We start from the raw sequence: 72,089 nt of genomic DNA, 5'->3' as shown, positions 1-72,089 counted from the left end.
TGAATCCCATAATAGCCACTTTTATTTTCTTTCGAGTGGTTTTGAGGTTTGTATTTGCAAGGGACAAAATTTTTATTTGCAAGGGACTTCCACTTGATCTTGATGGCGTGACATGCATTCTTGTTTTGTTGCAAATCACATTGGAGCCTGTTTGTTGTCTACAACCCTAGACTGAAAAGGGTCGAGAAATTGCCTAATGATCGAGGTGCCATCTTATACCTCGATCCATTGGGGTGTACTAATCCCATGGAGTGCTTGCCTCTCGTATAAAGGTACACTGAATCTGCTCAACCCCATTTGCTTTTATGGATTGTGATGTTGTTCCACATATTGTTTTTTAATCACTCGTGTGTATGTGTTACAGGGCTATGTATGCATTGTCTAGGTGTTGCATAGACACGGAATGTGCCAACATGTTGTCAAAAGTGGATCAAATGAAACTTGTGCACATAAAGGTTGTACTTTATGAACATCACATAAGGGTCTCTCATGGTTTAGGGATTAGGGTAAAAGGCCCATCTAACCTTCTTTTTGTGTTTTGCTATAACTAGGCTCCTCAACAAACAAATGTAGTGGACTGCGGGTTCTACGTGATGGCTTACATGAGAAGCATCATCAAGGGGTGGGGTGATTGGAAAGCCACCAAAGTACTGCGTAAGAAATTTTCTAGTTAAGCAAAAATGGGTTTTGATTTTTTTGGGCATTTCTAAGGATTGTGTGTTGCCTCTTGCAGTTTAGGAGAAGACGATTTGATGTTGAATATGTGCGATCAACCAAGGAGGATCTTTGCAAGTGGGTTGTTACTGTGTTGGGGTGGTAGTTGAGTGGTAGTAAACATTCTCTTATAGTCTTTGGAGTGCAAGTTAGTATTTGTAAGTTTCATGTATGGCTTGAGGAAATATGGATTTGAAATATGCTTTTATTGTGTCATGCTTATGGAATTGGATCACTCTTATTGTGGAATTTGAAATATACTTTCAGGATTATTTGAATATATAAAGGGAGGTAAATGCCAATATATGAATCCTCACTTTTTGTGAATTTGTAAGAGTAGTGATATGTATGAGATTACTTGCCATGAACAACTCCTTGTTTGAATTAGGATTGATAATGAATAGTTGAAGTGTTTTTAGCATATTGAATTCACAATGTACTTGATTTTGTGATGAAATAATCCCATGTTTCAAGAATGGACCATCATAGAGATGCAAGAGGTTTAGATTCTCTCATAGTCTTTGGAGTGCAAGTTAGCGTGTGTAAGTTTCATGTATGATTTGATGAAATATGGATATGAAATATGCTTTTATTGTGTCTTGCTTATGGAATTGGATCACTCTTATTGTGGAATTTGAAATATACTTTCAAGATGATTTGAATGTGTTAAGGGAGGTAAATGCCAATATATGAATCCTCACTTTTTGTGAATTTGTAAGAGTAGTAATATCTATGAGATTACTTGCCATGAACAACTACTTGTTTGAATGAGGATTAATAATGAATAGTTAAAGTGTTTCTAGCATATTGAATTCACAAAGTACTTGATTTTGTGATGAAATAATCCCATGTTTCAAGAATGGACCATCATAGAGATGCGATGCAACTCAAAAAGTGAGATGTGATGCAACTCAAAGCACCAATGGGTGCATTTGTTTTACTTGAGGAATCTACATTTTGATGGGCTAAAAGCATTTTCACTTATTATTTAATGTGGAGTTCCTTTGGACTTGCACAATTTTATGATTGGGTTTGGATTTATTTGATATTTGGTTAAATGTAGATTGATAGGTTGAGTTTCATGATTGGAATGGAATTTATTTCATATTTGGTTAACGGTTTGTTGGCAATTTGTGGAGTTTTCTTAAGACATTCTATTTTATCATTGTAAGGCTTAGTGTAAAATATTGTTGCACTTCATCTTTGATGCTCATGTTAGGAAGATTGTTGTCTCTCTTGACAAGCAAATAAAGATTTAACTAGTGGCTAGAGAAAATTTATTATGGAATTGGATCACTCTTACATGGAAACATTGTCTTTTAGGAGTGGAGGGTAGAATGCCCTTAGAGTTCATCCTAAAGTTGTATATAGGTGTTTGAAGCAGTTTCTCTATAGAGGGAAGGCAAACTTTATTAAGGCTATTATTATTATCAAGCTCACTAGTGCTTGTGATAAGCTTTAGCAACTTGTGATATAATTTTCCGATGTTATATCGATGTTATATCTTTGACCACATTAAAAAAATTCATTCCACAAAGTTACCTACTCTACTCTTTTTAACAACAAGGATTTGAATTAAGTTCTTTAAAATAAAAAGCAAGACAAATGAGCTAATTAGAACTATCTTGTCATTATTAGTACATTATAATGTGAGATTATTTATTTTATAATTCCATATTAATGGAGTGCAATTATTCTCACAAAAATTTGCTTTGTTTTGATGGCCATTGTTTTCAAATAATTGAACAGTTACACATTTGATTAGTGTGACAGTTTGCTTAACATTGTAGAGTATTAGAACTAGTTGATGGATTTAGATGATTAGTTCATGCTAATATTGTGATTGAGTGGGTGAAGAGAGATTATAGTAATATCGTATTGAAAGCATGAAGAGGGGATTATGGATGTGGAAGATTTAATTATGATACACTCTTATTGTAGCATAAATTAAATGCAAGTTAATTGTATGTGAAGCACATTCCCCTAAACTATATTTTTAAATGAATTTGAAATATACTTTTATTTTGTCCTGCTTATGGAATTGGATCACCCTATTCATTTAAATGCAAGTTAACTGTATGTGAAGCATGTTCCCCTAAAGTATATTTTTAAATGAATTTGAAATATACTTTTATTGTGTCTTGCTTATGGAATTGGATCACACTATTCATTTAAGTGCAAGTTAATTGTATGTGAAGCACGTTTCATATATGACCTAATGGAATATGAAATTACAATACACTCTTATTGTTTCATAAATTCTGATCATTGGTTGCTTCCTTTATTACATAAGCCTCATCTTGGTTATGCGCAAACATGTTGATTTTTCCATATACCAAAAATAGGTCCACTAGTTTCTAGCTAATGCAATAACAACTATAAACCATAAACATGCTTCATCTGGAGTGCAATGCATATATAGAAGAAAAATTGGTGGAATCCAAACAAGCAATGCTCCAATATACAATAGCAACATCCGACATCTAGATGCTAGCACGGGAGTGGTCACCTGCCCATTGTGAGATGTGAGGGAGAAATGTTGCTCCTCATAAGGATCCATATAGAAACAATCTGAAATAGTGAGAGTGCCACTACACACCTCATCATAGACTCGCACCAATCTACCTACCAAGATCGATGCCCCATCATGTGGAGCATGCCGTAAGGTGAGAGGGAGCAAAGCGTGGCACATATGGCATGAAAAAATGAACATAGGGTTGACCAAGAATGTTTTCATGCAGCAGTGACTGCAATATATGTGAGGTTTAGTGTTGAACCTCACTCGGCCCCTTCCTTTCTAATGCTTGCGCTTTAGCACACCTATGACAAGAGGACGCATGGATTGCAGGGAAGAACCCAACTCCTCATTTAGGCGCGACGATGTTGAACCTCACTCGGCCCCTTCCTCTCTAATGCTTGCGCTTTAGCACACCTGTGATAAGAGGATGCATGGGTTGCACAGAAGAACCCAACTCCTCATTTGGGTGTGACGGTGAGATCTCCTGCCATGCCCTAGGCGTGTCTATGTCACATCCGCTTGGATTTGATGGACCCCACCCTTTGTTGGCATACCAATCTCCATAGGGGTAAACATGTGATCAAGAGAGCTCTTGATACTCTGTAGTTTCCACAAGCAAGCCTCTTTCTATGATGAGTTGTATGAAGGAACCTCGTCCTCAATCCTCTTGAGAAGCCTCCTTAGGTCCTCTATAGAGGACATGAGATCCCCCTCATGCGCCCCCTCCTGTGAAGAAAGCTCCTCTAAATCAGGGCCTTCAGATGTAGGTACACCAACTGGTGCATCATCAATTGCCCACAAGTTATCGATGATGGATAAAACTTGGTGAAGGTGTGGAAAGTGCCTCTCCAAGATCAGTCTCAAGCCATATAAGTGTTTGCAGTCAGTGACCCAATCAGCACAATCACAGTAATTTGATTGCATACTCACATGGTACCATTTCTCTTATTGTGTTGTACTGGCCATTTTGAAGAGCATCGTTCCCTTGCTTATGACTTGAAGAGAGGATTGATCCCTCTCATACTGCTAGAGTATCCTCTCCCCTACAGCTAGCATGACAGTGTGACTCTTGCTCGATCAATAGACTGCGAAGCACGCAAAGTCAGCTATCACAAGTAATCGTGTTTAAAGTCACTCAATCACTCTCACAGTCATAAAACAAGCTCTATTATAGGTTGAATACGCTTATTATCTCCTGCTTTTGTTAAAAACCTTGATCGTAGTTCCACCCATCCTAGAACCCGAGGTTGAGCTACCTACCAGGGTGTATAGTAGATCCAAGGCATTGATCTGTGCATCAAGGAGCGTGTACTTTATGAATTGCCATAACCTCTCAATGAGATTAATGGTGTCTACATTGCCATGGGGAAACATCTGACCAAACTTGGGCCACCTTCTTCGCCAAATGCAAGCATGCCCACACCATCCATTGGTCACATATCGCACCACGTTTGGGAGAGAGGAATAACAACGCACCAACTGCTCAAACAATTCCTCAAATTGTTCCTCCATTGGGTAGTTCATTAGATTTCATAGTGATGCACAAACATGGTCACGCTTGTCTACAAGAACCTTCATTCAAAGGCCACACTGAACCTCCATGTATAGACTCTTAAATATAAACCCCAAGCTAATCAAACTACAGCAAATGAAGCTAATTCGTACCTGGGGGAGGAGATTCTCAACCCATGCCTTCTTTGTGTGACCAACAAAGTATTATATGGCAGGCAACCTGACATCTCCCACCATCAAGGTTGCTCGTACGCCAACATAAAGGATCATCCAAAACAATGCTAGAGAGGGCCTCTAGCTCTTGCTGGGACTTGTCAATGACAAGAGCAACCGGACGAATATCACCCATCCTGGAGAGAACTACATGCATTGTAATTTGCAATGCCACGATCTCTTGGCTAGAACCATTGTCACTTGTGCATAACATGAATCAAATGGGAACACCCATTCCCTGTTGGTTCAGTAGAACGGCAACATAAAGTGGTAGACCAAACACATTGGTCTTAAAGGTGCTGTCAGTCGCCCATGCATTGTTCCTTGAGAACCTCTTGCTCATCTCCAGCATCCATTCATATTGGATAACCAGTATGAATGGTTTATCCTTATCCTCTTTTACATGGGGATTGTAAGGCTGACAGTACAACACCTACATGATCCAAATTTGCTTCATCACACAGGCACAATGATTGTTGTAATATACAAACATGAAAAGGGATATGTGCAATACCTTTTTCAAAACCCATAGATGAACTGCTTCCATATACATGGCCGTCCAATTGTCCTTGGAAAGTTTGCCTACAATACCCTATATCCAATTGGTGCCGACAGTAATTGATTGGCATGGAACCGAAGTTTTAATAAACCCAACATACCTTCGAGTCGCAGTTAGTATGACAAAGTTCGCACTTCTTTTGGGATCATGAAGAACCTAAAGGTGGCCTGACCTTGTGGAGAGGCATTTTACAAGTGAAATTGTTCCTTTGAAAGACTCATCTTGGCAACATGGCGGGACGTCCCAACATCAAACAAGTCCTCCTTGCAGCAATCAATGACACGAGGATGCACTGGTAAGTGATACAGATTTGCACGAGAACCAAGAACATGCCCTTCGTGCAAGGCATGAACCCTTATAGTGACTTCTTGGGTGCCATCTTTATACTCCACTTGGACCTTGAATGGGCAACCATATTTCTTCAATGTTCTCAACCTACAAACTTGGGAGCCCTTGCGAGTGGCACTACCACCATGATGGCATGCAAACTCCCCAATCACCTTGGATGGACCATGCTTTTTGGTCGATCGAAGCTTGCGCAACCTAACCTTATGCTCAACCATGATTTCTTGCAACCTGCGCTCCACAAGCGATCTATCTGACACAAGCTCAATGATAGGTGCTTTCCTTTCCATCGCATGAAATGGATACAAGGAAACTCCATCAAATCGATGGGACTTTGTGATAGCCTTGCAAGCACACAAATTGATAAGCTCCTTGACATAGGGGAGAGGAATGCCATGGCTCCGCACGTCAGTGCACCACCTTGATTTGATAGACTCAATTGTCGCACTGACACCTTCATGAGCACTTGTAACCCTGTTTATATGATTTGTAATGGATATGTTCTCCCAATCTTCCAAGCATGCAATGTGGAGTGAGGGCTTCGATCTCAAGGTGAGCACAACTTGACCCACATCATCTATGACAGTGCAAAGAGATTCTTTGATCCTTTTCCATCTCTTCAAGTCTAGCAACTCCCTCCAGTTGAGTTGTTGAAGCACATCCAATGTGATAGCTCTCTCCTCGTTCAAGTCACTCACCATCAACATGTAGCTATTTCGGTTGAACGAAATATACTTTGGTGAGATAAAATTTAGTGGATTTGGCCCAAAGCTACCACTTTCTTGTGGTATTGTATCATTCTCTTCAACATAAGTATCATGTATCTCATCCTTCTCGCTCGATGTTTCAACCGATGTTTCCTCATCAGTATCATCATCACCAATCTCAGCATCAGTCTCCAGAATCCATTGCCATTGACTAAACAAGCACACATCACCAATCTGTTATCACAATAGCACACTACATATATTAAGAGCATGAGTGGAAGAGATAGAGAGAAATGCACCTTGATGCGGAGGCTATCGTTGGAGAAACGCAAAGATTTTCACTTCTCGGGCAAGTGTGTTATTGTAGTATGGGTATTGTATCTTAAAATGAGTCGTTTCCTCAGCACCCCTTGTTTGCAGTGTATTTTTACTGGCTATACTGAGAGCAAACAAGGTGCCCAGTGTCCTCGATCGAATTTGCACACTTCGCAAACCAGATTTATGTTTTTTTCTAGGTTTACTACCAACACTAGGTTTACTTTTGCTCAGGGTCAAAATTATGTGTTTTCAAAAGGGACACCGCCAATACCATTCAATCGCAATGTGGGCCCACAAAATTTTAGATGCGGCGTGACAATGTAACAGGGTTTGGTGGATTCCACGCACTTATTTCACGTGGAATAACAGTCGTTCCACCAAGCCCCAGGTCACCGGATAATCGGGTTTACTATCACCAAGCTCATGGCCTAACTCCTAGTAAATCCGCTCTTTCCGACGTGCTGGGTTTACTTAATGGGTTGAGATTACGGTGCTTTATGGGTTTACTTCTTTGTGGATAGATGGCGTAGTTCGAGGAGGGATCTTTGAGGTGGCTCGTGCACCGTTGATCCCATCTCTCGGGGGTCATAAAGACCTCGTGGGAAATAGTCCTGAGGCTAGCCTGGTCACAAGCGCTTGACCGTTGATGATAGCATTGATGGCGTTGCTGGGCCTGGTCACAAACTTGATAGCACTGGAACTAACTACTGGCGCTGGTGACGAGCACTTGGCCGTTGTTGATAGCGCATTGCTGGGCTCGTCACACGAACTGACTTCACAGCGTCAAGTAGCACCTCAGCAGGTGGCGCTGGTGCTGGCTGACGAGCTAGCCATAGGCAATGAGGCGCTAAGCCGATGGGACCAACTGGTGTTGGCTAATGAGACACACATGTGCAAAGCTGCTGACCAGTGACGAGGTAACAGGTGGCGTTGTCTGTTGACGTGCTAGTCAGGCATTGAGCTGGTGGGCGCTGGCTGGCAGGACGCACATGGAGAGAGGTGCTGACGAGGCAACAGGTGGCACCGTCATTGACAGCAGGCTGGTCAGGGCTCCTAGGTGTTGATGGGGCTAATCGAAGCTATCTCACTGATGGGGGGAAGTTCGTATAACTGGCGTGTTGCTTAGGGTGGGGTTGTTTCAAAGACTTGTTGCTGTTGACGCTAACGCATGTTGCCGCTAATAGGGCAACTAACAAGGGGGCTCCTATCTGAGAGAGAGAGAGAGAGAGAGAGAGAGAGAGAGAGAGAGAGAGAGAGCATTTAGATCTAGACATGTGTTGTTGCAATAATTGCTAATCAAGGAACAAAAAGACATATGGCACTCTCCTCAAGGCATTTCATCATGCATGTATGGTTAATTTTTTCTCTTGCTTTCACTTGTGCACTTCCACTCGAGCTCTATCTTTCATTGCTTACCTCTACTTCTTCTTCAAGCAATATATGTGCTCACTACAAGATATAGGCCTTATACTGATGTTAAAAGCGATGAAAATATTAATAAAGAAAATTTTCCCCGTCGTCGCAAAAAGTATCGTTATTAGCGACGCCATAGAACAGTCAGTATTAGCATCGTTATCAGCGTCGCTATTTGCGACGCTGATATCGATACAAATAACAACGCTTTGCGACACTAAAATAAGATGCTAATAACGACGCGTGCAATAAATTTGCAACGCTAATAGCGACAGTAACAAGGAAAAAAAATTTGTGGCACACTATGTGATTTATTTGGGCTATACAAAATAGTTTCTACACTGCGTACAATGCTCATGTAAATAAAGACAAAGTGTACTTAAATCATAACACTGATACATGAAATAAATACATGATCGCATAATGAAAGCGACTAGTACAATCATGGCAAGATATCACTACTACATAAAAAATGTCTACACAAATCACGTGACAAAAAAAGAAGGGTGTGTGAGCTCCAGGGATCCAAGGGCGAGCTATAGATCATCGCCATCCGAAAACTCGTCGCGCGCAAAGGAGTATCAAACGGACTTTGCAAAAAAAGAAACAACTGCACATCAGTCCATCATACAATAATGCATTCTAATTAAACATGGTAACTATGAACAAGAAAGATGAGTGACTTATAGGGCCGCCGTGTCCATACAATAAGTCGATCAATACAGTGAGACCGTGCCTCTCTGCATATCGAGTCTGAAGGCCAATCGGATCGCGATTTGTAATGGAGTGCTGCAAAGAAAACAAAATACTAACTGTTAGAAATATAATTGTCAGTACAAAGGATATTGCAAAAAAATAAGCAAGTAAAACAAAAGAAAAACTTACAAAGTCCTCCAGATATGTCCTGTGACCGCCACTCCCAAGATGATGGACCACTCCGACCTCTAGTCGTGCCCTCGTCGCCTCACGCTACTGTCTCCAACGTCCTAGAGAATCTATAGCCTCCTCCCTGAGTCGGCGCCAATCGTCCACGTCTAGCCACTCGGGCTTTACAGCCCCACTTTTGAGTGCCTTGCGTGCGTCCAATCGTCTGTGTGACATATATGCACACATGCACTCCATCATCCAGCCCGTAAAAAACCTATCTATTGCGGCTGGTACCGGAAACTCCTCATGCAAGGATGCTACTATGTAGTCCTTGCTCCCCTCCGGTATGTTTTTCCAATGATCTAAGACGTTGTGCCGAAAAACTTATTGGCACAACTCTCTCATGCGAGCCATTACCCTCCTCCCCTCATCATTCATGATGATGGCCCCTGACCTATCATCTACAAGGTAGGCATACCCCTCTGGGGTATGCCTAAGATGGGTCCTCTCCCACCTACGATCACGCTCGTGGGCATATCCAGGAGACTACATCCGGTGTACTAACTAGGGTAGTATCTATTGGAGTAGCACCCATAGGGATCCCACCTGTGGATGGCTGAGCAAAAGCCAAAGTGATTGGAATAGACATCCCCACAAATATAACAAATCCCAGAAGTGACGCAACTCCAACAGAACGACAAGATAGAGATACTGTATCAGTGCCTCCACAGCAACCACCTGAGCCACGCTCTCTGGAATCGCCACAAGAGTGAGAAGTAGCACCTGTATCCCGAGCCAACCGCGAGCTCATTGCATCCGGATCTCTACAGCATCCCCCTGAAGCACTCCCTCCGTCTTGCCCAAGTCTGGAGCATCGATCTCGTCTGCTCAAAACTGAAGCATCAGATCGCACTGAAGTAGATATAATAGAGCGGCTTGACGATGTCCTAGATAGCTCCTGGTTTGCCATGTCTCTAAATCTTGCCATTTGATCTGGAGACATGTACGTGAAGATCTCCTGCAACTCCTCATCGCTCATCCTTCGACTCATCCTGATGATCTAAGTATCCATAAAGGTCACTTGCACAAACAAAAAATGATGTTAGCATAATCAATTTAAATCATACAAAGCACGATAATATAAATCTTTAAAAAATGATCTTACTTAAAATGCATATCTTATGTATCCTTATAAGAGATTCATCAACTAATTGAGTAAGTGGATGCTCCAAGTATGAAGTATCCTATGGTCCAATGTCAATCTCCTGACACAACTCGGCATAAACTGGAAGGTCGATAGACATGTCACCACAAAAGGATGAGTCCATCTCGTTCTCAAAGAATTCTTGGACTCCTATATTTCCATCATTGTTACCCGATGCTGGCTCCTCTACATGCTCCAAGCTTTCGGTGGCCTCCATCCCTTGCAATATCGACCCCTCTATTTGCATATTGTCCTCATCTATGCTCGGAACATCGCTTTGATCATATACTCTCGCACTTCCGGAAGCTGAAGGTATAACATACCACCATCGAGGTTGTCGAGGGTTCGGATAGAAGATTACATGTTCACAACCACGTACAAGAGAGATTTAACTATTGTGACATGTACCATGTCATAATACAATTAAAAAACAAATGAGTTCATGCCCCTATTCACAATGGGTCGACAACACAAAGGTGTCGCACAAATTCGTCCATTTTTTTTCAGAATCTATTTCAAGAAATCCAAATGGACCTCATTAAACTGTTGCTCCAGCTCCTTCAAGTACCACTTTGAACCATCGCACATCAAATAGTATCATGGATAAGCTATGGTAATCCACTGTAACAATACTTTGCAAGTTTCCAAAATACTCCATCTCATCTATAACCGTGTTTGGATCCGTTGCTCGTCGTCGGCTCTCTTGCTCGAACCTTGCCATGATACCACAGTCTGTTGTGGAGCGCATTTTGTCAATACGCTCCACGCGAAAATGTCATCCGCGCGACCACGCTATACTATATATTTTTACTGTACATTGAAATACTCAATTAGTTGTCGCATATAAAATATAGATATGAAAAACCCTAAACAGTCATCACCTTTGGACTACATCCCCTCGAGAATTCCCACTCCTCGATTCAAACCTCCGTCCCTTCGCAAGACGCTGTGGTCAAAGCTCCATGTAACCATCGCGTTGACATAAACCGCGGCATCTCCTCCATGCCCTCGGGATATCAAATCGGTTGATGGCACGTACTACATCGAAATTCAGATCATGCTTCCTCTCGATCTTGCCTAGCTTGCTGGTACCTGGCGAGCCACGTCTCCATAGAGGCATGGTGCAACATACAAAAGCGATTTACTTTCTCCTCCATTGCAACATCCATTCTTTTTTCTACCCCATTTTCAACCACCACATCTCCGGTTAGTCCATCATCGTCCTTCAACGGCCATAGCATACTGTTTTTTGGATCCACTGTCAGTAGCCTTTGTGAAATATGCACTAGCGCCTCAGACACCAACCAACCTTCAATCATACTACCTTCTAGCCGAGCTCATTGTCGCACAAAGCCTTTCAGGGTTTTCATGAAGCGCTCCAAGAAGAGCATCCATCACGTATGGACAGGTCCAGTAATCTCCACTTCATCTACAAGATGCACAAGAAGGTGGATTTTATAGTGAGCATACTAGTAAGCAGGTATTTTTCAAAGAGACAGACCATCTCCACTACTCCCCATCTCGCGGATTCAATAGAGGACATCTTAATCTCCTTCTGTGAGATTCATTGCACTAAAGTCGACAACCTGTAAATGCCCTACGTATTTCTGGAGTAAGGCATCCTGCGATCGCGATCGGTAGTACAAACTACCACAAATGAGAAAGCATTATGAACAATGACTACACTCCAAATAGCAAAATGCGTAAACCACTTACAATCTATTCATAGTACACACCTGACATATCTTATGCCAATCATGGGATTTTAGCCCTGATAATTGGTCGTCTTTAGAAAACGTAGACCTGAGAAAACGCATCATACTTGTCGGAGTGCGGATAGACTTGACTATTTTCTTCACAATGCGCTCTTCTTTAGTGGACAAAACCCAAGGAGCGTGAGATAGCTGCAAGGGACTATCAGCAAACTCGACTGCGGGGCCAAAGTGCCTCCATCTTGCCTACCTCCTTCAAATCCATTCGTACCCCTATAGTGTCTCTCTTTCCTGTGATGTGGTCCCATAGCAAGCTGCCCACATTCTTGAAAATATGCATGGGATCCAACAAGTGGTTGATTTGTAAGTAGGTTCAATATGCCAACTCGTAGAAAACTGAGAACCGTCGCATTCCATTTGGATGTGACTCCGTGTGGACCATTTTCAACTCGTACTAGATTTGGGCATTCATACGTGTTGGAGGTCGTCCAAGAAAACCTTCCCTGAGTTCATGACCCTCTGGCAAGAAAGTGGCATGTCCTTGATATACCATCTTCTTCATGGTTCTTGACCTTTGGGAGTCTAACTGTGGCTCGCACAATGGACATGCATGATAACCTGAGGTAACCACACCTGTCCCAACACCTCTATCCACAGTGAATACAAACTTGAACGAGCTATGATAGATATTACCAACGAGAACGGAAGCCCATTTACCTGAGCCGGAAAGTCATGCATCATTCACATGAGAATGGCTCGTCGAATATTGGCGGACCATCGACCATCGCGCTTGCTCATATCTTGCACGGTGACCCCCTTCTCCCACAAAATCTTAAGCTCATCGACTAATGGATGAAGATACATGTCCATATTTTTGACTTTGTAGCGGTCGGGGACAAGTAAGCTAAGGATGTGGTGTCCTTTATTCGTAGAAAGCCATGGAGGGATATGGTAGTTGACAAGGACTATAGGCCACACACTGTAAGAAGTTGAGCGCAAACCGAATGGATTCACACCATCCATTGCAAGACCAAGCCGAATATTCCTTGGCTCTCGGGGCAAAGCCTAGGAAGGTAGAGTCAATGTGGCTCCATGCGCACGAATCGGCTGATATTCGTTAAACTCCATTTGTGGACCTATTCTGCACATCCCACGTTGTCAAGCTCGCCATGTTGGACGTACAAAACATGTGGTTTATGCGGAGGATAAGCGAAAAGTGTCTAAGAACTTTTTGAGGGATGGTTTGCCCTTGCAAATCCTGTCGATACCTATGAGAACCACACTTTGGACATGTCTCCATAGTCTCGTATTCTCCTCGAAACGGTATGCAATCGTTGATACATGCATGGATGCTGTTGTAGTCCATGCCAAGCTTTCGTAAAACATGTCGTACATCATCACGAGACTTAGGCATGGTAATTATAAGTGGTAATATATGATACTTCAGTAACCTTAAAAAAATCATAAAACACCTTGAAAAAGCACAAATGTTTTTTATGATAGTGCCGAAAAGAAATCAACAAAGAGTACGTAAAAGGTACCTGATCAACTTGGTCACACTCGCATTGCTCCACCTGTATTTTGCTTGCACACTTAGGAGTACAAGCAATGTCTTCAGGCGAGATACTCGGCACCAATCAAATAAATTTGGTATGGATACTTTCTCTCTAAGCGGATCATAAGTCTCGACATCCATGGGAATCAATGCATCAATCATTGCCTCCATCTTAGGCTCCAAGATTGTAGGTAAGTCTCGAAGGCTGTTTGTCTCCTCTGGTATTGACGGTCTAGATTGGGTAGTATCTTCCAAGTGGTGGATTGGCTTAGGCAGCACTCCATCCATTGCACGCCCACGAACTCTTCTAATTGGCCACAAAGGGTGAACTCCTCCTTGGGATGAGACGTCACCTCCCTGGATAGAAAATTTCCCATCCACACCCAATCTTTTTGTATATGGTATTCAATTAGCTTGCGAGTACAATGCATGATTGATATTAACTTTTCTTACCGTTTGCTCAAAATCCAAGTTCACATGATCAATGCTCAGATTGAAACTCATCGAAGCGTCATACATGTTCTATAGACAATCGACGTTTTCGTCTAATTGCTAGCTTACATTGAGAGCAAGGACATGGGACACGCTAATTAAGATACGCCTCGCGATTTTGAACATCAAGACCTTCATCGTTACGACAAACAATTTGTTTTTGTTATCATTCTTTTTTTCTTTCTTAAATTGTTTGAGAAGGGATTTCTTCTCTTGTAACTTAGCAAAAATTAACGTATGTAAAGTCTCCAGCCACCCACCCACAAATTAACGGAGTGTTTCCCGTCTCGTGGTGTTGCACTCTCTCTTTGTTTTTTATCCATTCATTATCTCCTCTCCTTCCATCTCTCTCTCTTTTTCTCTTTCTTTATTATGATTTATGTTTATTCCCTCTCTCTCGTTCCTTCTTCCTTTTTCTCTTTCTCCCCCTCTCTCATTTCCTTTAACAAAACATCTCTCTCTCTTCTACTACTACTACTACTACTACTACTACTACTACTACTACTACTACTACTACTACTACTACTACTACTACTACTACTACTACTACTACTACTACTACTACTACTACTACTACTACTACTACTACTACTACTACTACTACTACTACTACTACTACTACTACTACTACTACTACTACTACTACTACTACTACTACTACTACTACTACTACTACTACTACTACTACTACTACAAACAATAAAAGAAGAAAAAACTACTACTACTACCACTACTACAACAACAATAACAAATAAGAAAACTAGACAACAATAAACAAGAAAACAAAAAAAAACTATTACTATTGCAACAACAACAACAACACTATAATAAACAAGAAAATAAGAAGAAGAAAAAAACAACAACTGCTACTACTACAATAAATAAACAAGAAAAGAAGAAAAAACTACTACTACAAAAAAAAAACTAAACAACAATAAACAAGAAAAGAAAAAAAAAACTACTACTACTACTACAAACAAGAAAACTACTATTACTACTACTAGTACTAGTACTACAATCACAACTACGACCACCACAACAACTCTCTCTCTCACTACCACTACCACTACCACTACAATAAACAAGAATAGAAGAAAGATTAACAACAACAACAACAACAACAAGAAACAAGAAAACTAAACAACAATAAACAAGAAAAGAAACAAAACTACTACTTTCTCTATCTTTTACTAGAAGATTAAGGAAAAGTCCCAAAAGAGAAAGCAAAAGATCTAGAACATTCTATTGAAGTAGAGAAAAATGAGGTTTGAGAGGTCTCCTAGTCAATAGACTTGTCCAAAAAGAGCAAGCTAAGTTGCATGTAGATGTCAATTCTTTGATTCCAGCGACTCTACTTCGTACATTTCCAATTGATGTTTAAGACAATGCATTCTATGCATTGATGTATAAGTCTTTTTAAATATTAGAGAGGACTACTTCTTAGCCATCATCTCACAAAATTCAAAAGAATATGCTATATTTTTTAAGGAAGATTGGGACAATTATTCAATCATTGACTTCTTAAATTCATCAAATGCTCTTTGAAAGGAGCTATGACCAATCATTATTAGCACTAGCTTATTGCAAAATTTGAACATTGTATCCAAAGGTTTCCAAACATTATGAGCATACTTTCATTTTCTACACTCTATGATCAATGGACCATGCCTCCTCGCATGTCAACATTGATAGCTATTATCTTATCATTGAGATACTAAGTCATTGTCTCAAGGTGTTGTAGATAGAGATCTTCTTGCTTTAACACCTCCTATGGAGGGCTTCCTGGGTAGAACTTTTCCATTTTATGATCCTTGCTTATCTCTCTCAATCTTCACATTTTTACCGTACAAATTAATTTTTGGGAGAACCTTTCCGGATCTTTTGTAGATTTTTCTTTTTCTACTTTAGGATGAGATTCCATGCAAATTATACATGTAAAAAAATAAGAGCTTCTCATTGATTATGAAAAGAGCATGCATTGTACAAATGTGGACTCTACATAACTGAATCTCATGTCCTACTATGAATTGTGGATCTTTAGTGTCCATATCTAGACTTCTATCAAATACATTTGTAGAGCTCATGGAGCATATACACGAAATTTTGGAATTAGCACCCTTTAACATGTGCATACACTTCAAGATCTTTAGGCCATCTATCGTATATCATACTATATGTGATATTCTAGTATAAAATTACACACATTCCAACATACTTTTGGTAATGATGCATTACTCCCTATATGCCATTCCATGTTATATTATCCCATGAAGATGTAACACTTTTCCATTTCTTTGATTGTTGATGATCTCAAGTATTCCAATCCTATAAAAGACCCAATGTAAAATGTTAAAGTTGTGCCCCTACACCTTTTGGCAATCATCCCTAAATTGCTAACATCCCTCACTCTCTATAAGAAGAAGGTTAAGCTATATCGATTATACAAACTTGCTATTGTTATAAAAGACAACCCAACGCAAACAACAAGAGAAAGATTTCAAATGTGAGGATTTTCTTGTTGATATTTTCAAGTTGTTTTTTCACCAAAGCCCAACCTTTCTTACCTAAGAAGCTAGTTTTATTTTCCTTAACTAGTCTTTTCACATTATTCTTTTCATCTTGCACTTCAAGCCTTTCATTCCTTTTCATGTTGAAAACATAAGTTCAATTCTTGTAGGCTTTTAGTGGTCATCGATCCTTTCATTATGATAAAAAATCTCAAAATGTCCACGGGTTTCTCAATTTGATTACCATAGTTTCAATGACAAGTAAGGCAATTAAGGTACAAAGAGCTACAAAAGCATATTTATCTAATGTCATCTCCATTTTCTAACTTGAAAGGAACTACTAAAGAGTTTTTAGGGCCAAATTTAAGACCAAATGAGCCATATGAGAATTTGAATTGATTCTTAATCACATTCTGGTTAAATAAAATTAGGAAAAAAAGAATACACTACTAATTACTCATTTTCTCTAGTTTTAGAGCCAACATTAAATAATGGTGGCACCTCTCCCTTTTCTCTCTTTCCTTTCACTTTGTGTTTAATAGTGCCATTCTCAAAAAATTTGATTAGGACCTTGAAAAAGATATACCAACTTTATTATTTGATTACTTTTGTGAGTTGAAAGCTGGATACTTCTAAGTTTCGTTATAGTCACTTAGAAAAGGTAGATTACACCCTCTAAATGGCCATCTTTTGAATTCTAATTGTGTTCATTTTTGGGCCTAACTTTTCCATTACTTCCACTTTCTACATCCTACACTTTTTTAAAATATAATTTTTTGCTTTTTTTTCTCATTCTTTTACTCTTCTCACCATTTCTCTCTCTATGTTTTAGATGTATGTGGAAAGGCCTAAAAATCTAGGAAATTTTTTTAAGAACATGTAGTGGCATGGTTGCCTCATTTGAGTACTTTGTATGATAAATCTTCAAAAATTCTAAATGATGCCTAGTCAAGTAATGGCAAGTGCAAAATCTAGCCTAAACTTAGCCCTTGTACCACTAGAATGACCTAGAAAACCATCATCATCATAAACTAATACATGTAAAACAAGTGAAAACTCAAGTAAGCAATTTGAATACTTAAAACTTGGAAAAGCCATGTTGCCTTAGTAGAGTATGAAGATGAAAACGTCTAGGCTTAAGTTGTATTTTATAAGGGGAAGGATGAATGGGTTCACAGATGCATTGATTTCAGCAAGACGTCTAGGCCCTAGTATGCTTCTAATAATGCCTTGGAATCTAAGCTTTGTGCTAGCTACAATATGCACAGTTTTCATAGCAAGTGGACGGATAGGTCCATACAACTCGTTCTGATTCATGAGAAACTATTATAATAGGATAAAGACATGTACATTGAAGGATGCATTATAGTCTAGCATTGGGAAGATTTAAGCAATTTAATACTTAAATATTTGTGATAATTATATATAATAGTGGAGCTCACATTTTCACGATTCTCATATCTATCACCCTTCCTTTCTCCCAGAGATTGATGGAACCCACCTCAAGTTCCTCCAAATTGGTACTTTTAATCATGTCCTTACCCATATGTTGAATGCAAAGTTTTCTTTGAATATACATAAACTCCTCTTGAATGGTATTTGTCTAAGTCATATGGAGCTTTCCATAGGCAAAACCCAAGAGTATAAGTGGCATCCAAACAATTTATGGTATCGGTGTCTACAAAGGGGCATTCTTAATTGGAGTCATCCACAAGGTCCTTCTCCTCTTCATAGCATTCTGCAATAATAGTCCTCCCTAAGCCATGTAAATTTATGAACATCATGTAATAGAATGGATTATTTTCTAAGTATGAGAAAGGAGGGAATATTTCTCTTCAAATTTTATTATGTCAATCTCCCTTGACATAGCTTGCTCCTCCTTAATGGGCAACATCTCCTCTTTATCCATGTCAACCTCTTTAACATCTTGAATTTTCTTGCAAGTGGCTTCCAACTGGTGAAGTCTATTTGATTCTACTCACTCTTCCTAATAGACCAAGAAGCACACAAACCTAATATACATTTCAGAAAGCTCACACTTCTCTTGATGATGGACAATCCAATGTTATTTTGCAATCTTCAAGAAGCTATTTGAGCCTTTTCTTTAAACTTATCCTTTAATTATTTTTTCATTCCTTGAAGTGGGTAGTGGATATATATACTGGACTCTAATACCACTTTTTTTGTCTTTACGATCTCTTGGAAGCTTTGGAACTCATCTTGGAGGAAGACCATATTGGACAATATGACCTACTCTATGTTGAATGGTGCACTACAAATTTTCCTTATATAGCTAGAGAAAGAGCTCTTCCCAGCTTTATTGAGGAAGGAAAACATCCTCTCTTTTGGGGATTCTTCTACACTTCCAAGTTCTTTCTCCAATACAAATGTCCTCTACATTAGGGGCCTCAAGTCTTTTACATCAACTACTTTCTCCTTTCGCATGGATCTTTAAGGACTTTGTATCAACAAGTTTTTTTATTTTTGTTTTCTCCTCTAGGATCCCCATTTGCACTAGGATGCGAAAAATCATGCAATAATTAAGAAAATAAGAAATACTTGGGTAAGAACACCATTATACCATGTGGATAGCCATTAAGGCATTAGTTTTTGTCAATACCATTAGCATAAAGTCTTTGACCTTGGGATTGTGCATAGAACTTTACTATTTCTTCAATACAATCGACATGAAATCGACTTTTAAAAAACTACTTTATTATCTTAAAAGACTTTAAAAATAATTTAGAACATTCATAGCACCAGTAACACTTCTACTTTTGCACTAGAGTGAAATATCTTACATAGGATGTGAAAGCATCAACTTTGCATTTGAAAGATACCATTACACCTAAGTGGATAGCCATTTAGGCATTAGTTTTCATCCATGCCATCAACATGAAATATCTAAGCTTGGGCTTGTAACGGGGAGGCATTCCTTGTTTGAACCCAATAAACTGTAGGTTGCTTCCTAAGCTTTATTCTCATAAGTGATCTTCTAGTATTTGTAAACAAGACACAGAGTACCCAAACATTTACTTCAAGCTCACCAAGCACACCCAAAATTTTACCCTTATGGTCTTCCATGCTCCAAAACAAGGTAAAAGAAGCACCGAACCACCTCCCAATGCTCTATAGGGTATGTGTTTGATCATACACACATCCTTCTTAAAAGGTAGGCAACAACCTTCAAATTAAATAATGAATGAAAGTTGAACAGGTCTATGGAAACTTACTTGGGTTAAAGGGTGTTTCTTCTCAAAGAAAGCTATGCCAACTGCAAAATTTGTGAAGGTAGAAGCTCCAAAAAGCACTAAGTTGCAACAATTGTCTTCCTTAGATCTCAATAGTAGTGACACTAGAGTTGCATTAGATAACTTGGGCAAGATTATAAACAATCTTGTGTTGTACCCAATCTTGTGTTGTGCGTGCTTTCTAAATTTCTCTTCTTCGTAATCTCTATTTTCTTTCTTGTTCAATTTGTTTTCTTTTTATTTTAGATTGATAATTGGTTATTCTATGGTAAGGTTCTCAACATCTTAAAGCTAAATGTGAGTGATTGTTAGGTCCCTTTACGTTCTAACAATGGCAAAGGTGAGGCAAATAGCAAGAAAAGTTCTAAAAGTTCTAAAAGTTCAAGTGGAGCCAAATCCTTCGGAGATTGGAAGAGTAGGGAAAACCCACACATCAATACACAAGAAATCCCCAACATACCTACACAAAATAGAGGTGCATCATGTCTAGGGACTAGCATAGCCACTTCCCTCGAGATTGAAAAGCCGAGTGAGCCACAACCAAAGGCAAGAAATTTTAGCAAAGGTAAACAAGGCCCCTTTGGCTATACAAGGGCAAAATCAAAAAGTCCAAAGGTGAAGACTTCTAGCATCACATAGCCAAAGACTTAGAAGTTTATCAAGAGAGGAGAGTGAATTAGATTTGCCCTATTGAAAATTAAAAAAACACAAAAAGGTCATCCACATGCTTATCCAAAAGCCTCTCTTCTTGAGGTTTGTCAAGAACATATACAACTAATATCAAATACCTATGAGGTGGCGAAGGAGTGCATTGACTTGCCTTCAAGAGGTTTTTGAGGACTTTTGATGTATTTCCTACATGATACCTATGTCTATGCTACCCGCATTCACAAGGTAACATAGATGGACAAGGATATGCATACTACAAAATTGATCAAATATATGTTTTATAAGTCTATTATTCCAATACACATACTAGACAAAAAGGCCCATGTCATTTTGAATATTCCCCTTGCAAGAAAGCGAAGAGCATAATCTAGGTGGAAGATTTCACAAGGGAAAGACACCAATGAAGACATGGGAGGAGCAACAAAAGGATAAATATGAAGATGGACACACACATACACACACACACACACACACATGCAAACCAAAAGTAGGAGGATAAAAGGAGGACGAAAGGGTAAGAGAGCAAGAAGAATTGCTCAATGAGCTTGAGGACCTTGAGAAGAAGGTAGCAAAAAGAAGGGATGAAAGGATAAGAGAGGCGGTAGTATTACTCAATGAGCTTGTGTACCTTGAGAAGGAAATAGTCTAAGGCTATCTCAAATTCCAAGTCAAGTGGTGGTTGATGTTGGTGGTGAGGGGAAAGAAAAGTACCTAAGCATATCTATAGAGGACACTATCTCCATATAAAGGACAAGGAGATCAATGATAACTATATTGATCCTCCTCAAGTACGTCTTCGTCACATTTCATTGAGTTGTCGTCTCTCAAAATGCCTTCTTTCACACAAATGCGAAGTGTTGTGTTCACAAATGTGTTGTCATTGCTTTGTGCATACGTGTGCACATTGTAGTGTCCAACCCTTAAATTCACTTTTTTTATGCACTCGCATGCAATGTTATGGGTTCAAGCAAGTGCGGAATCCTTTGTTGAGTGGATTTTGATGCTCTCTTAATGATCGTATACAATTCCTAAGTCTCACCTACATTCATTTTGAATTGTGTTTTTAAAAGATATTTCATACTCATACTCCTAGTTCATAAATATAGTAAGTCTTTGTTGTGGATCCTCTTATCTTTACAAAAAGCAATGTACACACCCTCGAGTTTTCCTACATAAGATAAACTTCAGGAAAGTTCAATATATAACAATCCCTTGCAATAAGGTAAGCTCAATCTGCCATCCTAGACCTAAAAATTCAAGAAGGAACATATGCTCTATGAATTCATTCAATGAGTTCCATGGGGATGTGAAGCTGCATATGCAAACCCTTTTGGGCACTGAAAGTTGTTGCAGTATTTGCTGGGTTCTTATAACTTTCCAAACGGGCTTACAAAAAGAGTGCATCATCTATTGGAGGAGAGGCATCCTCCATTGAGGGTATCAGTGGAGTGCTGTCATCCTCGACCTAAAAATTCAGGGACATATGCTCTATGAATTCATTCAATGAGTTCCATGGGGATGTGAAGCTGCATATGCAAACCCTTTTGGGCACTGAAAGTTGTTGCAGTGTTTGCTGGGTTATTATAACTTTCCAAACGGGCTTACAAAAAGAGTGCATCATCTATTGGAGGAGAGGCATCCTCCATTAAGAAGTATCAAGGATATATTTATTTAGACCCTTCAAATCCCTCACCAACCAAACAAAAAAGCTACATAGCAGGGTGAGCTTTTTGTACTCTTGCTTACTCCTTAGATAATGTTCTCTCTTTGTGTTTGAAAAAAGATACTGTCCATTCCTCAGGATTACATAGAATATAGAGAGACGCATTCTGCAACCCATCAATTCTTCTATATTGTAAAACAGTAAAAGGAATTCCTGAGTACAATATTCACTGTCAGAAGTGTTTCACCAAACATCCTGTTTGCAATGTTTCCAAAGAACTTCTGTTTTGGGGTTAACCTGCAACTTTCAAGCTTGCTATATATCTTTACTAAGAGAGAGCAGGGGTTGCCATACAAGCATGCTTAAATCCTAAATTTTATTCTGAAGATACTGTCCTCGTCCAAGAGACAGCACAAGACTTTTTTGGGTGAAAATCATGTCAAAGCAATACTCTGCTGTTACCATAATCTACAAAGACATTGGTCAAGATCAACAGCAGCGGCATCTGAGCCAATAAAAGCTCTTCAAGTTTAGTACTGTGGTGCTTTGCTTTGTGGTTAGACACACGATGATCTTCAATTGAAGCTTCTATCAGTAGCCAGTATCATTCAGCAGCTGTACACAATGCTTTCCTCAAATCAGCTGAGCCTTTCGAAGATCGGCAACCACCCCTTTTTCTTGCCCCTTCTCCGAATACAGAACCTGTATTGATGGACAAGGAATAAGACTTCAGAGCACTCACAGTAGTTTCTGTATCTCAAACAAGCTCCTCTGCACTAAGGGTCATAACAAGCCATGTCCTTAATCTTCAAACAAAGCTAACCACATTCACACATAAACACGAATATAAACAGCAAGGCTGTGCAGCACCTCGCAGGGTTCACTCTACTGCCTGAACATTAGATGCGTGTTTTGGATCTTTCTGAGTGCCCACAGCTACTTTTCAAAGAAAGAAACAGGTATCTTATGCCTACTGTACATGCCACATAGTGATCTTGATTTTCTAAAAAGGGTGTGAATGCAACCATGCCATTGGATATACCTTGTCGATAATGCCATAATCAATAGCCTCAGCAGGGCTGAAGTACTTTGGTCGCCTGATATCTTCTTCAATCTTTTCTTTTGAATGTCCAGTGTGTCTTGCATAAAGTGACACCTGAAACTCCCAATCACGAAGTCACACTAATTATTATGTACTGAAGATTCGTATGACATCTCGAACAAACAATATTTTGTGTGTGTGTAAAGTAAAGAAAAAAAATGCAACAAGGAGGCACCAGTTCATTTTTGACATTGCGGACTTCTCTCCGTGCAATATCAATGTCTGTTGCCTGACCCCGGAACTGAGCAATAGGCTGTAAACACAAGAAAAGTTCATTGAAGCTCAAAATTAAAGATGAGTAAGGATGCCACCACCATTAGATACTTAAACTAATTGTACCTGTTTTATCATGATTGTGGAAGATGGCAGGGCAGCACGATTTCCTTTAGACCCAGCTGCCAACAGTAATGCAGCCTCTCCCCAAGCATTACCGCAACACAAGGTGAATATAGGGGGCTTCACATACCTGTTCATGAATAATATACTGATAAATGCTTTTGCAAAACAAATTTATTATAACAAGAGATAATCATTTTTCCATGCAGCTGTGTAAAGAGCTATTTTAAAACAGCTATAGAAATGCATCACTGGATAGCATGCTTGCAACATATGTTTAGGGCTTTTCATTTTCCAATATACAGGCATGCTGCACGTGCACATGCTATATTCCAATCACACGATCCGGCTGGTTTACCTATCCATGTGCAGGAATTGTACCCTTGCAGACTCCCTTTACTATGGGACTATTCTAACCTTAACTTGTGTTTTTGGCAAAGCATCAGTAGAGAGTCTACCGGAGCCTCATTTAATGTCAGTGCTTTCATCGAGTACCGCTGAGGTTAAGACCAGTGTGATGGTGATCGGGAAAGGGGTCTGCAATGCAGAGAAGTATTTTTGATGGTCTACTTTATATATAAAACACCTTGATCCACATAGGTAGCTTTGGAACTTGAGTTACCGGCCAAACTGTGAAGACAGGTCCAGATTGCCTTGAGCATGGTGTACTGAGCCTAGTTAGGTCTGGAATCACCACTTGTATTAGTGTTCATTATATAGTGGGGTTGTGACCAACTAGGAGACCAGACTAGCAAGATGATCTGAAAGAGGGGTTGTTGGGAGCTGTTGAGCCAAACTGTGAAGGGTGACTGTTCAGAGTAGACAATCTTAGAAAATGGAAACCAACATGGAGGAGGAATAGCTCTCAATGAGCACATGAATGTTCCATGTGTAAGAAAAGAGTGTGGCATCCAAGCAATTCAATGCCCTAAAAGGGATCAATCAGATCCAACAATGCATATGGCATTATGTCCACTGCTAAGGAATGAGTCAAACGATAACCGTTGTGCAATCAGTTGTCCAGATATGCTAAATGGTCAAAACAGTAAACATTCCCATAAGTGCCAATTAATAAAGCATGACAACGCACCATAAGCAAAGGATGGACCAAAGATGATGAACCACTTTGAACTTTGTTTTTTTTTTTTTTGGTTGATTTTTGTCCTTTAAAATATCTATACTCTTGCCCATAATACCCGGAGGCATCCCAACCCAAAGCAACCAAGGTATGGCATCAAACAAAGAATGCACCTTGTGTGAGAAAACGGTACCAACAATGGAGGATAAGTAAGCTGTAGCAAGAGAGTAGAGTGTACTTGCTGACCTGAACTGAAAGAGTGAAAGTAGTGTCACTAACTAAATGTCTACAAACGCTAAGCAAACACATTACATTGACACTTGTATAAGTGTCCACACCACATGAAATACATTGGCCATTGCCTAGAATTACCAAATTCTAACACCCCTTGTATGCCAATGTCATGAAATACAAGGATGATCAATTGCCAAAGGGTAATAAGTTTGAGGACTTTCAAAAAGCCTCAAACTTCTCACGTGGTAATGCTTTGGTGAAAATGTTTGCAACATTTTCTTGTGTGGGTACATACGTCAAACTGATCTCTCCTATATAGCATCTCTCTCTGACATCGTGATAATGCACCCCAATGTGTTTTATGCATGCAAGCATGAAACACACAATTACGTGCTACTGCAATAGCACTCTAACTCTCAGAAAGAATGGATGTAGGACCCTCCAATGGTATATGTAGATCGACCAACAATCCGCGCAACCAAACACATTCCACTGTTGTGAGGCTGCCTTGTACTCAACCTCACAAGACGAGGTAGCCACTGTAGGTTGTTTTTTGCTTAGCCATGAAATGCATGAACATCCTAGAAAGAAACAATGTCCACTAGTAGACTGCTTAGTGTCTACATTACTAGCCCAATCTAAATCACTGTAAGCCTATAAGTGCAAGTCCCCCCCCCCCCCCGGCGGAGAAATGATCATGCATATGACCGAGTACCTTGCAAGTATCTAAAGATCTACTTAACAACTTGCCATGCACAATTGGCTTTGTGTTTTTTGCGTTTAGAGAATTTTTTCACATGGTATCAAAGCCAAGTTCTCTTTGAGATACCTAGGATTTTGATCAGAAAGCTCATCCATAGAAGTAAGAACAACAGAAGGGTTAGATGACTTTCGACACTTCGACAATGCTTCAGTCTCCACAACCAAAAATATCCAAAAACAATCAGTCATGAGCCTCCCAACTTGCCTCTGCTAGATCCCCCTCCACAATCAAGACAATAGGGAAGACCCACTACTCACATAGCCACTAGTTCTTTTGCTCCCTCTTCACTTGAGTTCTCCAAAATGTCTGTCCATCCTAATGTTGTGGACTTCAGTTATCCTGGAGCATGTGTTGCCTCTCTTGAGAACCGACTTGATGAGTCCCCTTCCTACTCCGTGTTACCCTCTCCTTTGAATTCGTAGCCAAAAGCACTTGAGCCCACTTTCTCTAGAGACCATTCGGCCTAGCCGATTGTGGAGCCTTCCTCTGGTTCAGATCTCCATGATACTGACCATGGTTGCTTTCCACTCCCTACCTACAAATCACTTCATCCTTGTAGGGCACATTCTAGTTTGTCTTCTCTTTAGACTTCTCTGCTACACATTTCTCCTTTTACTTTCTCACATTCTTAGCATGCCTACCTTTTGGTAGTGGAAGTCCCATTCGCATTTGTCCATAGCACTCACTTGCACTTAACATTGAAGTCAAGGTTTGTATATTTTATGCTCTTATGTAGTTGTTTTTGCTTCCTTTTGCAAGTTGACATTTGCTTCTACAAGATCTACCACCTAGCGAAGCCTTGGATCGTTCAACATTCCTTCCTATGGTTGCATCTTTTGGTGGCTCTTCTTCTCCAAGATTGGTCATTGCCTCTTCAGAGGCCACCTTGGGACTATTCATTTCACAAGTTTTCATTTGGACATGTATCTCACTCTTCTTCTTTGGGTGCTACTCCATTCTGCCATCAACATCGACATTTTGAGGATAGAGGGGGTGCTTACTTCTCCTTCCACCATCCAATGGTGAGAGGGAATGGTCTACAATTTTCCCTTCCACCTTGCAAAGGGGCAGCTTATTCTCTTGATAGTGACAATGATGATGCTTCCAGATTTTGTTTCAGCCATTTTGTATTGTACATTATAGACATTTGTGACTTCATCCGCACTGTCAAGATAACATGATTGTAAAAGGGCGCTTGGGCAAGTGAACAATTCCCCTATGAGGGCACTGTCCAAGTGGGCACCATTGCATTGCACATGAGCATGAAAACTTGCATCATCCTTGCCTTACCCCATGCATTGGTATTTTGTTTGTGTTAATATGTATCTGTGCACATTTATCCCTTTTTCAACCACCCATGGGAGTGGTCAACTTTAGATCCACCGTACTTGTGGTATTGCACATGCAATCTCCAAAGGCAGTTTTTCCCTATGCTCGCATGCTGCCTTTGCTTGTCTTGCTTGCTCACCCATCGTATTGCTTTTCTCTCTATATACTCTCCATATTATTGGCACACGCACACACCCCCTTGGGAATCCCTATGCACTTATCCTAGTAGTATGTGGAATTGTTTTGCTTGTTTTATGAAGGCAATGGAGCTATCCATCCTTATTTCTTGTACCTCGAGACACAGTGACTCAATGGAATTACACTGATTTGAAGCACTCAATTAACGTTAAATCTTGTGAAAAACTAAAACTCAACCCTCAAAAAAGTCCATTGTTGATTCCATCCGCCTTTGCAAGACTTGCTAGGCCCCTGGGCAACCAATAAGCACCCTTGCTCTAATGCCTTAATCTCTCTGGGGTGATCACTTGGGCTCCCTTAGTAAGATAACCATCGCCTCTATAGTCTTGGTAGGTCATTCGACAGTCGACATGTACCCTTTGCCCGATGCCCAAGTTGCTTTTGGGTGGACACCTTGGGGTTTTGAAAAAAGGGAAAAAAACAAAAAACAAAAAGGGTTATTAGTCATGGCTCAATTTTGTGCCTGAGAGAGGGTGTTGAGCTAAAATTCTTAGCCTGACTTAAATAGCCCCAAAACACACTTAATTAATAAAGAAACCTTATTATTTTAAAGAGAAATGTATCCTAGAAAGTTACTGTGTTCCACATGCCAAACCCTAATTTGGATGCCTCAAACTTTCTATAAATAGGCATGCAACCCACCACTCTCCCTTAATCTTGTTTTTGCAGGTTTCAAGAGCCGTATCTATACTGCCCACATCCCATTCACAGAGGATATCGTAGTCAAAGCTTCTCATTGCTATCTGCTACCATCTGGCATTTGATTCCAGTCTTCGTCTCCACTGTGAGCTTTCGCTTATATCCTAAAGCTATCGCCTACATCTAGGAGCTATCGCCTATAATATACACTCTACATTTGTTGCTAACGTCATCATATGGAGCTGTCGCCATCATCCAAAATCTGTGTTTGTTGAGTTTCTCTCTTCGCCAATTGTTGCCTACACTTCCTACACAATCATCCACTGTTTCTGTCACCCAATTTTTCTCTCTCCTCACATACCTAGGTTTTTTGTCTTTCTCTCACCTCACTACCTATCTACATCAAATCCAGCCTCTCTAGCTGTGTTTGCCGGTGTTCAACACACAGAGGCTGCCTTGTTGCATTTTGGGATCCATTCGAAGTAAGACACACTCACCACCTCATAACCTCTACCTTGATCCCAGAGATACGAGAGTTCGAGGTTCAGTATTCACTGGATAGTGTGTTTGCTACATGAGCATTGTATATTCAATAGTCATTCATTTCATTATTAATTGTGTTCACTGCCTCTAAGTTACCCTAATCGTAACAGTGTTTTATGTTTATCAGTTTGTGCTTTGTCATACGATTGGTTTTGTGTTTTCTGTGTTTAACGCATTTCTTCACACCCCTTACCTTGGCACTCTCCAAGTAAAGGATTTTTAACGATTGCTACTTTTTTTCAAGCACCGGTTGAAACCCCCTACCATCAATTCCTTACTTGCCCGATCGTGAGGAAGATTAAGTCACTACTATCGGCCATTTGGTTACAAGTGGTTGGGTTACCAATGCTTCCAAAGGACTAGGTCTTTGGACATCCCAAATTTATAGACCCTGTGCAAGCGAATATGAAAGTGCTCTTTTCATTAGGTATGCAAAGCCATTTAGCCCGTTTTAAAGGGCTTTTTCATTGGTAGCTAGACTTGATTGAGTTAACAAACATTCTCCCTAGACAAGATTTGCTTGCTTGGCACACCGCAATTTCTTCTGCCCCCTTTAGTCACTCTATTTGCTTTTTGTGTTCATTGTGATGTCTCTAATTTCACACACGATGGCCTAGAGCTATCTTGTATCTTGTAATCTTATACTTTTTTTCGTAATTAATACAATTATCTTTTATGGGAGAGAGAGAGAGAGAGAGAGAGAGAGAGAACGAGCTCTCTCTCTCTCTCTCTCTCTCTCTCTCTCTCTCTCTCTCTCTCTCTCCAGTTTCTTAGAGAGAACGAGCTCTCTAAGAAACTGAAGAATCCCTACCAAGAGGGTGGACACATCGCAAAATACCGCATCCCAAGACCACGGTAAAAAAGTGTCCGTGTGTAAGAGACTATCCACACCAAAATGGCCAAGAAGAACACGATAAGTGTAACAAGCCTACTTGGAGTGAATGATGTGAATGTATACAAGGTATGGCAAATCAATCCCCAAATGGTAGTAAGCCTCAAGCCTTGCAATACACTTCAAACTTTCCTCTCAAAAGAGCCTTCTACAGTCATCTGCCACCTTATCCTCTATAGGGATATAAACCAAGTTGATCTCTCCAATATGGAGCCTTTCCTTGACCTGGAGATAATGCACCTCAATGTGCTTTGCCCAAGCATGAAATGTTAGGCATAGATGCAGATATACCAAGAGCTGAAAGTAAGTCAGAAACATCCCTCTGCAAATAAGCAAAAATGTCAATCAAAAGCCCAAGGAAGACATGAAGAAGCCCAAGAACAGCCATCTCAAACTCCTCAATTAGTACCCACTACATCAAAACCCCGCTGTAAGCTATGTGCTCACTATGACTCCCCTTAATGGTCAAATTGTCCATATACAAGATGATCAAGGTCACAAAACCAACCGCCAATCTGTCTGAAGAAAAACGCTTGCATAATACAAAGCTTTCTGTATCACTGCTGCTATATAGCACACTTGAGGTTACTTTTGCATACCAGTATATTAACAGCAGTGTGCTATTCTGTGATACATAGTGTACTATTCTGTGCTACATAGGAGACGTACCTTACATGTGGTTAGCATAGAGGTTACTCCTACAATGCAATTCTGTGCTATTAAAGATCCATATCTCCATACACAAATTGGATGGATAAAGAATATCCAGCAGTGTTGCAGTCCCATTTGGAAAGACTGACCCAATATTAATGCTGTCTCAACTCTAGCCCACTCTATTTGGACACAATGACTCAATATTAATGATGTCTTTACTCTAGCCCAGTCTATTATCTGGCCTTCCCTCCTGTAGCCCATAAGAACCTGCTTAATATGCATGTCAAGACATCAATCAAGTGATGCTTAAGGTAGATTGCCAAGCCTTCAGCAAATCCAAAGTATTCATGCTCATCAAAACAAATGCCATACAGCTTACCTCATGGTATCGTATATTGCAAAAGCTTCAGTTTCATAGCCTAATTTCTCACCATCCTGTAACCAAAACAACGTTTTAACACCTACAACATTCAAATTATATCAACTGACAAATAAGAAAATATACCTTGGTAGTGCCAGTGGAGTTAATGTACATGTAAACTGGCTTTTCTGCATCTTCATACTGAAGATAGAGTAGCTCAGCCATAATCAACTCAGTGACAGCAGGTACTAAGGACATCCCAAGGAACACAATGCGATTCTTAAATAGATAAGAAGGAAGATCTGGTGGTGGTTGTTGTCGGGCATCTCCACGTTGAAATGGAATTACCTATGAGAAGATCATTTGACTCTTCAAACAGCTTGCTACTGTAAAGTAAGGAGCATTAATGAATATGGTTTATATGCACGTAAGAGTTTGCAATCAGAGGCCGTTTGTTCCTAAAGCTGTAGAGCTGAGAGATGCTAATGTATGCACACACAATGATGACTAAACTCATAGCCATACAACCCTTTTATCGTCATCATTCAAAATTCTTCCAACTCAAAAGACGTGACATAATAAGGACAAGGGAGAACAGATGTCAGTCAAAGGTGGAGGAGGTCAAGTGGCTGGCTATCGAACCCACAGGGCATCCTTTCTAGCAAAGGACCTCAAAGCAACTATGCTTACACCAAATATAAAAAGATAGACTTGACGCATATACTTATGTAATTTGCATGTAGCAAGAGACATAATAAGTATAGACGTACCTACGTAAGAATTTGCATGAATGGAACACAGCCTGGCCACAGGAGTGCATATGGAAGTTAACATAGACATCTATCATTCATGCACAAAGCTATATTCTTGAAAGAAAAATTAATTTAATGGAGACAGTTTGTAGGAGCTTTGCCATTTGAAAAGGTGTCGAAATTGCAGCAGCCATGTATAAGATGTGAACCAAGACCTGTGAAGACATCATGAGATCATCTCCTTTGGAGCTGTCTTGATTCATGATCACGACTTCAAATAATTAGCCTGCACAACTAATTAAATGAACTTCAGGAAGTTTTGGCTGTTTGGTAGATTATTTTCTCGCATCAATGATGGTTCCATACTCTATGTACTTTCCAACTTTTCCTATTACATTACAAATCAACTTGATGTAGATCAACATTGGCTTCACAAAAGGAAAAAGGGAAAGGGTGGGCGCGGGGGGGGGGGGGGGGGGGGGGGGGGGGGGGGCGGGGGGTGGTGTGTGGGGGGCGCGGAAAACGGCAGGGGGGGTGTGTTAGGGAAAAATCTGAAACCGTGACAACTCTAGATTTATTAGTTATAACAGCAGGTTTGGAAATTAATTCCAGCAAATCAAATTTGCCTCTGCTAACAAACAAAGGATGGTGTGAGTTAATATGGCCAGGTGAAATCATTCCGAGAGCCATACTTGAGTTTTGGGCCCTCCTCATAAGCATTGTGTCTCTGAGCCATGTTGGCATCTAGTCATCTTTTTAGCCATATATATGCACCTCTGAATCGTGCCCAACTCAGTCCCTGAGCTTGACAGTAGTGCAAGCCATATTCTAGCTTTATTTACAAATAACCCCTTTATCTTGTATATCTGCTCACTATAGCCTTTTGTACAAGATCAGACATTACCTCTTCTAAAGGTAAGACCTTTCAATTTCCTTTTCATGTTTTGTGGAACAAGTTCAGTCACCCATGATTGAAAGGGGGATTTGTTAGTCATTTGACACTTGGAGTGCTCAATGCCGTACATTGAAGGGGACCAGTGTGTTTTTGGGTGACGATCTCACACCAACCCAACTAGCCCACATGAGAGAGTGCATGCCAAAAATTAAGGCAGCCAGGGAGGAGGGCAAACTCGCCTTCTACAGAGGAGGGAGAATGGTAGTCATGGAGAGGCGCCACAAATGACGGCGTGAGACCTATGGGACCTATGGGACCAGCCTTGCAGTGGCAGTCTGGAACTGTAACGGAGCCCTTCGATCGGATGTGGGAGCTTTTGAGGAGACATTCAGAGGAGAGATATAGTATTCTACTCAGAGACACATCAGGGACCACATACTACACTTCCACGGGTGACAGGCTATAGGTGGGAGTCAGCTTGCAGGAAGGAGACACACACAGACCACAGTAATCGCAGGTCGGGAGGAGTGGCAGTGTTATCCAGGGAGGAGCTATAGCAGATGATCCAGGTAGTCCGCAGAGATGAGCAGGCCAGATACATGTGGGTGAGAGCGCGTGGTGAGGAACGCACTTTGTATGTGCCATATGCTATTTTCCCCCTACGACGTCCCGATACGCCCCACCCAAGGGGCAATCACCATATGTGGCTTTGGATGAGGATATTTGGGAGTTCTCGAAGGAGGGTGAGGTTATCTTACTAGGAGACTTTAATGCTAGGACAGCCTCCCATCAAGTGTCCTTCTTTGATGCATCTAAGGAGATGCTACAGGAGCAGGATGTGTCAAAGCTACAGCTGGAGAGGACATCTCAGGATATGGGGGAAGTCACCGAATATGGAAGACACCTTGTGGAGATGGGCACAGCACACAGGCTGGCCATTCTTAATGGCCTGGCTAGATACCCCGTATCCGGCGCCTTCACATGTTATCCTCACCGACATGGTGCCAGCGTAGTAGACTATATTCTTGCCCCACCGATGCTGATATCTCACATCCAGGACCTCTCAGTATCCCCATGCCTTCTCGGAATTGCAATGGATCATGCCTACCTGTCATTCACCATCGACCTCCAATTCACTGACACATAGACCCATCATGTAACCCACCGGCACCCGAGATACCTCTTTTCCATAGAGACAGAGGATACCTATGAGGCGGAGATCCTTAGATTGTTACATGATGCAAACCCCGACGTTTCATTACAGGACTCAACAGTTCAGTGAGGCCCTACACATCGATGCAGGTGTAGCCTTCTCACACTCATGACCCACACAGAGAGCCTCCACCGGGGTGACACCTCGGAACAGCTGGTATGATGATGAGTGCCGTGAGACCAACGCATGGCTACAAAGAGAGAGAGCACTGGGATCCACTACCCACAAACAGGCACAAATACTCTTTAGATGCCTCACACGGTGGAAGAAGAGAACATTCTTGGCCCAGCTGGAGCGAGACCTATATCAGTTATTCTTGAGCCAGGACTCTAGAGAGGCTTGGAGGCTTTTCAAAGAGTATTGCCTGACCACACCTATTACATCCACCGCTGTCTGGGAGGAGTATGTAGCTAGTCTTTATATTGTGGAGGGTCAGCCACCTTGACCCACTTGAGCCTTGTCCAGAGACCACTTTCTTTACAGAAAGTAGGGTCCGAGAGGCCATTAACAAACTTAACAAAGGAAAGCCACAAGATCACGATGAATTAGTAGCCAAGCACTTGATCCATGCTAGAGATTTGGTGGCAGGATTCCTAGCTTACATGTTTAACAGAGCCATGTGTGAAGGCCTACCAGAAAGCTAGAGCACGAACACTATTGTGCCTATCCTCAAGTCAGGGGACCCTACTCTACCTAGTAACTATCGGACTATCATGGTTGGGCATACATTGGCTAAGTTATATGCTTCCATCCTTGAGCATGAGTTAAGCAGGTGGGCAGAGGTGTGGGGTCTTAGAGCCCAGGGACAGGCTGGCTTTAGGAGAGGCTTCTCCGCATTGGATCACATCCTCACACTCAGAGCAATCATTGAGGGAAGGGCCTATGGCCGACGGACCTACTGCTGCTTTGTGGACTTCCGCAAAGCCCTTGACACAGTACCGAGAGACCGAGAGACAGGTTGATAAATAGATTGCATACCATGGGAGTACCGAAAGAGCTCAGTTGGGGTATTTTGGCACTATATGAGAGAGTTGTGGGTAGAGTCCGGACACTTGAGGGCCTTTAAGCACCTATTTATTCCACCATTGGGATGAAGCAGGGATGCCCCCTCTCTCCAACATTATTTAGCCTGTACATTGATAAGATTGCTAACTCCATTTCACATGAAGGAGATAGAGGAGCTCCACTAGCTAGCACTTGGATACCTCTCATACTGTGTACAGATGACATTGTATTGATAGCTGACTCTCCAAAGGGTCTACAGAGACACTTGGATGCACAACACTCCTATACTTTGGACAGTGGGCTTTCAGTGAACCTTGGTAAAACCAAGGTGATGGTATTTAATACTACACCACAATGGGTCAGGAGATCAGCACCTAAATTCACATATGGATCTGAGGAGCTGGAGTATGTGGATTCTTATACATACCTAGGAGTCTTATTCACAGGGCCCACCTTTTCTATGCGAGAGGCAACAGACACTAGACTGACTCGCGGATATACAGCAATAGGTGGTTTGGAGAGGATGTGCTCACAGGTGCAATTCCAAGAATCCCATACCAAGCTATGGCTCTTCGATACACTGGTCGCATCCACACTACTTTATGGAGTACAGATATGGGGGCCTAGTCTTGACCACCATAGCACATCAAGGCACACTTATGACGGATGGAGGTCGATAGAGAAACCCCTAGTGTCCATGATATCCAAGATGATCAAATGTAAGGCCTCAGTGCCACATGAGATCATCAGAGCCGAGCTAGCAACTACACCAATTGTGGTAGAGGCCCTCACCCGATCGGACACATACATACATAGCCTATGGGACTTACCCAAACACATATGCACGGTTGGCCCTTGAGTCCTACAGGCAGCTTGCCAGAGAGGGTGATACTTCATGTTGGTATGCACAGATGTCGACCTGGTTTGAGCTGCATGGCTTTAGCATGGACAAGTTACCCCCCTTCCAGTACTCCCTTGATACACCATCTCTTGACCTGAGCAGGTTGGAGATCCACAAGATCATCAGGATGGATCTTACCCAGTTGGATATCAGGCGGACATGGTTGATGTCAGGGCAGAAACTAGGGACAAAGATGGCTTTCTACCATACGCATTTCCTTTATACTACAGATGATGGATTTATTGTTCGCCCAAGATACATGGACACCCACCTTTCCCATGGGAACAGATGGCCAGTTGCGCACCTCCTCACATCAACTAGAGATTGAGACTGGCAAATATAGATCCATCCTACCAGAAGAGCACATATGCCAGATATGCCAATTAGAGCCAGAGACAGAGGAGCATTATATTGGCCACTACCCAACGTATTATGAGGTCCGTGGCGTTTCCACTGTCTCTTTAGAGACGGATTTGGACCACTATCCAAAGTCATGGATTTTACCGATCAGCGATGCCTTGGCCTCTTTCTTCTTGAGATACAACGGCTTCGTGACATGCGCCTCAGGTCTATAGCTGCCCCAGGACATCGAGGTTCTTCACAGCGGCAGCTCACAGACTTCTTTGCAAAGGAGACTCAGAAGACTTCAATACAATTACAGCCATAGTCCACACAAGAGCCTCTCTCACCGCCACAGCCCACACACAGACAAGGAGTACTAATTGATCGAGCCGCTCAGTTTAGCCAATCCAGATGTCCTAAGCCTCAGCACAGACACCAACGACACCTTCATAGGCGGATACAGGGGATAATTGCTCGGGCTAGAGCTAGGTCCTCCATACCCACATGAGACTATATCATTTGGAGCTCATTGTTACTAGATAAAGCTCTATGTTTTACACATAGCTATAGTTAGTTTCCTTTCTTATTTTGCTTTGTGCTACATACATATTTTGCCCAGACAGTTGTACCATCATACACATGATTGTAACTCATGGTCTCATAGGTCATTTTGGCCTTTTATAGATGTTAATATATCATTTCATTTCTCCATCCATACGTGAACGAATTTATGTATGAAGCTACATCTCCCACACCTGTTGATTATCGCTATTGGGCTTAAAACCCAACAAGATCCTCACATGGTACAAGAACACATGAAATAACATCTAATGTCTCAACTCTCAAAAAACAATCTTCTCCTTTATCAGAGACCAAAGTAATCTTCATCATAAGAGCTTTGTTACCCCTAGACTCTCCATCCATTGTGACTTTGCAAGGGTATGAGGCCAGCACACACAATCAATCCCATTTGCTATATGCATCCATCTACTACACACCTTCTTGTACTTGATTGCTCCCGCCCTATCTATACAAAGATGGAATGGTAAAGTCAAAGTTACCTGAAATCATCAGAGTTACCATAACCCAATTTCAATTCCATCTACTCCACAAATTTTTCCATCTTCAGCCCAGCATATCATCCACATTGACCCACTTGATACTTGGCCAAAGAGAAGTGCACTTCAGTCGAGGCAACTAGCTGGCGAGAATGTGCAGCTCTCAATCGGGAGACAAAAAAGCACCTTTGGAATGATTGGTCATCCAACATCTTCATCTCAGCCAAGCCCAATGGTAGGTTTGTTAAACTAAGATACATTACATGCTGATTAGCCTCTTAAACGGCCCCAAAACATGCTTATTTAATGAAAAACACAAAAATCATGTGTGGTTTGAGAGGGTTTCAATAAAACCTTAATTTGGGAGGGTCCATCCACATCGATAAATAGACAAGCCCATTCAGTCTTCATCCTTTTGTGCAGGTTTCTCACACTACCATGTAGATTTCAGCCATCAACCACCTACCATCTGCTATCCAGCCATCATTGATTGCAGCCCATCACCATCCAACCCTAGGGGGCTTGTTTCCAACCATCACCCTACTGTCTGGAGGTCTCCATCTGCTACATCATCATAGCACTTTGATTAGCCGACATTCTCAGCATCTCGTGCCAAGTGATAGACTACTACCATCTCTCCCACCACGGGACTACTATAGTCACTGTGTTTTGTTGTCTAGTAGGCCACCTACATCGACAACACCTCTCCTATTGTCACCTAATAGTTCTCTACCTCAGATGACCACCCTTCAGCCTTCTTTGGCGGTACACTATTGCGTTTACCAAATTTCAGCCTCCAAATGCTGTGTTTTGGTGACCAGCCTGCTGCCCTTCATTATTCAGCATTCTCTCATCTATGACCGGTGGTTACAGCAATCGAGATCTATCTCCAATGGACGCCACACTCCACTGCTCTACCCTTGCCCAAATACAATGATAAATGTCATTTTCAACTTATCTTCCTCTAGGATAGCCATTTGGTTATCCCTACCCACTAATTGACCAGAATTTGATCAATAAATGGTAACGGATAGTAATCTTTGATTGTCTATTTATTAAGCTTCCTAAAATATACGCAAAGCTAGATTTGATTAATTTTCTTTCTTCTGATAACTACTGGTCAATACCACTGCATGGTGTTGTATGGGAAATATCAGGCCAGCCTTACACAATTTTTGTAGCTGCTTAAATAGTCTGTCCCTTAGCTCAAAAGGTATACACCTCACTTTTTGTCGAGTAGGACAGCTACCTTTCTCCAGGGGAATAGTATGCACATCTAGACTAGGAGGAATACCCCTCAGTTCATCATAGCTCCATGCAAAAATATCACAGAATTCTTGGATCAAGGACACGTAGTCCTTCCTCTCTTCCAAACTAAGCATAGATCCTGATTTGATCATTCGTGGCTCATTCAAGGTATCGAGATCTAGCTCAATCACATCTGTGTCATTGATTTTGTCTTGAGCTTCTATCAGCTCATTCAGTGTCACCTAGTAGACATCTTCTATAGTGGACCCCTCTCTTAATTCATCGCTTGACGAAGTCTCACTACTAGAACGATCTTCTAATGCATCTAACTCTATGCAAACATAAACCATGACCATAAGTGAATCATATCTTAACACACCAAGACAAGCAGTCTAATGAGACATTCTAGGTGCATTAAAATACTAACTAAGCAAACTAACTGAGTATGCAAGATCTGGCCTAGTATGTATCAACCAAAATGGCTTCCCTACAACAAAGCGATAGATGTGAGCATCAAAAGGTTGATCCAAGGAATTCTTATACAAATGGGCAATGGATCGAGAGATGTGGCTACTAGCTATGTCTGATCGCCGCAATTTTATTCCACCAACTTTAGGGCATACTTCTGTTGTAACAGAAAGATATTTCCATTGGATCAAACAATTTCCATCCCCAAGAAATAAGACAACAAATCTAAGTCAGTTATCTCGAATGTAGCGGAAAGCTTTGCCTTGATTTTTTCTATAGCCACAAAGCCTGAGCCAATGAGAAGTATGTCATTAACATACAACAAGATATAGCTAAACCCCGTCCTTGTGGTGCGCACATATAGATTTGGATCATAGGGGGTAGAATGATATCCATGAATCTGTAAGAACTTGTCCATCCTATGGTACCAAGACCTCAACATTTGCTTCAACCCATAAAGAGCCTTCCGCAAGCAAAATACATTGTCTTTCTAATCAACAAAAGAAAAGCCAAAAGGCTGCTCCACTTCAACTACTGCTTTTAACGTCCATTTGATAGATTGGCCAATCATGGTGAGTGGCAAGTACAATCAATAAACGAAATGATATCAACCGAATGGTAGATGCAAAGGTTTCTTCATAGTAAATGCCGTACTTTTACCTAAAACCTTGCACTACAACAAGCCTTGTAGTTGTCTAAAGTACCATCAACCTTTAACTTGGTCCTAAAAATCCACTTCGTCCTGATGACGGACTTGTGATGAGGACGATCCACCAAGGTCCAAGTCCTGTTTCTTTTCCATGGCCTCATGCCCCATACTATCCAATTCCTTTTCCATGGCCTCATGCCACAAAGGGTCCAAGAGAACTTCCTGCCAACTGTCCGGCTTGAAATATGCAATGTAATTGGTTGTAAATAGCGATACATATAAAGCCTGAGGAGCAAGCTGAGCAAACCTTCTAGAGCCCTCTCAACTGGAATCTAGTGGAAGGATCCTCCAACCCCGCATGGTTGTTGGTACCAACGAGGTAATAGGTCTCAAAAAGGGGGCCTAGAAGCTAAAGTGTCTATAGAAAGATCACGAGCAGGCAGTAGACCCGACTCAGAAGGCACGATCTCATGTGATACAAGCAATGTGAGAGCATAGAGTCTGATGCAAATGACTGCACTCTGTCCATCTCATCAAAGACGATATCCCTACTAATGATCACCTTGTTCATCCAAAGATCAAACAAACAGTAGGCTTTCGCTTCAAAAGAATAGTCCACAAAGATCAAGAGATCAGCTCGAGGGGTAAGCTTTAGTATCTTGTTATCCAAAGTGTGCATATAAGCATTATTGCCAAAGATTCTAAAGAAACAACAGGCCGAGAGCCCAAAAATGCCTCGTACAGAGTCTTTTAGGAACAACTGCAGTCGGACATTGGTTGAGGATATACCAAAGACTCTGAAGTGAGAAATAACAAGCCAAGAGCCAAAAAATGCCTCATACCGAGTCTATAGCCGCAATCGGACATCAATTAAGGATGTGCAACCATATATACCGAGAGAAATCATCCACTATCAAAAAGAAGTACAGTGCGCCATTCAAGGCGACAGTGGATGTGGGACCACAAAGATCTACATGAATGAGCCTAAGGGGTTTCTCAACACGTGTTAGACTACTAAGGAAAGGATGTATGATGCTACTTACCTGGCTAACATGCTTTATAGACCTCTCAAGATAGTTTTAGGCATAGAATGCCCTCAACCATCCCTTGACACAACAACTCATAGAGTCATAGCCAAAGTGAAAATGTCAAAGACACTTCTGTGGGATCCCATATGGTAGCCAAGGCCTAAAAGCGATGGAACTCCGAATCATCGACACTAGGCTCGGTAAGAAAATGGGTCATGTGGTAAAGGCCATTAGGTTGTGCCTTGCCTCAAGCAAACATTAAACCAATCTGAGAGTCTAGGACCTCCATTATGGTCGCTACGAAGAAAACCGCTCGCCCCAACTAGCAAAGCTACTAAACAAACAACAAGTTCATTCCAAGCTAGGGAACGTGATAGACATCATCCAATGAAGCTAGATCCGAATCTTGGTCAGTAGCAAAACTTATACAACCCTGGGCTTGAATCTTGACCAAGGAGTTAGTTTCTACGTGGACTCTTCTGGTTGCAAGGGCTTGGGAAATGGAGATGCCCTCTATAGGAGTTATGTAATGAGTGGCTGCATTGTCCACGAGTCAAACAGGTAGATGTGCTCAGCTATGACCAATAGACCTTTGCAGTCACCTTGTCCGGAGGCAACTCGCAGATATGAATGAGATTTGTATCCCATGTCTCTACGGAGACGATATAGCCTCTACAAACTAGTCAGACAAACCCTTTGGAGTTGAGTAGTTCAACGATTGTGATGGCTAAGTTCTAACCGGTGGCAATGTGGATCCGGCTCGCCACTGCCCTTGCTAAGGTTGCCACCACCTTGCTTTCCCTTGCTTGGGGTTACTCGACTACAGTACAGGGATCTGATTCTTGGATTTTGGCCATGTGCCTCTTGCCTTACATCGACACTCATCGTCATAATGGCTAGCCTTTTAACAATGTTGACAATACCTATTTTTCTTAGGTACATTCTACTATCCACGTTTGAGAGTTGATTGTGTGGTTTCTTGGGATTTACTAACCTTGTTTTGATTTTGATTTTGATTTGAATTTTACTTGCCCTTGCCATGCTGCCCCTTCTAAGAAGAAGCAACAAGAGTCCTCCCTCTATCGAAGACATATTATGAAATTGATCAAACAACCATGCATAACGCAACAGCTAACCCTCAAACTCATAAAATGAGGGCATCTACGCCGATACTCAGCCAACTTGACTTTCAAGTCATCCTTATCTATGATTTTAATGTTTTGAAGCTCATGATCCAAATTGATTCGACAGGTGCTATCTCGAGCCCCAATGGTAGGGTAGTCTCAGTTAGCTGGGAACTTTTCTAAATTGGCAATAGAAATTGGAAGACGGTAAATTAACCAACTAGTTGTTAGGTAGAACCGACTTGCATTGTTTTAGGGGGCCGGAATGGGATTTTGCCTTATAGACACGAGGGTTGACGTACCGCACTCCCCTCCGTCTCCCATTCTCTTTGAACCAAGTGCAATGGCAAGTCTGCTTCAGATCGAGTAATCCTATAAAAGTGGGACTCAAAATTACTGACGCTAGCTAGCTACTAGGAGACCCATCCGATTTTAGGAATCCAAAACTTCAGGTCGATCCTAGTGGGTTCGTCCCAAGCCACATAGCAATCAACCAAGTGTGCCCAACGCTCAGATGCTATGTTGAAATACTGAAGTTGAGAGTGAAACTCGTGTAATAAGCCCTGCATAAGCTCAACGATAGCAGAGACATTACGAGCCTTCCATGAGCAGAGGACTTCATGTGGAACAAGTGCACGATCAGATTGGAGTTCTAACCCGTACACTAAATCCCATAGGTTCTGAGAGTCTAAGACATGCCTCATCAAATTGGACCAAGTCATGTAGTTTGACCTGTTGAAACAAGTCTTATCATTAAAAGCATGCTTGGTAGATCAAGAGCTATAACCATGAGGTGACTATTAAGATGGATAGGTGGGGTAGAATGGAGGATAAGATGGTGGTGGAGGTGATGGATAAAAAGCATCAAGGGGCAATTATGGATAGGCAGAAATAGATTGTTGATGTCCAAGAAGTGTCGATTGATGTGAAGGTACCAAAATTGCCATAATTCCATATGGTACCTGTAACCAGTCTTCCTTCCGTGGATGGGTGGTAAATCCTTGATAACAACTTAATTACAGCAGCAAACAATTAGTGCAAATCTGAAAATACAAATTTACCTACTGATCTTGGACAATGCACACCCGATTGGTCCCAAAATTAGCGCCCCTTTCGGTATTTCTTTAGCTTTATTGAGAAGAAGTTGATTTACAATGGGATTCTCCCAATCCCTTTCGGTATTCCAACTCCCCTTGCTGTGATGAATCACCAACAAGTCTTTAATCCGATTTGCCCCTTAATTTGGGCAATCAATTGGCTTTCACCTGCTTTTATGGAGATGGAAAATGCCTCAAATTCAATTATTTGCTGGTCCCTCCACTTCAATAGACTAAAAACAGCTTCAACCCTATTGAATCCAAGTCTTGTAGCTTCCAATTACTGGCACGCTTCCCGATGTTGTTACTAAACCCTGATTTCTGTTGTACATTAGGGTTTACAACAAAGAAATCTGAAATTTCTCAACCTCCAAGGGTCCAAATGCTGAGATCTTCGCAGCAAAGCTGTGAAATGGCTAGGAGATGAGAGGGAAAGAGAGAGAAAATTCAGAGTTTTGTCACCAAGAATGACTGAGAATCAGTCAAATGCAGCTACTGCCTTGCCACAACAGCTTGTAGATGTAAAGAACTGAAGAAAATCAGTCATTTACTACTGTTGCCCTGTCTCAACGGCCTGTAGATGTTGTCTCCTGCTGTTGATTGGTCTTCTCCCGCCCTTAGTAGCCTCAGAAGGTCCTCCAATGACTGCAAATCAGACCAGCAATGTCACAAGACTGTGACAACTATTACCTTTTTGTTGATTTCTTTATTACATATTTTATTTGGTTTTTCTTTTTGGAAGAATCCCTCTTGAAATCTAAACGCCTGAGTTCCATGGCCAGTATGTGAAACAGACAGGAATGTCTAGTGAGTCAAGACTGGACAGTTAAGGTCCAGTATAAGTCTGGAAGAGACTGATGGCACTGTATATTGACAAGTCTGGAAGAGACTTGTGAAAGTGTATATGGACAAGTGTGTTGAAGAACTAGCCTGGAAGAGACTAGTTCAAAGTGAAGATGGACAAATCTACAAGAGATTAGTCCATGTGGGGTCATCAGTGGAAATTCACTTTCAGTTGAGCTACATTACAGATTTGGATGTAGCCTTGGTCTGCAAAGATGGTCAAAAAACTAGTGAGATGCAATGGAAGCAACTCCTAAAATTTAGGGAGTTACTATTTTTGGACCTCAGAATCTGTTCGCGTCATTATCTTCGTTTTTGCACGAGGATCAATCCTCTGGTCTGTGCCGGGGTCAAATTCTACACCAAGCATGGAGAATTTTAGACCGGAAGGCTGGAACGGGAAATATCTTCCAGTGCAGCCACTTGGCACAAATTGGTGCACTTACCTCTTTAAAGAGGGTTGGCGTCCAGTTTTTGGGCTGAAAGGGGCTCATTTGTGAAAAACAGCTGCAGATGGAGAGCTCTTGAGAGCTGGCCTACCTTGTCTATGATGCACAAAAGGCTGAGCTTGCTTCCTACTCTCTCTCTCTCTCTCTCCCCCTAACAGTATGGTTATGCTGCAGAATCAAGGGCCTTTCTTCTGATTCAGGTACAGCTGTGTGGAATATGCTGTTTTTGCTTGAGGCAAGAGCCTCTTTTCTCCAGGAACAGGAGCAGTTGTTTGCTGCCCACAAGCAGGAACAGGTGTGGGTGGTAACCTCACCAAGCAAGTGTCTGAAACAGCACTAAATCAGTTCTGATTCTGGACTATTCAGAGGTTAATTCAAAGCCCAATTGATGTCAGAATCAAGGGGCACTTGGCCCAGATGATGCACGACAGTGCAAGGAACAATATGAGCTGAGAATAGGTGTCAGAACAGATCTGAACCAGTAATTACAGTGGGCTGAACAGTACAGGGAACAGTATGAGTTGTAAACAGGTTTCAGAACAGGTCTGAACCAGTAATTACAGCAGGCTGAAATGGTCAATTCTGCACTCCAACCAGAAGATTCGGACTTGGGCAGAGTTTCCCCTCCTGGTCGGCTTGTTTTGGGTCAGTAATTGTACTGTTATGCTGCCAAATTTCACCCAGAATAGGTGAAAGACAGCCCATTGTACTCTCTCCCTTTTTAAAAATAAAGAAATACCACAAGGGGCGCCTAACTTAGGGGCCAACAGGGTGTCTATGTGGCAACAGGGGCATTTTAGCTTCCTATTTTTCTTCTTGATTCTGTGTCTCTAAGTTCAAGTAAAGTGGGCGACTATTAATTGGGTGAAAGCATTTATATATTTTGGTTGTACACTACCACTCTTCCCAGTGAACAGGCCGGTTACATGGTTCCGTTGCCGGGACCGAATCACTTTTTCCCTAAAGAGTGAGCCATTTAGGGTTTTTTTGGGCGTAAGACACAGAATTGTGCATTATGGCTGATAGAAAGGAAGACACCAAAGAGGAAGCGTCTTCATCACAGGAGATCCCTGTTGTTCATGAGGTGGGAGAGTCTTCTAGACCTCCACAGTTTGTTACTCCTCCTATTATGGTTGAGCCACAAGTTCATACGGCTTCTTCTATGGATGAAGACATTTTCAAGACTCAGTTAGTTGCTGCTGTGAGTATGTTTACTCAAGTGATGCAGAATCCAAGGTTTTTGGCATTTTTGCAGCCTTCCCTTCCTTTACAGCAAGTTGGGCAATCTGCAAAGATTTCGGATCCAGTAGAGGTCTAGGATAAGGGTAAGCATGCTGCAGATTCAATGGAAACACCAAGACAGCTTGCGGAGTCAATGGAGACTCCAAGATTGGTTTCGACTGTCCAGGAACAGGTGGTGGAAACGCTAGTTACATAGGCATTGCCAGTTCAGCTCACCACTTTATAGCAGCCAAATGTTGGCCTAAATGGACACGGAAACAGTTTTCAGGCTTTACCACAGGTTTTCCCACTGACCTCTGTACATCCTGGGTACTTTGGAGGTGGATCTGTATTTCAGAGTATGGCTGGTTATGCACCTGGAAACCAGATTTATGTACCAGGAACAGTGTTTGGGGGTACACAGGGTTTTATGCCAAACCCCATGTATGGCAACATAGGCATGCAGCCTGGATTTCAGGGTGTTCAAGGCAGTTTTGGCATGCCACAGGGCACTTTTGGTATGGCTGGTTATCAAAATCAGCAAGCAAGTATTGTGTCTACAAGCCCTGTAGTCAGTGGTCCGGCAACTTCTATGCCACCTATTAGTGTTCCTATGTTACAGGCATATCCTACGGATCCTTTGATGGCTCATGAGAAGCCAAAGCCATACAAGGAAGGTGGTGTAGCCGTACAGTTTGACATCTTTCGAGGATTTGAAGATAGGACTAAGGCTCTCTCTTTCTTACAGTAGTTTGATGCCGCATTTGCAGGGGGGAACTTTACAGAGCCTTCTAAGGTCCGGAAAGCTGCCACTTTTCTTAAGGACAATGCTAGTCAGTGGTGGAGTACACTGTTGATGCAAGGACAGGCTCCTGCCACTTGGACTTACTTTAAGCAAGTATTTGCTTCTGCTTGGTTGACCAATGAATTTGAGATCGATGTTATGTCAGCTTGGCACAATTTGGATGCATCTAAATGCAAGGATCTGGAAGACTATAACAAGAAGTTTTGGGAGGCTTTGCTTCCAATCACTTCTTACAGGGTTGTGCCATTGACTGAGCAGATAGAGAAATATTGCTGTGGGCTGCCCAAGGAACTTCGGAATTATTGTACAAAGACGAAGGTCACCACTTTGACTCAGTTAATTGAGAATGCCACTACAGGAAATGCATTATTGTTGGGACACTCAAGTGGTTTTGGGGGCAGCATTAAACAGGACAAATCTGAAAATTTTTCAGCAAAGAAGCCATTTGGTAAACAGGTTTCTCAGATTTCTCAAAGCAAGGGTAAACCTTGGCAGTTCAAGAAGAAGCCAACTAAGTTCTTTGGACAGCAATCAAAGGACCAGAAGAAACCTTTTGTGCACAAGTCTCTTGAAGAGAGAAAGGCTTTAATGGCTGAGAGGAAGTGCTTTATCTGTGAGCAGACTGGTCATATTGCGTCTAATTGTCCGGACAAGAATAAGAGATCAACTGATGATGATAAAGAGGACAGGAAAGGAAAGAAGCCCAAACCTTCAGCAGGTTTAGTGCCAAATATGCTGGGAGACAAGCCACACTCGGATGCTAATGAGCTTTGCAAAGCTTGGGGTAAAGTTAGGGATCAACATGTACTTATTTTCTTTGATCCTGGAGCTAAGGCAAACTTTATCTCACCAGAGTTGGCTTCTACTTTGGGCATCAGAGCAGATGAGATGGGCTACACAGCAAAGGCAGGGTTGGCATGTCCTGGCCACTCAGAGTCTGTGACACCCATTCTTGGAAAGCTGCGTCTTCATGTACAGTCTTATGTTGATTCAGAAGAATTTTATATCATGCCACTTGAAGGCTGTGATGTCTTGTTGGGAATGCCATGGATGTTCAGAAAGCATGGTGTGTTGGATGCCTTTAACAAGACACTGACTTTGGAACATAGGGGAAAGACTCATGTGCTTGATGTGAAGCTTAAAAGAGAAACTGTACCTGTTGTATCGGCTTCTGCCATTACATCTGTAATAAAGAATCATCTTTCTGCGTACTTGATTTTTGCACATGATGTCAAGGATAATGATGAGTCAAATTTCTCTATGTTAAATAGAGACAGGTCTACTTTCTTGTCTCAGTTCAATGATTGTTTTTCTGACTCATTACCATCACAGTTGCCACTAGAGAGGTCTGAGGATCATGCAATAGATTTGGTGTCAGGCAGTAGCCCACCAAATAGACCTCCGTATAGGGTTAGTGCAACCCAACAGAAAGAGATATTGAGCCAGGTGAATGAGCTCTTAGAAAAAGGGCTGATTCAGCCAAGTTTATCCCATCAAGAACAGGTTCCCCATTCCAAGGATTGACGACATCCTTGACCGTTTGGAAGGAGCGTCAATTTTCAACAGGATAGATTTGAAGAGTGGATACCATCAGATCAGGATTAAGCAAGAGGATGTGCATAAGATTGCATTTAGGACCACGTTTGGTCTCTATGAGTTCTTGGTAATGCCATTTGGACTTAATAATGCTCCTGCAACGTTTAATCGAATGATGGACAGGATTTTTCGTCCATATAGGCAGTTTGTTGGTACATTCTTTGATGACATGATTGTCTTTTCAAAGAATGAACAGGAGCATAGAGAACACTTGAAAGCAGTCTTTGATGAGCTTTGCAATAATAGGTTGCTTATCAATGGCAAGAAGAGTGAGTTCTTCTTGAAAGAAATCCAGTTCCTGGGGCACATAGTGTCAAAGAATGGTGTCCGAATGGATCCTGCTAAGGTTGAAGCAATTAGAACATGGCCAGATTTGAAGACTGTCCATGATGTTAGAAGCTTCTTGGGTTTGTGTTCTTACTACAGGAGGTTCATTCGCAATTTTGCAGAGATTGCTTCACCTTTACATGCTTTACAGAAGAAAGGAGTCTCTTTCCAGTGGACACACAAAGAGATTTCAGCTTTTAACCTTCTTAAAGAAAAGATGACTTCTAGTCCAGTGATCATTCTGCCAGATCTTAGGAAGTCATTTATTTGTCCAGTGTGATGCCTGTGGCAATAGCATAGGTGCAGTGTTAATGCAAGATGGCCGGGTAGTGGCTTATGAAAGCAGAATCTTGCGAGGGCCAGAAAAGACTATGCAGGTCTATGAGAAAGAATTACTGGTTGTGATTCATGCGCTTTCTTGTTGGAAACACTACCTATTTGGGGCAGATTTTGTTGTCTAAACAGATCATCAGACATTGCGTTATTTCTTAACTCAGACTAAGCTGTCAGAAAAGCATATGCGTTGGGCAAACTTTTTGTCAATGTTCCATTTTCAGATTGTGCATGTGGAAGGCAAAAAGAATGTTGTGGCTAATGCTTTGTCAAGGAAGCCACAAATTTCAACTGTGTCAATTCCTTATCATCATGAGCTTGATGATATGAAGGAACAGTATGCTGATGATGAGGATTTTGCAAGGATCTTTGATCAGCTTGTCAATGGACAACATCATGAGCATTATCTTCTCAAGGATGGTTTCATGTTGATGCATGGTAGACTATGTGTGACTATGCCATTGAGACGGAGAGTTATGACAGAGAGTCACTCTCCATCGTATGCAGGGCATCGTGGTATTGATGCAACAGTCAAAGCAGTAGAGACATTCTTTCATTGGCCTACTTTGAGAAGAGACGTGGATGCTTTAGTGCGGCAGTGTTTGATTTGCCAGAAGGTCAAGTTTGACAGGCAAAAAGCACCAGGGCTTTTACAGCCATTGCCTATTCCAGATAAACCATGGGAAAGCATAGCTATGGATTTTATCTTTAATCTTCCAGGGACACAGACAGGAAATGATGGGATATGGACTATTATTTGCACGTTTAGCAAGCAGGCTCATTTCATTCCTGTCAGGAAGAAGATAAAACCAGATCAGATGGCACATTTGTTTATGTGCTATGTCTTCAAGTATCATGGTATGCCACAATCTATTGTCAGTGACCGTGATCCACGGATGACAAGTCTATTCTGGAGAGGCATATTTGAGAACATGGGCACAACGCTTAAGTTCTCATCGTCATTTCATCCACAGACCGATGGACAGTCAGAAGAGGCAAATTCTACTGTCTTGGGTCTGCTTAAGTGCTATGTGTCAGAGCACAAGTCAAAGTGGGAGTAGTATTTGCCTTTGGTCGAGTATGCATACAATAATACTATGCATTCGTCAACAGGCAAAGCCCCTTTTGAAATTATTGAAGGTGGTAAAAAGGTTCCTCCCATTTTGCATACAAAGGATAAGATCTTTCAGGCAGATCAGTATGTGCAGAGTATGGGTGAAATGTATCAGAAAGTTAAGCATGCCCTTGACTGTTGCAGTTTGAAAAGGCACGCTTAAAGAAGCGGAAAGGCAAGGAAAGTCTTTTCATTAAGCTTAGTATGCGATATTATGGGCCTTTTCAAGTAACAGAGAAGATTAGTGATGTCAGCTATAGGCTGAAATTGCCTGACAATTGGAAGATTCATAATGCTTTCCATGTAAGTCTTCTTAGACCCTATGTGGGTGATGTGCCAGAAGATATGCCAGCTGAGGAACAGCCCGAAGTTGAGGAACTTGATGAAATTCTTGTTCCAGAACAGGTACTGGCACACAAGGAAAGGAAAGTGAAAGGCAAGGTTGCTAGAAGGTACTTGGTTAAGTTCAAGAACTATCCAGCTATAGATGCTAAGTGGATGGACGAAGGTGAACTTGCAGAGTCACCTAATGTGTTGGAACTTTACCTTGAAGCATTTCGCTTGCAACCTACCTTGACCCCTTGTATCTCTAAACTAAAATAGATTGTCAAAGTGACAATTGCTCAAGAAAGAAATTATGTACAGAAACAGATTTTGTACAGGTTAACACTTATTGTGTCCATATGGTTTTCTCAGTGCTAAAGAAGTAAGTATTGCTTGCAAGAATACAGTTTTTACTTCTATTAAATTGAATACATGTTGTAAAAATGGTTACTCGATCGGGCATGTATTTTGTGAGTTGACTCAGTGGGGATATCATTTTGATGTACCGGCCACTAGATCTCTAGTCAGGGTGATGTGGAGTCATCAAATGAGAATCTGCCACTATGGGGATATCATTGTGGTGTACCGGCCACTATATCTGGAAACAGTGATGTGGAGTCACATGATGATAGTCTACCATGTTTCACAGTTAGAACATACATGTGTTAACAGTGTGTTCAATTCACAATGTTGACTGATAGCATGTATGTGTTGTACATGTGCTGCCAAGTGTAAGTTCACTGGGTTAGTTGATAGCATGTATAACATTCATGCAAACAAGGACGTTTGCGATTTCGAGAGGAAGGTATGTCACAAGACTGTGACAACTATTACCTTTTTGTTGATTTCTTTATTACATATTTTATTTGGTTTTTCTTTTTGGAAGAATCCCTCTTGAAATCTAAACGCCTGAGTTTCATGGCCAATATGTGAAACAGACAGGAATGTCTAGTGAGTCAAGACTGGACAGTTAAGGTCCAATATAAGTCTAGAAGAGACTGATGGCACTGTATATTGACAAGTCTGGAAGAGACTTGTGAAAGTGTATATGGACAAGTGTGTTGAAGAACTAGCCTGGAAGAGACTAGTTCAAAGTGAAGATGGACAAATCTGCAAGAGATTAGTCCATGTGGGGTCATCAGTGGAAATTCACTTTCAGTTGAGCTACATTACAGATTTGGATGTAGCCTTAGTCTGCAAAGATGGTCAGAAAACTAGTGGGATGCAATGGAAGCAACTCCTAAAATTTAGGGAGTTACTATTTTTGAACCTCAGAATCTGTTCGCGTCATTATCTTCGTTTTTGCACGAGGATCAATCCTCTGGTCTGTGCCGGGGTCAAATTCTGCACCGAGCATGGAGAATTTTAGACCGGAAGGCTAGAATGGGAAATATCTTCCAGTGCAGCCACTTGGCACAAATTGGTGCACTTACCTCTTTAAAGAGGGCTGGCGTGCAGTTTTTGGGCTGAAAGGGGCTCATTTGTGAAAAACAGCTGCAGATGGAGAGCTCTTGAGAGCTGGCCTACCTTGTCTATGATGCACAAAAGGCTGAGCTTGCTTCCTACTCTCTCTCTCCCCCCCTGACAGTACGGTTATGTTGCAGAATCAAGGGCCTTTCTTCTGATTCAGGTACAGCTGTGTGGAATATGCTGTTTTTGCTTGAGGCAAGAGCCTCTTTTCTCCAGGAAAACGAGCAGTTGTTTGCTGCCCACAAGCAGGAACAGGTGAGGGTGGTAACCTCACCAAACAAGTGTCTGAAACAGCACTAAATCAGTTCTGATTCTGGACTGTTCAGAGGTTAATTCAAAGCCCAATTGATGTCAGAATCAAGGGGCACTTGGCCCAGATGATGCAGGACAGTGCAAGGAACGATATGAGCTGAGAACAGGTGTCAGAACAGGTCTGAACCAGTAATTACAGTGGGCTGCATAGTACACGGAACAATATGAGTTGTAAACAGGTTTCAGAACAGGTCTGAACTAGTAATTACAGCAGGCTGAAATGGTCAATTCTGCACTCCAACCAGAAGCTTCAGACCTGGGTAGAGTTTCCCCTCTTGGTCGGCTTGTTTTGGGTCAGTAATTGTATTGTTATGCTGCCAAATTTCACCCAGAATAGGTGAAAGACAGCCCATTGTACTCTCTCTCTTTTTAAAAATAAAGAAATACCACAAGGGGTGCCTAACTTAGGGGCCAATAGGGTGTCTGTGTGGCAACAGGAGCATTTTAGCTTCCTGTTTTTCTTCTTGATTCTGTGTCTCTAAGTTCAGGTAAAGTGGGCGACTATTAATTGGGTGAAAGCATTTATATATTTTGGTTGTACACTACCGCCCTTCCCAGTGAACAGGCCGGTTACAAGCAACCTCTCCTCCCTCTCTCTTGCAGACTGAATTTATAAAAAATACCTCTCTCCAGCCTCTAAAGACGTTTTTCAGTCTTGCATGGGCATTTTTGACAAGTGGGAGCCTTCCCAAATGGTTTTTCCAACATTTTCCATAATTAAATATTACTTTTCAGTCTTTAAATATTAAAAATTAATATAATAATTATTTCAATGCCCTAAAAAATAATCTGACTGGCCAATAATAAAATTGGCTAGGCAACTTCCATTCCCAAGTGTCTCTATGCCATCTTTGACCATCAGATTGGCGTTAGGTACCATTAAACGCCACTTCTCTAGTGTCACCAACTGACACTTATGGCCAAATGAATGACCTAGGCCAACAACTAGCACCAGATACCACCAAGTACCTATGCGGCATAACTTACACCAACTTTTGCCTTTAACATCCTGTGATTTCTTCGGGTCCCGGGCTCGAGAATTTATTTAATCTAATCCTAGTTGCAGCTCACATGTGCAACATTTACTTAATCATGTGATTAAAAATTAATCCACATGTTAAGTGAGGTTTCAAAAATACATGTCCTCATGAGAGTACCATAGGTGGAGGTGGAGATACTACGACACGATAGCCCTATCCAAATGTCAACTAGGGCACAACAAAATGACTAGATGGTCCGCTAGGTAAGGCCATAGAGGCAAACTCCGGTACCAAACAATCCAGACCCGAGTATGTCTGGGATGCACTCCCAAAAGAATAACAGGAATATGTATGTGTCGGAGGTCGAGCCTCCGTCACAAGTACACCACCTGGAAACAGATATGTAGAGGTCATAAAGGCTGTGCCTAAGTGTGCAAAACCCCCCAATGTGGTGTGTGGTGGTAAATGTGGTGCACTTAATGGAGCGGAAAGTAAGATACAATGGAAGATGAGGGAGGGATGGATGAGAGGCCAAATGATGGGAAATATAGTTGGTTCCTTTTATCCCTTAAATGCATTAGATTGAGAATTTAATGAAGATGCACCCACTCTAAATTGACCATGAGAAACAAAATTGTTTGAAGGAAAAGGAAGGAAATACTTACGAGTTCTTCTTTTAGCTTCTTACCTAGTTTTGAGTTTATAAAGAAATACATGTCTTCCTCACTACTCAAAAACCAAAGGTTATTGTGAAGAGCCCCTTCTTGATGAGCGTTCCTCAATCCAATTTGAAAAAAACAAAATCACTTTGCATAGAATCTAACATAAGAGGATACCTAGTAAGAAAAGAAGTATTGTGAAAGTGGAGTGTAATCCGAGCCAAGTTCCACTTGCGGATGGTTAGTTCGTAGTGCAGATTCCGAAGGTCCTGCAAGATCATTAGTTCTATGCATCAAATCTAAAGAAGATAACTCAAGCTTGCCTTCAGGATTCTACTAAGCCCTATGCATAAGGATGAGATCGTACTTAACAGTGGAAATCTAATATGGTCTTTGGACTCCATGGCAGTCTGCTAGTTCTCCGCCCATGTCAGATTGAGCAGTAGCAAGCTAGGAGGCCCACTCCAGATCATTTTTGTCCATGTTTAGTCGTGGAGACTAGAGCAATGGTGTGACCCTTCTATTGTTCTTGCTTCTACGAATGAGCTTTCCAATCAAAGATCAAGGTTTCTCAAAGAGTACCTAGCTCTGATACCATATGAAGAAATGCTCTAAACACAAAAAACACTAAACCAATTGTATGACAAAGCACAAACTAATAACAGAAAACACAATTGGGGTTATGGTAACTTAAGAGACAGTGAATACAATGAATAAAGAAGTGAATGACTATTGAATATACGATGCTCATGCAGCAAACACACTATGCAATGAATACTGAACCTCCAACTCTCATATCTCTAGGATCAAGGAAAAGGTTATGAGTTGGAGAGTGTATCATACTCCGAAACACATCCCAAACAACAACAAAAGGCAACCTCCATGTATCGAACACCAACAAATGCAGCCTAGAGGCTGGATTTGATGTAGACAGGCAATAAGGAGAGAGATACTAAAAACGCAAATACTTGACAAGAGAGAAAATTGGGCGATACCAGATGAGTGCAAATACAGCCATCAAGGGCCATGCAACAAGAAAAAGACAAAGAAACCACCAAACGCAGATGCCAAAAGACTAATCGACAACTGGTGAGTGATGGTAATAGCTCCAGCAGGTGGCAACAGTACTAAATGTAGATCGAACAAGTGGCGACAACTCCAGAGTGATAGCGACAACTCCACGGTACCAGACAACAGCTCTAGGATGAAGGTAACAACCAACAGACATAGGTAGAGATAAGAATCAAGCACCAAGTAGCATATAGCAAGAGGAAAGTCCGACTGTGATATCCTCCACAAACAGGGTATGGGCAACAGAGCTACAGCTCTTGAAACCAACAAGAATGAGATTGAGGGAGAGTGGTGGGCTACATGCCTATATATAGAAAGTTTGGGATAACCAAAGTAGGGTTTGGTATGTGGGACACAATTACTCTCTAGAATCGCGTTTCTTTTTAAAATAATAAGGTTTTTTCATTAATTAACCTTGTTTTGGGGATGTTTAAGTCAAACTAATGCATTTTTAGCTCAATGCCCTCACCTTCATCTTCTTTGTTTCTTGTTGTTTCAATTTTCAATCTTGTGTCAAAGGAGGAGTTTCAAGAGTACTTGCGCATCACATATAGTCGAACTTACACCCCTCCTACCAGCTTTGCTATTCCATCAAATATATCTATATCTTTTCTTTCATTTAAACATGTAAGCCACTCTTCTCAAATCCCTCCCATCTCACTCTCTTCTAACCCACACCTCGATTTCCTCTCGTCTTCGTTCCAAAACCCTGGATTATACTCCACACCCACATCCTCTACTCTTGGAGTTGAAGCCTCCCATTTTGCACCTGGCACATTCTCATTCTCCATTCCATACTCACATTTTCCTACTTCACATCGCGGTGCATCGTTACACAGAATGTCACCCTTTAATACTATACCATCTATTACCCTCTAGTCACTTTGCACCATGGGGCTTCCTTACAAGGCATGAACCCTTTAACACACTTCCCTCCACCTTTCCACAAATAAGCACATCATTTCCCACTAGGGTGGCTATGATGGGCATCCCCCTCACTACCCCCAATCATACACATCCTTTGATCTCTCTAGCATAGGGATTTCCATCCTCTGCTTATGGTATCTTGTCACACTTTTCATGGGTCACTCCTACACAGGGTTTCCCATCCTCTACTCCACGTGTCCATATCCCTCCACCATGGGCTCCTCATATAGTTACCATATCCATGCTTAGCCAGTCCATGCTCACATTCGGATCCATTGTGCATAATTTCCAAATGCATGGTGGGCACTCTGGGACCCAATCCCAAGTATACTCCATTCCCCCACCCTACTCTCATTACACACCTTATCCATCTCTAAGCACTACCACTCCTATCGCAATGGCCAAGAATGCCTTCATAGACAAGACTCGTTTTAACACGTCAAATTTTACCACTTGGTTAAACTTCATGCAACACATGCACTCTTTGTCTAATGCCCTAGTTGCTTTGGGATAAAAATGGGTTTGAGCTTTTCTTCCAATCCCTTCTTGGTTCTAGTTTTAGGCCCAAGAGGAGGTGTTGAGCTAAAAATTCATTACATACTAATTAGCTCTTTAAAATAGCCCCAAAACAATAAATTACCAAAAGTTTCATCAAACGGGGAGCAGTTCAAGAGAGTTTCTATGTCTCACATACAAAACCCTAATTTGGGAGAATCCTTCCACGTCTATAAATAGTCAGGCTGCCTACCATATTCAGCCCCATCCTTCTATGCAAGATTCTCGCATTCACACGCATATTTCAGCCATCATCCTTTCGCTCAATGACTGTCAAGCCTTCGCGACTGCTGCCCCCTCTCCATTAGCCCTCCCATCACCTAGTGACTACCCTCCAACTGATGCCTGCTGCCTAGCAACTTCCCTCTGCTGCATTTGATATCCTCTTGCTATCGTCGGCTCCTCCAGCACATGTTCCTACTTGTGTTTATTGCCTCCAATACCAAACATTAGGTTTTTCTCTCCAGTGACTCCCTCCACAGCTGCATTTTGTAGTCTAGGCTGTCGCATGCATCATCTTCCATCATCTTTGCTATCGCCTACTGCTCCACAACCTCTGGTGTTCAGCATTCTGCAATTTCCTTACCTTATTCAGCTCCGATTGGTGGTTACAGCACTCAGCATCTGTCTTCAATGGACGTCACACTTCAACACTCACTCCTTTTGTCCTTGAGCATTCTACACACTCTTACATTCATTTACTGCATTGATTCATTCACTTTAGAGTTCTCTTCTTTCTATGTCCATGTTTATGTTTTTGCATTTTGAGTTTTGTGTTTTGCGTTTAGGATTTGAGTTTTGCACATCATTCTCTAAGTCTTTGTGTTTCATTTGTGGTTATACATTCTATGTTCCCTAAGTGCAAACCCTAGCATATCTTCACAAATATTATAGGACTCATGCATAATAATAAATTTCTTTGTAACATATCTCAACTAAAAGGCAATATAAGCACTTGCTTGCATGACCTTGAATTTTATAGGACTCATGCATAATAATAATTTTCTTTGTAACATATCTCAACTAAAAGGGTATATAAGGACTTGCTTGCATGACCTTGAATTCATGGGCATGCCAATAATTTGTCATTTGGCGAGGTCGACATAAAACCTTCAAAGGATTTGGAAAGGCAAACCTTGCTCGTAACAACTTTATAACACTCAAATGTATGCTAATTATTTGTAGTGGCAATATCCCCTTGCAAATTTCCCAAACAAGAAAATTGGTTTCACAAACAAATGCGTGCACATGTCTATGTGACTTATGACTTACATTTAAAATGACTTTGTTATAAAGTCTTTTCTCCTTGTGCAGCCAGCAGATAATCACTTCTTTTCCAAATGATGTATGAATGCACATGAGAATATGCTCATCCACATATACAATTCTGACAATCCTCTTGGAAAAAAATTAAGGTGATCCAATTTAACGCCCTATCGATGCAAATTAACAGCACCATGATGATCAAAGAGGTATTGACATATAAGACAGCAGGACCTACCATTGTCACCACACCCTTCCGGAAGCCTTCGACGGGTACAGCTCTGTTAATGGCATCTTGCACACTGCGTAAGCTCAATCCAGAGAGTGCGCCTCGAGAGCTTCCTCCAACGTAAGGACAAGCGAAATCTGAATGAAGCTGACATGAATTTATCCTCCCTGTGTTGCTGCTGGCAGGACTGGCTCGCAAGCAAGAAGAAGAAGGTGGATAAGGTGAGGACGCCTGCATTGCCATACCAGTGCGCTTATGGCTACTTCCTTTTCTGTATGATAGCAGAGAAGGTGGAACAACAGTACCACCTCCAACAACGCCTACCATTGACAGAGCGAGCGAGTGATAACGAGAGAGACGAAAGCTCTATTCTCTAAGAATGCGTTGTGATCTTAATACGGCCTTAAAATGCGTGGAACATATTGATTCGTTGATGTAGAAGGTAGACTTCGATAGGTTAAGCGTTTTTAACTATATCATCTTTTGTAATATGTTGGTATAAACGGTAGACTTCAATAAGTTCTAGCGTCTAACTAAACTCATATTTTATAATGTCTATATATCTACACCTATTTTTTAGATCTACATACTTATACCATCTCTTATTGTGTGATCCATGGAAATCGCTTATCCTACATGGCTATCACTCAATCCATTACGAAAAGCAAAAACTTATTCCCTAGCCTATGTGGCACATGGAGATAAATATAAAACAAATAGCTACAATGGGCACAATCGCACATGGTCTATCATATTCCTCTCTCTCCATCGCATTGAGGATAGCTACACATGATGTGCCATAACCCCTCTCTCTCTCTCTCTCTCTCTCTCTCTCTCTCTCTCTCTCTCTCTCTCTCTCTCTCTCTCTCTCTCTCTCTCTCTCTCTCTCTCTCTCTCTCTCTCTCTCTCTCTATATATATATATATATATATATATATAACCACTATTACTATAGAATGAGCCATATCTGTATGTCAAACAAGACATCCATGACGCCTAGGTCAATGACCTACCCGTCTTCACCATCGACACCATCGACGAATACAAGCAATTATTTCTCACCGTGAGAGACACCCGTTCAAATGCCTTGTCCCACTTATATTGGAGCAGCTACTACAAGACCCTATGAGGGGAGTCCTGGGGTGAGCAAAAGATGTAGTTCATATTTCTACTTTTATTTCTTTAGTACTATGTTTTACTCTAGATATAGATCTTTATGTTTGATGCACTTATTTATATATACTTTGATTATATTGTTTGATGAGATGTCACTATAGTTGTACTATATACTTAGGTCTCATCGGCCACTTTGGCCTTTTGCAAACAAAACTCTCTCTCTCTCTCTCTCTCTCTCTCTCTCTCTCTCTCTCTCTCTCTCTCTCTCTCTCTCTCTCTCTCTCTCTCTCTCTCTCTCTCTCTCTCTCTCTCTCTCTCTCTCTCTCTCTCTCTCTCTCTCTCTCTCTCTCTCTCTCTCGTATAATCGAGTGCCTCCCCTAATGGTAAGCCACTTGTTTTATCAACCCGCTAACTTGAGTTACTAAATGATTGAATGGATGCAAGAACTGAACTCAATACAATTTGGTTACCATGTGTTCAACTTAACCTACTAAGCTACACCCGCTTGCTCAGTTTGTATGTGTGTGTGTGTACACATTTGCATCATGCATGTTATTGAGTCTGAGCTAGTCGGAGCTTCAAGAAGGCCAAAAGGTGGAAAAGGAAGATACAAGTGTGACAATCATTTTTGGAGCACAATAGGACACAAAATTCAAGCACTTACTAATTTTTATAATTATTTTGATGTATCTATGAGATTGTGCAAGCTGTAATATTTCCCAATATTGGAGAGGAAAACTTGCAACTAGGAGAGGTTGTGGGCACTAGCTTTCTATTTGGATTCGAGAGATCAATCTAAATTAATCTAAAGATGTATGCGTATGGGGTAAGAAGGACAATCCAAGAGCCAAAAAGAAGGGTAGAGTGCCCAACTCAACCCATGTGTAAAAACCCAAAAGTGAATGGATAAGCTCATTCTAGTGTGTGCAAACTTGAGAGAGTCTTATCTCTTGCTTTTTGCTCTTACTTGCTTGTGTGAAGGGTGCACACACACACACACAGAGGGGGATTGAGAGGGAGAGTAAGGAACTAGATAGTGAAGCTCTTCTCCTCTTCTATCTTTTAACTTGTTATTATTATTCTTCTTCTTCTTCTTATTGTAGAGCTTGCAAGGTTGACTTGGAAGCAACGGAAAGAGAGCATTCTTGAGTAACCACATTCAAATCATGGAGCCATCAATGCATCTTTCAGCCTTGACTATAATGAGAAGGAGCATCATCGAGTTCACTACACTCATCATCATCAATATTTCATGATTTTGGGGATGAGAGATGGGAGAGTAGATCAAAAAGAAAGAGCATGTGATGATTAGGCAAGAGATTGTCATAGTCACATCGGTCAAAGATGTTGAAAACTAAGAGTTCTATCAAATCCCTCATTGCATTCACAAAGGCATCAACATTTTGGCTCCATTTGCTAGGACATGACAAAATCGATTGCCATTGAGCCACATACTCTCTTTGTTGTGTGATGGAAGAGGAGCTTATACTCTAAAACAATGCTTGAATCATATTAGGAAGAATGATGCCAGAGGATATAACTTTATTTTATGTGTTTGTTTTGTTTGATCTTATGTTCATGGATTACAATACAATAGGTTTAGATTGGAAGCATTTTGAAATTTAGGGTACAAGATAGAAGTGAGCTTTTAAAAATCCAAAAGAACATCTTTGTATAAACACCCTTTGGGCTAATATGGAGGCTAAGGTTTAGGATTGGGTAAAGGTGTACTTTTGGGGAATGAAAAGCAAAAGAAAAAGGGAACAAGGTGCCCCTATTGATCTAGGAAAAGAAAATGATCTACATTTTCTCTTACTTTTTGGATGATTGATAAGAAGAGGAAACGAGCTGAGAAGTACATAGAAGAAGAGAAGGAGACAGAGTTGAGATCGCGCTTTGACTAAGGCACCCTCATCTCCATTACATGTTGAACATCCAGGTACATCCTCTTGTAGCTCTCCTAGTGATTGATTGTCTTCTTGCTTCTTTTTTTTGTGTTGTGGGAAAGTTTAGCTCCTTCTCTCTCTCCACTCTTCACCCCACCCTATGACATCCCCACTTACAACATGGCCCTCAATCCCCAACACTTGCCACTTACCCTTTTACACTAGTGGGCTTTTGTGTCTTGGCCTTATGGCCTTGGAATCAACCCTTGACCACCATCACTTGGCCATCACAAGGCTTCGTGCCCTTGCCCATACATTTCCTTTGCCTCCTCTCGGCTTTGAGTTATCATCCTCAGCCCTCGAGCCTTGACCACCATCACTTGACCATCACAAGGCTTCGTGCCCTTAACCCATACATTTCCTTTGCCTCCTCTCGGCTTTGAGTTATCATCCTCAGCCCTCGAGCCTTGTGGTTATCCCAACCTTTGTGCCCTTGAAATTGGACTTAGGCACCTTTGCCTCTATTTATTGTTAGGGCCCCTTTCCCACCACCCTTGGTCACCACTAAAGCAACAAAGGCCACATGGTCAACATAGTCATAGATGGGCCAACCACTCAAGTAGACAACCAACCCTTGGCAACCACCAAATCATACTCGAACGATTGCTCTATGCCCATTACCACACCATCTTAAATGCCCAACATGCTAACACTTCGCCCCATGCCTTTGTCTCAAAGGCCCAAATATTTGGACATGGCCACTTGAGCCCTTTGATAATCACCTTGAACTCAACTCATCAACGTCAATCTTGGCCCTTGACTCCAATTATAACTTGCTTGCTCGAATGGCCACCACCAATGTACCTAGATGGCCACAATAGGCCTTTGGCCACCCTTGTAGCCTTTTGCCTTTGGCATGATGTGAAAAGTAGAGCTCGAGTGGAAGCACACAAGCACAAGCAAGAGCTATGAAAAATGGAGCAAGAGAGCAAGAGAGAGACACCATATGTGGAAACTCCAACAGTCACAATATGTGATATGCCTTCTCTTATTATATTTTATCACTAAAATAATAAAGAATAAAGTAATAGTGATGGGCACCCACCACTTGTACTGTACATGTGTATGGGTCTGTAGATAATAAATGTAGGTGGCTAGGCATAGGTAGCCTTTAACCTCCCCACTTAAAGGCGAATGTGTCTTGGTGAGGAGTAAAAGAAAAAAAAAAGAGTATAACATGTACATAGAGCACAAGAGGATGAGGAAAAACTTTTACAGAGAAGATATGTAGAATTTGTATCTATAGGAATCTCAACAAGCTCAATGGACTTGTCCTCTACCACCTCCCTAATGAAGTGATAGTGCACCTCAATATGCTTTGTATTCCCATGGAAGACTAGATTATGGGACAATTGAATGGCACTCATCAAATCTAAATGTAGTGTAGGAGTCGTAGTCATACCAAGATCTCTAATCAAATGGCTTAATCGTCGGGCCTCCTTGCAAGCCTCAATGGCTACAATGTGCTTAGTCTCGACAACAATAGACAAGACCGTATATTTTTATACCCTAGATATCCAAGGGATAGCACCTTCAACATGGTTAAAGACATGCCTAGAGTTGGACTTCCTACTTTTTGCATGTCTTGCATAATTCTAGTCAGTGTAATTCACAAATCCTATATCCTAACTACCACAACAAATGCACATATTCATTGTGCCTTCAAGCATCTCATGATATCCTTCATGTGTCCCAATGTTGCCTACCAAGCATAGCCATATAATGTGCCATAATTCCCATTGCAAATGCTTACCATCTTGCGTATAGAATTGGTCAATTACTTTGTGAATGTACTCCTTCTAGGACAAGTAGAAAAGTCCCTTAGTGTGATTATGTGTAATGTGCATGCCAAGTATGTGTGAGGCCTATCCCATGTCTTTCATCTCAAAGCTCTTCTTGAGCCAAGTCTTTAAAACATTGAGCTTAACATGAGCACTCCCAGCTAGAAGCATATCATCAACATAAAGTGCCAAAATAATAAGGCTATCGTTAGAGGACTTCTTCCTATATAAACAAGGGTCCAGATCACTATGACAATACCTTTGTGAATGCATAAAGGAGTCAAACTTATGGTACCACTCCCTAGGTGCCTACTTAAGCTTATAAAGACTCTTCATCAATTTGCACACTAGGTGTTCCCTATCTTTTTTTGCAAAGCCCTTATGTAGCTGCATATAAATGTCATCACACAAGTCCCCATGTAAAAAAGTTGTCTTAATGTCCAATTGATAAATCTCAAGATCTAATTGAGCAACCAAGGCCAAATACCAAGTGTAGAGTAGTCATCTTGACTATAGGAGAAAAGAATTCATCAAATCAACACCATGCTCCACCTTAAGACCCTTTACAACCAATCTAGCCTTATATGCTTGCTTAGGTTGACCATGGATGCTCTTAAACTTGTACACCCACTTGCATGTTTAACCAATACATCTATGATACAAGACTTTGCTTGTCACAAAGGTTCCATATTTTTTCCCATAATATTGCCAAATCAAAGTGACTGCTCTTCAAAAGAAAGTTGAAAAACTATAGTTCAAGCAATGCTGAAATAAAGACAACAATATATGTCGATCCAACTATGAGCAAATAGCCAAGAAAGCAAACTCCTATTGCCAAGGATACCTAAGTAGCAACCGGGATATAAGGATAGCAACTAGCAGTGAATGAGCATAGACCACCCGTACCAAAGTTTGCCATGAACGTAAAGTGTTAGTAAACCATATATCCCATAAGCATATACATCATGCATGTAAAACACATCAGGAGCAACTTCAAAGATCTACCAAATGCATAATTGAATGAGCAAAGAGCAATAACATTTAGTACATAACCAATATACATGTATACATCACTGAAAAATTGCCGACGACAAAGGTAAGTGCTAGTGTCCAAAGCCTATGGAATCAAATCAGCCCACAAGTGGTAACTACATTGAATAGCATACAAGAGAGCATATACATAAAGTAGAAGAGCCCCACAGTATTAATAAACTAAGGACTGCGTTAAAAAAATCCAAAGTGCTCGAATGAAAAATATACAAGGTGCATCCACTAAAGTGTATACAAAGTGACATGTGAGCAAGCAAAGCTCAATACATTAAGCAGAGAACCTCTAGGCAACCAAGATATAATATGCATACATCTGAGAGCATGTAATCCAATAAGTGTCAAACCCGCAAGTGAATAAGAACTAAATCAAGTGGCAAGCGCCCACATACATTCAATATAGCTCAAAGTTAAGCCTCAAATGTCACCATAGACATATCTAAGCACATACATCAGTGCCAAACATTCACATAAGCATGTGACATACCCAAGAAGCATGTAAAGTTCAATATATAGAGTTTTCCTAGTTAACTACTTGCTAGCCAAACAGTGTAGAATAGTAGAAACTTGCAAACACTAAGTTATTCGAGCTTAAATGAAGCCAATAAACACCTCATAATATCCATTAATGATCGAGGTACCAAATAGGCTTCAATAGAAGCATACAAGAGTTCCAAACACTGAAGAGACCATTGTTCCAAACATGTAGCACACACCAGTTCTACTTTAAATAACAACAATGACAAATTTTGTGCTACTTTGAATGACCACCAAATCAAAGCCAATGATGCATGACAAGTGCCAAGATGTTTGCCCAAGACCTAGAAGCAGCAACAAGGAATGACTTAAGCTAAACTGTGAAGGATAGGGGTTGGAAACTCCACAATGATTTGTGCACATTTGTTGATGTAGTGGGCTAAATTTATTGGAGCTAGCATGATTGTTTCCAACGCTTAAGGTATCCCTTGGAACATCCTTAAGTTTCCTAGAGCAAGTTGGAAGAAGTGAAGCTCAAATCATACCTTGAAGGGCTAAAGCAATGGCTACCATTGAAATAGTGAATGAAACTTTGTTATTGAGCTAAAGGGACAACAATCGGGATTTTGGACACACTTCTATTCTTTCAAAAGTTGCAACTCACTTTGGTGACAATCTCTCACCTTGTCTCTCAACACTCCACTTTAACTTCTCTCCCAACCAAGAAAGCAAGAACACAAGACTAGCTTCGAGGTGTAGTGAACTCACCAACTTACCTTTTCGTGTTGTAGTCCAAGAGCTTGAAGGCTCGAAGATGGTTCCACGACCATGATCAACACGATCCAATGTCATCGCTCCTTTGCATCCACCACCAAGCACACCAACGGGTCGAGAAGCTAGTAGAGAAGAAGAGCAAAGCAAGATGACGATGAAGAGCTTCAACTTCCATCAGTCCCTTGCTTAACTCACCTCTCATTCACTCTCTCTCATTCACCCTCAACAATGGAGGCAAGATGATAGAATAGAAGAAGAGAATAGAAAGCTTCAATAGTTGCACTGATAGAGCTTTCGCAGCATGTATGCACCAAAAGGGTAATTACAATTGAGGCCTCCCTCTCTTATATAGACACAAATTAGGGTTAGGGTTTGTGTCCCTCTTTGCATTTTGTTGCATCCCATTTGGGTTTTAGGGTTTGCGTCCCTTTTGTGTTTTAGGGTTTCCACCATTGTGAATTAGGGTTTGCCTCCCCTTTTTGGTGTCCTATCCACTTTATGGATTCTAGGTTGGTCAATCCTCATTGCATGCTTGTACCTTAGTCTAATTAGACCAAGCCTATGCTAATCTAATCACAAATACATATGCACAACCCACACAACACTTGAGGGCGTGACAAATACAATTGCGAGTGATAAATACAATTTGCATGACCAATTCTCACAAGATAATACATCCACGATAATCTGATGATGTCCATGAGTACATAAATAATACAAGTACCCAAAAATAATACACTGAAGGGCTCCGTAAATAATAATCCACCAAAAAATAGTAGCCTGCACTTGTGTTTCTGCAATCTTCTCAAAATAGCATTAACATTTGTCATGGGTTGAAGCCACTAAAGAAGAATCTCCTCAAATGGTAGGCTCTAATACCATCTGAAAGGCAAACCTCAAGTATAAGCACACAAATGGAAGCAAAAGCTATGGCGGATGGAGCAAGAGAGCAAGAGAGAGACACCGTATGTGGGAACTCCAACAGTCACAATGTGTTAACCCTCGAAAGACCAAGATGGAAAATCCAAAAAATTGAAAGCAGAAGATAGTCCCAAGGTGAGAGGAAGATGGAGGACAAAGGTGCAATAAGAAAAATTTGAAGGCATAAAGCACAAGAAAAGTCTAAATGTAAGAGAAATGTGCATACGAATAAGCGTACTTTAATATTTTTGCAAAAAGAGCGCTAGGTGCCTTGCAATTCATCTTTTAAAAGAGTGTTGGGATCTTTCCCATGCAAGTTGTATAGAATGAGAGGCACTGATTAAGGCAAATGCTAATAGAAAGGAGGAGGAAAGAGAGTGGAGGAATGGACAAAGGTTGGACCAAAAAGGGGATGGCTGCCCAAGGAGGGGATATGGCATGCATAAAAGTAAAAAAATGAATGAAGAAGCTCACTCTTGGTGTGTGGCTAAACTTGTTCTCTTCTTGCTTCTTGCTCTTGCTTCCTTCTTGTGCATGAGAAAGGGAGTGTGAGAGAGAGAGTGTGTGTGAGAGCGAGGGACCGTGGAGAATCTCACCTTCTCCTCTCTTCATCATCATCATCTTCTCATCTCCTTTCTTGCACACATGGTTGTGGAGGTCGAAGCTTGGAGTTTGGAGATGGAGCTTGTTTGAGAGTGCATCTTGGATCGTGGAGCTATCGCAGATTCATGGGAGGAGGCAACTCGATCGAATTCAAAGGTAAGTTCACTAGATTTGTATATAGAGTACACATGGCTATGTGAGAGGTAGCCATAGCTCTTGACTTGAAATGCTTGAAGCAATAAATGGTCCATGGGTCTTGCTGGTTTGCTCACAAGAGTGGCAACATTTTGATTTTGTTATTGGGGCCAACATATTCAAGAGCTTGAGTGCTTGTGCGCTTTGAATTGAGTGACGAAGTAGGAGTTCATCTTTGAAACGACACTTGGTTTTAGGTAGGAAGTAAGGGAGTAGAAGGCCATTCTATCTCTCTCGTGGATTAATTTAGGTTTAGAAAGCTCTCTATGCATTGGTTAGAGTAAGAGAAGTGTATTTTGATAAGATTTGAGACATTACGGTTTGGAAAATAAGAAACAAGAAGGAAAAGATAAGTCTTTGTATAACCAATAATAGGAAAATAGAGAAAGAAAGGAAAAATATTTTTGATGTCTAGGAAGGAAAATAGAGTGTAAGGGGAGAAAGAGAGAACATAAAAGATAAAAAGGGGGAAGAGAGAACTCATTTGCACATAGTGAGATTGAGAGAGAGCAATTGAGAGAGAGATAGAGAGCTACAGATCCAGAGGCAGTAGTAGCAACAACAATCCTTGGCATTGTCACATTCAAATTCTTTTTATCCATTTCTTGTCATTTGACACATTTTTTGTGCTGCTCGGATGATGATAATAGGCCTTAGATGGCCAAATTCCCATTGGGCTTGGACATCCGAGCCACTTAAGTCCACTCAGATATCTGACTCGGACAAGAGTCCACTCAAACTTAGACCACAACTACTTGGTTGAATGGTCAAACCTTAGGCATTAGATGGCTGACTCGAACACTCGGATGGGTAGCCCTGGTCTAAGTTCAAGTCTGGCCACTCGAACGACCACTTTTCTTTAGGATCCCACTCGGATAGCCAAGTCTCGAGACTCAAAGAATTGTTTAGAACTTTAATTTTGACTATTTTTGGCCACTCTAAGACCTGTTAAAGGAGCTACAACTAGCTATCCAGCAAGCTAGGTTGGAATTCAGACCAACAGATGAGACCATAGAGCTATTTGTACTCAAATTCTATGACCTAACAATCCTAGAGTGACTGAAAGAATTGACCACTAGTTGCTTACCCCCGATAGAGACCTAAGTTGACCATCTCAATTGAATACCCATTAGATCATCTATCAAGACCCACAAAGGACCCAAACTCGACTACTAGGAGTAATCACCATTCGTGTGAAAAAGCTACAACAACATGAAACTGATTAGATGTGATTAACTCCATCAAAGATTACACTCTACATTGTAGACACGTAAGCGCATGTGAAAGTTGGAAAGCCTAATTTCACAAAACTTACATTGAGTTGCACTGCTCTAGCGTATGTGTGTTCAGATTAAGAAGAAATACACTAAAGGGGATTGAGCTAAAAGAAACCCACCAATAAGAGTGCAACCCTGAGAAATAGACAAGTGACCCAAGACACCAGGAACAAAGCGTCTAGGGAAGACAAAACCATTTGACCTCATAGAAGCACTAGTGGGTCAGGAGACAACCACCATGGCAGGCATCAGCTTGAATGAGAGTGACCTTGACCTTAATGTGGTAGGGTATCCGGATGACATCCGATGACTTGTCACACAGTATGATCAATAGACAAGGATAGCGCGTCATGGAAGACCGGTAGCCAATATCATAGCCAACCTTGAGCAAGAGAGGAGACTCAAACAACTTGCATTGCAGCATATAGTGAGCTATAGCCAAGAGTAAAGGGCTCAGAGGTTATACCAAGAAAGAGAGCTCAACAAGGCTCATAGGATCCTAGCCATCTTAGGTAGAAATAGAACGAGAGGAAAAATTGATAGGGAGAGAGCCTTAGAAACAAACCTTACAATGAGTGGGTTACTCACAAAATGATTACTAGATAATACTAGCACCGAGCAAAGTGGGGCAGTCTTGGCAATATCATTGCTAGTTGGGTTGGGAGTCACCCCAAATACCAGGAGTCAAATGCCCATATTTGCCAAGAAACTCAATAAATATCAAGGAGACAATGACCCCTACAGCTTCATCGAGTAGTTTGATCAGGTGTGTGAGGCTAACAACCTCATGGACCCCACTCAACGAGCACAAGCATTTGGTCATTGCTTGAGAGATAAGGGATAGACTTGGTTTACTAGTCTAGATAATGCTGAAAGCAATAACTTCACCAATTTAAAGGATCTCTTTATCAAGAGATTCTCAAAGGTAGGATATTTCGATAAGCTCATTGTTAAACTAATGAATGTCAATCAAAAAGACAAAGAGGGCATATGAGACTATGTCATAAAGGAGCCTCTACAAGAGGATACCTGCAAAAGCTGAGTGACTCAATGAGAGAGTGGTCTCTGGGTGGATGACATGCTCAGAGAGAGAAGCTCTAAGCTGCGTTGCAAGGGGAGCAACACATCTAGAAACACCAAGAGAACCGCAACACTTAGCAAACGAATAGCCCCAATGAACAAGATAAAGGAAAGAGTGTCAACTAGACCCAAGCAATAGTTGAGCTCAAATTTGAGGAGCTGACTAGACTACATGAGTCAATACAAAGGCCAGTACAACCTCATATGCAGTGTGTGCACTATGGAGGGAACCACCTATTATCTAAATGTCCCGATCCTAGATCCCAGCCTTATGCCAGATGCAAAATATTCGAGCATGATGCTATGCATTGTCGATTGCCAAGATGGTTGTCATACTAACAACCTTACAATTATCCATACTATCATAAGGAGAGCCCCTTTGGCTCTACCCGCACCTAACGACTCAAAGCTAGCCACTACAAGGATTGACATCAACCCAATAGGAATCCCTAGATCATCTAGATCTATAGTGATCCATCCACCAACAACCGATGCTCCAGTGCACTTCATAGAGGAACCATTAGAGGGAGATTCATGTGTGAACCCTTATGTCTCTTATGATGAGGAGGGTAATCCCATGTTGATGGAATTTAGGCTTGTGCTGGTCATGGCTTAAGGTAGAGAAAGAGAGGTAGAGGCATAGGAGGAGGGTAGAACCATGAGCCCATAGCATGTTGGATGTGTGGCGATGTGTGGCCATCCAGGGTATATCTCACACACCTTTTTGTTGATTGCCCCAAACAAAAACCTTCCACTAGTTTAGTAATCGTACCATCTGTGCCGCTCAGACTCTTTTGTGTCGAGACCCCTGACAAACAATGATGCCACACCTATCCCCATAAATATCATGACACAAGCCCAAACAAAGCACACTAGTACCTCATTGCTTGGACCTATCAACCTAGATGCATCCTCTATAGGAAAGAAGAGCCAACGAAGGAGAAGAAAGAGGTCCGAGGCAAAAGTGACACTTAAAATAGAGAGTGTGACCACCTTGACAAAGGGAAAGTAGGTTACAAATGCACAAGCAGAAATGTCTTCTTCGAAGATGAGGGAGAAGGGAAGTACTAAGGTTAGAGAGTACCATGATCCCAACTAGTAGCTAAAGACAGTGGATAAGATTAAGGAATGGATAAAGCAAGCACAAGCTCACTTGCGAGATGATGAGCCTATCATTGAGGATGAGATCAACGAACTCTCAACTATGAGCCCACTAGTCTCTCCCACGTACTTGAAAGTAGGAGAGGCAACATCATCATCTGCACAACCACATAGGTAGAGGATGGATACCATGAATAGATGGGCAACCCAAGAGCATTGGTAGGAAGCCCATGAAGGAAAGGAATCAACTCTTGTGACATTGTCACTAGGAGAACCACTTAGGCAAAACCTCGCACTAAGGTAAGGGTTGAAGTGATGGGTAGAACAAATTGACAAACAAGAACCACAAGACTTGCCCGATCATGATGCCGTGACACATATACCAAGCCTAATACTGAATCCAATGTCTAAGTACCCACAAGTAAATGCCTTTTGGAAAGGCACTAAGATTCATGTGGTCTTACTTGTCGTTGCTCTAGGAGATACTACGCGGAAGGGGATAGTAGACACACGAGTAGGAGTTAGTATACTTAGCCATGCAGTCTTGCAAGCACTTGGGGAAATCCACTGGTAGAAATTGCATGGTTCAATGCCACTCTAGCGAATATAATGAAGGTTAGACCTTTTGGTAGAGGTGGTAGATTATGAGCAAGCGAGATTTGTTTAGTCTTGTACCACACCATTATTTGGAGTGGGGTCAGCCTTAGAGCTACGACCACCAAGGAAGACAGCCTCTTCTAGTGAGGATGGTGAGTACAACTCTGAGTTAGAGGTGAGCTCTGATAGTGACCCTGAAATGCCTCGACCACTTGGGTCTAAATGTACCAAGGGGGACCTCCCACTCCACCTAAGGCACAAGAGACTAAAGGAGGAGAAAAGGAAATAGTCGAAGTCAAAAGAAGCTGAACAATAGAAGCAACCCTAGGGCTTGTCCTAGTGCTTCACGGAGTTCAAGAAGGTTGATCGAATAGTGGTGTTAGTAGGAGCCAAGCAAAAGGTGTAGGCAAGTGAACCCATCAATGGACCATCCAAAGTTAAGGAAGGCAACTTGGTGAGGGAATAGGACAAGCCTTGACTCATGTACATAGCATAAGCTCTAACTAAGGAGAAGGAAAACGATCTCATAAATCTCATAAGAAAATTCTCCAACGTGTTTGCATGGTCTAAAAGAAATAGATCCAAGTATCGTGACTCATAATATTCCCATGACCCCCAATGCAGTACTAGTTAAGCAACAATCATATGCAATGAATCCTAAGCATGCACATGAAGTGAAGAAAGAGATTGATAAGCTACTAAATGCAAGATTCATTTATGAGATAGAGCACATGGACTAGGTATCACCTATAGCAATAGTCATGAAAGAGAATGGGAGGATTTGAGTGTGCATGAACTATAAAAAAATGGGAGGATTTGAGTGTGCATGAACTATAAAAAAGTCAACACAGCTATAAAGAGAGACAATTGTCCATCACCATACACTAAGCACATGTTGTTAACCCTCAAACGAACAGTGGAAAATCCAGAAAAGCTAAAGCAGAAGACAAAGAGAAAGGCCAAGGCAAAGAGAAACGGAAGACAAAGACGCACAATGAGAAAAGTCCTAAATAAGGGAGAAAGGCACGCAAGGAAAAGCGCAAGTCAATACTTTAGTAAAAGAGCGCAAGCGCATCATGGTTTAATTCAAGGAGCACTGGGCTCTCACTCATGCAATTTGTAAATGTAGACGGGTGGTGGAAAGGAAGCTATGAAGATAGAAGGACAATGGGAAAAAGGGCTTAGGCTACGGCCGGCCATGTAAAAAAGGGGGAAAAGGGGATGACCGCCCAAAAGGGATTTAGGGTTTTGTATATAAAGTTGAAAAGTGAATGAGAAGCTCATTATTGTGTGTGGCCAAAAGTAGCTCTCCTCTTCTTCTTCTTCTTCTTGTTCTTGCTTGCTTGATCTTGTGCTTGAGAGAGGGAGTGTGAGAGTGTGAGGGAGTGAGTGTGTGAGGGTGAGGGACCGGGGAGGAGAAGCTCTCCATCTTCTCCTCTCTTCTTCTCTTCTCTTCTCTTCTCTTCTCTTGCTCGCAGTAATGGAGCTTGGAGCGTGGAGCTTGAGTATGGAGCTTGCTTGAAGCTTGCACTTGGATCGTGGAGCTATCGAAGTGCGCGGGAGAGGAGGTAACTCGATCGGCATGGAGGTAAGCTCACTACACTCGTAGATATGGAGGGCGCGTCGGCTATGTGAGAGGTAGCCAGTAGTGCTCGACTTGGAATGCTTGAAACAATAAGTGGTCCGTGGGTCTTGGTGGTTAAGCGAAAGCTCCCATATTTTGGTTTCGTTGCCGGGACCAACGGATTCAAGCCTTGAGTGTTTGCGCGCTTCGAATCGAGCATTGGAGTAGGGTTTTCCCCAAACTGGTGCTTGAGGTAGATAGGTAGGAAGCGAGGGAGTTTGAAGAGGTATTCCATCTCCTTAGCAAGTAGGTTTTTGATTTGTTGTTGAATATTGGAGTAGGACCATCCATCTCCATCTCTGGTTTTGATTTTTGTTACATTAGGTTAAGGTAGGATAGGAAAAAAGAAGGAAAATAGTAGGGTTTTCTATTGCTGTATAACAAGCTAAAACAGGAAAATAGGGGTACAGATCCTTGGAGTGCCGTTTGATTCGAGCACCACAGTGATTCCAGGCATGTCTGGCATTTCCTTGTAGTGTTTTGCACCTATCTGGAAGGCGTTGGATGATTCGGTGGAGTAGACGTTGACCTAGAGGCATCGCGCGCAACTCACGGGCCGTCGTCTGCGCCGATGCACCAGGCCGTCCGAGTCCTAGAGTCGGGACCAATCCTAGAGTCGGACCGTTCGACTACTAGAATCAGACCAGTCCTAGAATCAGACCAGTCCCAGGGTCGGACCCAGAGACCGTCCGACTACTAGAATCGGACCACCCTGTCCGATCCGATTCCTAGAATCGGACCACTTTTTCAATCCGACTCCCAAGTCAGACCGTCCCACTACTAGAATCGGAGTACCCTGTCCGATCCGATTCCTAGAATCTGACCACTGCAAGAATTGGACGTGACCAAAATCGAACCACTGGGCCAATTGGACCAACCCAAAATTGGACATCCGATTCTGATAATCGGACTCCTGAAAACCGGACATCTGAGAATCGGACAGA

At 41.5% G+C, this 72,089-nt stretch overlaps 2 protein-coding genes and 2 pseudogenes across 2 annotated transcripts; 3 read left to right on the top strand and 1 right to left on the bottom strand.

Moving 5' to 3' along the window:
• Positions 1-22,383: 22,383 nt before the first annotated feature.
• On the bottom strand, positions 22,384-57,035 carry CLPR4 (CLP protease R subunit 4). Its single transcript, XM_087663267.1, has 7 exons — positions 56,616-57,035; positions 30,493-30,696; positions 30,367-30,422; positions 23,661-23,787; positions 23,497-23,574; positions 23,262-23,375; positions 22,384-22,921 (listed from the first exon to the last, which is right to left on the bottom strand). The coding sequence occupies exons 1-7, from the start codon at positions 56,931-56,933 to the stop codon at positions 22,853-22,855; spliced, it is 966 nt and encodes a 321-aa protein (XP_087519393.1). The 5' UTR covers positions 56,934-57,035; the 3' UTR covers positions 22,384-22,852.
• LOC148017225 (uncharacterized) lies at positions 31,761-33,142 on the top strand (annotated as a pseudogene).
• LOC148017224 (uncharacterized) lies at positions 44,436-46,970 on the top strand (annotated as a pseudogene).
• LOC148017223 (uncharacterized) lies at positions 48,955-49,419 on the top strand (the record flags this gene model as incomplete). The annotated part of the gene is made up of 1 exon (XM_087662354.1): positions 48,955-49,419. A coding segment is annotated over one exon (465 nt), but the record flags the coding sequence as incomplete, so codon positions are not given.
• Positions 57,036-72,089: the final 15,054 nt, after the last annotated feature.

This window comes from Lygodium microphyllum, chromosome 22 (assembly GCF_053477565.2).
Source record: "Lygodium microphyllum isolate KBCC chromosome 22, Lygodium_microphyllum_v1.1.10, whole genome shotgun sequence".
Taxonomy (NCBI): Eukaryota; Viridiplantae; Streptophyta; class Polypodiopsida; order Schizaeales; family Lygodiaceae; genus Lygodium; species Lygodium microphyllum.
Note: the sequence above shows the minus strand (reverse complement) of the source record. Positions and strands in the feature narration are given on the sequence as shown.

What these genes read in the sequence shown, in the direction of transcription:
- CLPR4 (XM_087663267.1), bottom strand. Translation starts at nt 56,933, where the DNA reads ATGGTAGGCGTTGTTGGAGGTGGTACTGTTGTTCCACCTTCTCTGCTA. An exon ending in ACTCCACTGGCACTACCAAG is followed by an intron (nt 30,423 to 30,492) that starts GTATATTTTCTT and finishes TTTTGGTTACAG; the next exon opens with GATGGTGAGAAATTAGGCTA. An exon ending in GCAATATACGATACCATGAG is followed by an intron (nt 23,788 to 30,366) that starts GTAAGCTGTATG and finishes ATTCATGAACAG; the next exon opens with GTATGTGAAGCCCCCTATAT.